The sequence below is a fragment of the Gallinula chloropus genome (assembly GCF_964237585.1).
Source record: "Gallinula chloropus genome assembly, chromosome: 26".
Classification (NCBI taxonomy): Eukaryota; Metazoa; Chordata; class Aves; order Gruiformes; family Rallidae; genus Gallinula; species Gallinula chloropus.
In genome coordinates, this window is record NC_140111.1 from 2674356 (window position 1) to 2739323 (window position 64968).

The 64968-nt window shown below is 65.7% G+C and overlaps 9 protein-coding genes across 9 annotated transcripts; 7 read left to right on the top strand and 2 right to left on the bottom strand.

Annotated features, from left to right (window-relative positions):
* The first annotated feature begins 2097 nt into the window (after positions 1-2097).
* Positions 2098-6577, top strand: PPP1R1B (protein phosphatase 1 regulatory inhibitor subunit 1B). Its single transcript, XM_084275571.1, has 8 exons — positions 2098-2266; positions 3414-3474; positions 3918-3940; positions 4407-4482; positions 4666-4794; positions 5474-5542; positions 5877-6026; positions 6114-6577. Exons 1-8 carry the CDS (start codon positions 2186-2188, stop codon positions 6200-6202), a joined length of 678 nt encoding a protein of 225 aa, XP_084131697.1. The 5' UTR covers positions 2098-2185; the 3' UTR covers positions 6203-6577.
* Positions 6578-6835: 258 nt separating this feature from the next.
* Positions 6836-25403, top strand: STARD3 (StAR related lipid transfer domain containing 3). The gene is made up of 15 exons (XM_084275459.1): positions 6836-6864; positions 11783-12050; positions 14986-15063; positions 15339-15416; positions 15510-15563; positions 15655-15772; positions 16856-16954; positions 17540-17595; positions 18113-18205; positions 19513-19575; positions 20564-20659; positions 21210-21289; positions 21683-21787; positions 23065-23158; positions 24689-25403. The coding sequence occupies exons 2-15, from the start codon at positions 11847-11849 to the stop codon at positions 24791-24793; spliced, it is 1323 nt and encodes a 440-aa protein (XP_084131585.1). The 5' UTR covers positions 6836-6864; positions 11783-11846; the 3' UTR covers positions 24794-25403.
* A 1201-nt stretch (positions 25404-26604) lies between these two features.
* TCAP (titin-cap) lies at positions 26605-28103 on the top strand (the record flags this gene model as incomplete). The annotated part of the gene is made up of 2 exons (XM_084275309.1): positions 26605-26753; positions 27399-28103. 2 exons carry the CDS (start codon positions 26605-26607, stop codon positions 27652-27654), a joined length of 405 nt encoding a protein of 134 aa, XP_084131435.1. The 3' UTR covers positions 27655-28103.
* Positions 28104-28920: 817 nt separating this feature from the next.
* On the top strand, positions 28921-31379 carry PNMT (phenylethanolamine N-methyltransferase; the record flags this gene model as incomplete). The annotated part of the gene is made up of 3 exons (XM_084275628.1): positions 28921-29282; positions 29499-29706; positions 30944-31379. The coding sequence occupies exons 1-3, from the start codon at positions 28925-28927 to the stop codon at positions 31377-31379; spliced, it is 1002 nt and encodes a 333-aa protein (XP_084131754.1). The 5' UTR covers positions 28921-28924.
* Positions 31380-31758: 379 nt separating this feature from the next.
* PGAP3 (post-GPI attachment to proteins phospholipase 3) lies at positions 31759-35752 on the bottom strand. Its single transcript, XM_084275435.1, has 8 exons — positions 35530-35752; positions 34485-34582; positions 34241-34393; positions 33725-33787; positions 33566-33627; positions 33315-33451; positions 32998-33202; positions 31759-32353 (listed from the first exon to the last, which is right to left on the bottom strand). Exons 1-8 carry the CDS (start codon positions 35726-35728, stop codon positions 32290-32292), a joined length of 981 nt encoding a protein of 326 aa, XP_084131561.1. The 5' UTR covers positions 35729-35752; the 3' UTR covers positions 31759-32289.
* Positions 35753-39987: 4235 nt separating this feature from the next.
* On the top strand, positions 39988-47422 carry ERBB2 (erb-b2 receptor tyrosine kinase 2). The gene is made up of 26 exons (XM_084275592.1): positions 39988-40134; positions 40219-40405; positions 40662-40799; positions 40880-40948; positions 41360-41472; positions 41561-41702; positions 41800-41916; positions 42163-42289; positions 42381-42454; positions 42550-42640; positions 42771-42970; positions 43074-43206; positions 43360-43450; positions 43550-43710; positions 43810-43857; positions 43976-44114; positions 44241-44363; positions 44474-44572; positions 44650-44835; positions 44915-45070; positions 45180-45255; positions 45368-45514; positions 45621-45718; positions 45806-45976; positions 46184-46460; positions 46544-47422. Exons 1-26 carry the CDS (start codon positions 40000-40002, stop codon positions 46864-46866), a joined length of 3621 nt encoding a protein of 1206 aa, XP_084131718.1. The 5' UTR covers positions 39988-39999; the 3' UTR covers positions 46867-47422.
* Positions 47423-47630: 208 nt separating this feature from the next.
* On the bottom strand, positions 47631-50093 carry MIEN1 (migration and invasion enhancer 1). Its single transcript, XM_084275633.1, has 4 exons — positions 50007-50093; positions 49232-49329; positions 48740-48816; positions 47631-48470 (listed from the first exon to the last, which is right to left on the bottom strand). Exons 1-4 carry the CDS (start codon positions 50069-50071, stop codon positions 48387-48389), a joined length of 324 nt encoding a protein of 107 aa, XP_084131759.1. The 5' UTR covers positions 50072-50093; the 3' UTR covers positions 47631-48386.
* Positions 50094-53774: 3681 nt separating this feature from the next.
* Positions 53775-57136, top strand: GRB7 (growth factor receptor bound protein 7; the record flags this gene model as incomplete). Its single annotated transcript, XM_084275543.1, has 14 exons — positions 53775-53920; positions 54040-54184; positions 54275-54431; positions 54514-54635; positions 54735-54812; positions 54943-55080; positions 55157-55267; positions 55396-55494; positions 55817-55897; positions 55978-56094; positions 56185-56245; positions 56357-56444; positions 56818-56911; positions 56990-57136. The coding sequence occupies 14 exons, from the start codon at positions 53775-53777 to the stop codon at positions 57134-57136; spliced, it is 1584 nt and encodes a 527-aa protein (XP_084131669.1).
* Positions 57137-57988: 852 nt separating this feature from the next.
* Positions 57989-60262, top strand: LOC311201152 (retinol dehydrogenase 8-like; the record flags this gene model as incomplete). Its single annotated transcript, XM_084275461.1, has 6 exons — positions 57989-58085; positions 58171-58332; positions 58852-59031; positions 59117-59210; positions 59312-59495; positions 60023-60262. 6 exons carry the CDS (start codon positions 57989-57991, stop codon positions 60260-60262), a joined length of 957 nt encoding a protein of 318 aa, XP_084131587.1.
* Positions 60263-64968: the final 4706 nt, after the last annotated feature.

The following is a 64968-nucleotide window of genomic DNA, read 5'->3' on the forward strand; positions in this document are numbered from 1 at the left end:
CTTCGCGGGTGGGAGGAACGGGAACGGCAGCGGGAAGGAACCGGGGAACCTGTTGCCATAACGACTCGGGTCCCGTGCGCAGCCACCGGGGCGATGCTCCGAGCACGTGGGCCCCCGGTACTGGGGGGGACCGAGGGACCCCTCACCCTGTCCCCTTCCCACGGGGACACGGGCTGTGCTGCTGGCTGTCCCCATGTGTGGTGGGTGCTGCTGCGTGGGGCTGTGCTGTGCCGCAGGGCCGGGCTTTGCCATGCTGAGCTGAGCTTTACCACACTGAGCCAGGCTTTGCTGAGCAGGGCCGAGCTTTGCCACGCTGAGCTGGGCTTTGCCATGCTGAGCTGGGCTTTGCCATGCTGAGCTGAGCTTTACCACACTGAGCCAGGCTTTGCTAAACAGGGCCGAGCTTTGCCATGCTGAGCTGGGCTTTGACACACTAAGCTGGGCTTTGCCACACTGAGCCAGGCTTTGCTGAGCAGGGCCAAGCTTTGCCATGCTGAGACGAGCTTTGCCATGCTGAGCCAGGCTTTGCCATGATAAGCTGGGCTTTGCCATGCTGAGCCTGGCTTTGCCACAGTAAGCCAGGCTTTGCTGAGCAGGGCCAAGCTTTGCCATGCTGAGCCTGGCTTTGCCACAGTAAGCCAGGCTTTGCTGAGCAGGGCCGAGCTTTGCCACACTGAGCCAGGCTTAGCCATGCTGAGTCAGGCTTTACCACAGTAAATTAGGCTTTGCCACACGGAGCTGTACTTTGCTAAGCAGGGCCGAGCTTTGCCCCCTGAGCCGAGCTTTGCCCTGGTGAGCTGAGCTTTGCCCTGGTGAGCCGGGCTTTGCCCTGGTGAGCTGAGCTTTGCTGCGCTGGGCTTTGCCGTGCCGAGCCGGGCTTTGCCGTGCCGTGTCGGGCTTTGCCAGGCCGGGCTTTGCTGCGCGGGGCCGGGCAGGCGGGAGTTTATCCGTGGCACGGTGCCACTCGGGTAAATATTTTGCTGGAGCGGCGGCTCCTGGCCCGCGGCCACCCGCAGCCGTTGGAGCACCGGGAGATCCGGGGGCCGGAGCCAGCTCCCCGCTCCCCACTCCGCGTTCCTTCCTCAGCCCCAGCGCCACCCACACCGCCCCGGGGCGGGGGTGGGCAGCACCGGTCTGGATCTGCCTGCCCGTGACCCCACTGTGTCCCCCTGCGTGGGGACCCTCCGGGCTGTGTGTGGCATCCCCCCTCTTCCCTCCCTCCCTCACCTCGCCACTCGGAGAGGTGCCCTTGGTGCCCGGGTCCTTCCTGGCACAGGCAGCGCCCAGCACCGGTGCTGAGCAGCGCCCGGGTGGCGAGGAGGAGGGGGGGGGTGGTGTGGGGGGGTGTGTGGGGCCGAACCCCTGCTTTCCCTGCGGGAAACTTTGCGTTGGGTGGAATTTTCCACCCGGAAAACCGCGGAGAACCGGAGCAGACCCGGGCACAGCCCCGGGGGAGGGCACAGCCCCGGGCTCCCGGTACAGCCCCGGGTCACGGGTGGCGGCGCGGCAGCCCCCGCACACGGGCGATGGGGTGTTTCGGGTGTCCCGTGTCCCCGCGGATGTCCCCCCCGGTGCTCTGCGGGATCCAGCCGCCGGAGGAGCGGAGTCCCTGTCCCGTGGGGGTGGGAGAGGGGTGTCCGGGGGGGACAGGGCAGCGTGGGGGGGAGTGGGGTGAGGGGGAGGCTTTTCCTGCTGCCCCTGCAAGAGCGAGAGTGTCCCTGTCCCCTGCCCAACCTGAGGCTCTGTGGGGAAACTGAGGCACGTGTGATGCGGGCTCACGTAGAGACACCCGTCCCGATCCCTGTCCCGTCCCACCTGCTCACCGCTGTCGGGATCCACCCCCCCCACTCCCCGGCAGGGAAGGGGTTAAGGACCCCCCACGGTTTGGCTGAACCCCCCTCGGGGGCTCCCCAAGGGCTCATTACCGCGACCTCAGCCCCCCTGCCCGGGGGGGGGGATGAATAATTCAGCGCCTGGTAGGAGACGTGTCCTCCCTCCCTCTCCTTCCTCCTCCTCCTCCTCCTCCTCACCGGCTCTGCCTTTCCCACCTCCCGCCGCTCTCAGTCCTCGCCGTACCGAGCCCGGGGTGCTACGGAACTCTCCGCTCGGCACCGGCAGCAGAGACACCCCCACCCCCCCCCCGCCTCTCCCTCCCCGGTAGCGCCGGTGCCGCGCGGTCGAGGCCATGGACCCCAAGGACCGCAAGAAGATCCAGTTCTCGGTGCCGGCACCCCCCAGCCAGCTGGACCCCCGCGCCGTTGAGATGGTGAGGGTGGGAATGGGGCTACGGGGTCATACTGGGGGTCCCTCGCTGCTCCGAGGTCACAGGCGCCCACCCCTTGTGGGTGACAAGGGACCCCCGGTGTGACCGAGGAGGGGTGGGTGGGGGGAGATGGGACCCAAGGTGGTGGTGTGAGCTGGGTCCCACCCGAGGGTTGGGGGCAGGTGGGATGGGATGGGGATGGAGTGGGACAGGAGGGATGGCGTGGGACCAGGAGAGGGGGATTGGAGGGGACAGAGGGGACTGGACATGGGACGGGAGGGACAGAGGGGACAGGAGGGATGGGATGGGACAAGATGGGGTGGGAGGGAACAGGATGGGGAATGGAGGGGACGGAGGGAGCAGGAGGGAGGGGGTGGGTGTGGGACAGCAGGACAGTGGGGATAGGATGGGATAGGGCATGGGACAGGTGGGACAGAGGGGACAGGACGGGGTGGGGGGCACAGGACGGGACGGAGGAGGAAGGAGACAGGATGAGAACACTCCAAGATGCCCGTGTGAGCTGCGGTCCCGCGGAGGGGGAGTTGTGCTGTGGGGACAGGGCAGCAACAGTGACAGGATGGGACAGGACGGGACAGGGATGGGACAGGACGGGAGGGGAGGGGAAGGGAAGGAAGGGAAGGGATGGAGGGGATGAGATGGGAACAGGGATGAGATGGAGGGGACAGGAGGGGACAGGGATGAGAGCGGAGGGGAGGGATGGTGCGGAGGGGACAGGACATGCTGGGGGGACTGTGCAACCCCCCCAGCTGGTTGTGCCCAGCCTCAGGGGACGTCCCCAGGCAGAGTCCCCGCTGAGGGTCCGGGCAGGAGCTGGGGCTCTCATGGGGATGGGAGGGACTGGGGATGTCATGGGGACCCTGGGATGGGCCCGTGGCCGCTCCATGGGACACTGCACTTTTCAGTGGTGCTGGCTCAGCAGGGACCCCACCCTGGGGCCCCCCACAGAGCAGGGTGCCCCCCTGCCCTGCTCCCCACGGCTGGGCACTTCCCCCTGTGCAGGGGGGTACGTGGCCCCGCATGGTCCCTGCCCACATGTGTCCTCACCCTCGCACGCAGCCAGGCATGGCCCTGGGGTGCAGGGCAGGGGACCCTGGGCATCCCCAGCTGGTGACACCCCTCTGTGCCCCAGATCCGCCGGCGGAGGCCCACACCAGCCATGCTCTTCCAGCTCTCTGAGCACTCGTCCCCAGGTGAGTGGGGCAGGGACCAGCACCCGCTGGGGATGGGACGTGGCGCAGGGATGGACGTGGTGGCATGGGGTGCCTGGTCCAGGGATGGGAGGTGGTGTCAGGGTTGGGACACGGTGTCACCGATAAGATGGGGTGGCAGGGGTGGGATGCGGTGTCATGTGTGGGGTGGGATGTCTGGGACTTGGTGGCAGGGATGGGACACGGTGGTGGGATGGGATGCGGTGTCACCTGTGGTACAGGACGTGGTGGCAGAGGGAACAGGGTGGGATGGGGTGGCAGGGATGGGACACGGTGGTGGGGTGGGACACAGTGGCAGGTCCCTGGCAGGCAGGGTATCCCCCCCAGAGTGGGGGTCCAGGGGTGAGCAGGGACCTGCCTGGCTCCGCTGGGTGCTGGCAGCCCTCATCCCACTCACCCCTCTCTTCCTGGTGCTGCTGACCCAGAGGACGAGTCTCTGCCCTACCAGGTGAGTGGGCGCCGGGACCCCCAGGGCAGCCCCGCTCCCCTGTCCCACAGCTCCCCAGACACCGTGGGGGTTATCAGGGCCCAGCCCAGGCGGCTGCCACCCCTTCCTGGCCTGGCCCCAGTGCTTATCGATGCCCTGCTCAGCACGGACACACGGCGCCGGTGCCGCAGGGATGGGGACACGGAGCCAAGCCAGGCCATGGGGTTTGGCTGCCATGCAAACCACCTCGTGACCATCACTGGGGTCCCCAACACCAGCTCCCCATGGCGGGTGGGGGTGGCTGTGTCAGCCTTGGATCTCTATTTTGGGACCCCCATTGCAGCATCCTTATCCCAGGGTCCCCACCGCGAGACCCCCTGTCACAGCACCTACCTCCCCAGGGGGTGTTTGGCTCCCCTGGGGCCGCAGTGGCCCCCAGTGTAGGGGGACATTGGGACCCCATCCCTGACACTGTTCCCTCCCACAGCGCACCTCTGGCGAGGGCTGCCTGCTTAAACCAAAGAGGACCAACCCGTGTGCCTACACACCGCCCTCGCTCAAAGGTACAGCTGGTGCTGTCTGAATGGGGAAACTGAGGCACAGGGGCTGTGTGGGGTAGGCTGGGGGCACCTGGGTATGATGGACCCCCACACCTCTCCTGGTGCCGTGTGGCTCTGCAAGGAAACCCCAGTGCTCCCAGTGCTCCCAGTGCCTGGAGTGGGGTCTTGATGCCAGTGTCTCCCCAGCGATGCAGCGCATCGTGCAGTCCCACCTGGAGAGTGGCCTGGCTGGGGGTGACAGCTCTGACGGGGAGGCTGATGACGGGGACCACGAGCTGGGACGGGCCTGTGACCCTGACAGTGCCCTGGAGCCTGGTGAGGAGGAAGGGGGACTGGGGACGGGGCTGCCAGAGCCTGGGGGACATGGGGACAAGATTGTCACAGCTGGAGGGACATCAGAAACGGGGATGCTGGAGCTCAGGGGATGCAGGGATGGGGCTACCAGTGCCTGGGGGATGTGGGGACAAGATTGCTAGAGCCTGGGAAATGTGGGGGATGGGGATGCTGGAGCCCGGGGAACATGGGGACAGGGCTACCAGCACCTGGGGAACGTGGGGTTGAAACCTGGGGGGGGGCGTGGGAGATGGGAATGGGGATGCTGAAGCCCAGGGGACGTGGGGATGGGGCTGCCAGTGCCTAGGGGACGTGGGAACCAGGCTGCCAGAGCCATGGGAGCGTGGGGATGTGACTGTTGGAACCCAGGGGTGTGGAGCCAGGTACCACCGTCCCTTGCAGCCCTCGGGGATGGGGTGGGTGCCCGGGGGGGGACGCGCACACAGGGACTGGCTGCTGCCGGCACACGCCGTCCGCTCATCCCGGGCGGAGCGGGGCGGGGGGGGATGGGGTATGGGGGGTGGGCAGCGCGTCCCCCCGCCGGGCAGTGTCCCCGTCCCCCGCTGACGGCAGCCAGCCCCCCGCCGCTCGGCTGACGCGGGTGCCCCGGTGCCGTGCGTGCCTTCCTCTGCCCCCGGCTCATCGCCGCCCGCCCGCCAAGCCCCGGGGAGCCAGGCCCGAGCCGAGCGGAGCTACTTCCCCGCCGGCCCCAAGGCGCATAAGCGGAAAGGTAACGGGGCTGGAGGTGGGGCGGGGGGGGACACACACGGATGGAGGGTGGATACCCACCCGCCCGGGGTGCCGGGACACGGATGGAGGGGGGATATCCCCCGCCCGGGGTGCCGGGGCACGGATGGAGGGGGGATATCTCCCACCCGGGGTGCCGGGACACGGATGGAGGGGGGATATCCCCCACCCGGGGTGTCGGGACACGGATGGAGGGGGGATATCCCCCGCCCGGGGTGCCGGGGGGGCCCGTCCCGCCTCCGCGCTGCCCGGGGGGAGGGATGCAGGTGGCCCTGGGACCGGGGACGCCCCGGGGCCACCGGCCGCGCTGCCCGCAGGCGGGCAGAAGGTGTCCTTCGCCGGCGGCATCGAGGAGCGCAGCGAGGCCCTGAAGTCGCTGACGGTGTCGGAGATCCCCGAGGACCCCGAGGGACCGGAGGGTGACGAGGAGGAGGCGGCACGGGAGCAGGAGGACGGTGGCACCGGGGGTACGCGGGGTGACATTACCCCCACATCCCCCCGCACCCCTCTCTCCGCTGCCCCCCGCCCCTGACTTCGCCCCTCTCCGTCCCCAGAGCGGCCTCACGTCGGTTTCGCGGAGGTGCCGGCGCGTCCCATCGGCACCGAGCGCCACTCGCCCACCTTCCCGCTGGGCACCAGTTAGCCGGCACCGGGCACCGGGCACCGGGCACCGGCCTCCCCCCCCGCCCCCAACCCCGGGCAGCCCCCGGCCGCAGCCGCTTCGCCAGCGTGTGGTGTGTGCCCCCCCCCTCCCCCTCCCTCCCCAAACCCCCCCTGCCCTGCCTGCGCTTCGTGTACCCGCACGGCCCGGCCGCCCCCCGCCACGCTCGGTACCGGGGGAGCCCGCGGAGGGACCGGCCGGGCCGCCCCCTCCCCCGGCTGCCGGGGCATGTGCCGGGGACGGGACCCCCGGGACTCCCCTTACCACCCCCCCCCCCCCCAAACTCCGCCCCTCTCGGCTCCTCGCCCGCGCCCCACGGAGCAGAACCCCCGCCAGCAATAAACGGCTGTACAGAGAGGCTGGAGCCTGCCTGGGGCGGGGGGGGGGGCTGCGCACCGCGGGGGCGGGGGGCTGCGGGACAGGACGGCAGCATCCCCCCCCCCCCCGGTGGGGAATGGTCTCTCCCTCCGCCCCCGCTCCCCACACACACACACAGACACACACACTCCCCCCCCCCGCGGCAGGCGATGGTCAGCGCCGGCGCAGCCCGCGTTTCTCTTCCGGGGCCGGAGGTGGGGCGGAAGCGGCTCGTTCTGGGGTCGCTTCCGGCGGGGACCGGGACGGGGCCCGGCGCTGAGCCGCAGGTACCGCTATGGGGGGTGAGGGGTGTCTGGCCTGGGCTCGGCCTGGTCCGGCCCAGCCCCACTTCCCTCCCTTCCCGGGGCGGCTGGATCCAGGGGAGCGCGGGCGGCGGGCCCGGCGGGCACTCGGGGCCTCCCGGTTCGCCCCGCGGTGGGGGGAGGGCCCGGGGCGAGCGCGGTGCCGGTGGCCGGGAGGCCCCGTAACGCGGGATCCCCCAGGGGAGCCGCGGCTGGGCCTGGGGCGGGAGGGGCTCCCCGGTGGGTCCGGGCCACGGGCCGCCCCGGGAGCCCTTCGTAGGGCCACGGCCTCGCCTCGACCACCGCCCGGGGCCGGGCCGGGGCAGCGGCCGACCCCCGTGGATCGCGGCGTCCTCCCGCAGCCGCCTCTCTGCTCACCCCGGCGGGCAGCGGGGTTCTCCGGGCCGCGGCTCTGCGCGGCTGGGGGGGTGTGGGGGGGTTGGCGGGGGTACCGGGGCGAACCGGGCAGGGCCCTGGAAACCGGGCGGCCCCTCGTGGGATCCCGGTGCTGCTCGAAGACGACACCGTTGTGGGAAGGGGTGGGGGGGTCCTGGCCAGTCCTGGGACCTGACCCTGCAGCTGTGGGGGGGGGGTCCTGAGCCCGTGGTGCTGGCAGCCCTCGGGGGTTTGGAGGGTCAGGCTGGTGGTTTGTTTATGCTGTTATCCCTGTGGCTTCGGGTCTGGGGTCTCTGCAGAGGCCCCCAGCTTCATCCCCCTCCCACGAGGGTCCCATCGCCCTTCAGCACGGAGTGGAGGAGTGAGGAGCAGCGGAGCGAGGTCGGGTGGTGGGTGAGGGGTGACAGTGGCCATCGCTGCCCCTGGACACCCGTCTCTGGCTGCTGAAGCTTCTCTGTGGCTGCAACCTGGGGCTCTCCTGGGTGTTTCACACCCCGCTCTGCAGCACAACACCCAGCAGTGGTGGTGTGGGGCTGAGCAAGACACAGCTGAGGCCTGGGTCACAGCATGGGGACAGCAGACACTGCCAGCAGGGTCCCACAGCAGCTCCTGGGGACAGGAGCCCTCCCAAATGTGTGGGTGGGCAGTGCTGCTCCCTCCCCCTTCTCAAACAGGGGGTTTGGGGTTGGCTCATCCCTTGGTTGAGCAGCAGCTCAGCTGACCTGACACATGTGGCTGGGGGGGGACGTGTGGGGTGCTGTGGGGCTCTGAGGGGGCTGCAGGCAGCTCCCTGACACGTTGCACAGGAGCAGGACAGTGGTGCAGAGAAGCTGCCAGCTCTGTGGGACGTGGTGAGTGTGAGGCCGAGCCGCTCCTGCCCTGGGCACACCAGGACCTCGCTTCCTCCAGCTCCCCAGGGCCCAGCCCCTGGTTTGGGGCACAAGGACAGTGAGTGAAAGCAGCTGGTAGCTCCAGGGAAAGGTGCATGTTGCACAGTCCTCTGAGTTTCCCTGTTCCCACTTTCAGTGCTGGGGAGAGGACGGGCTCCCTGGGGGTCTCTGCTCACACCTCACACCTGCCCAGGGGCTGAGCTCAGGCAGTGGTGGCTCCCAGCTGCTCATGGACAGACAGAAGCCGCATCCCCGATCCCCCCTCATCACTCCACTTTCCCACAGCTGTTACCTGTCAGCTCCCCCACTTCCCACTGTCCCTTGTGCCCCCAGGAGCAGCCTGTCCCATGCCTGGCAGCGGCACCTCTCCCAGCAGGAGCTCAGCACCGAAGGTGCTGTCAGGGAGCAGGTGTGAGGCCAGAGCTCTGCACCGCACCCCCGCCGCAGGATTGCAACCCGAACACCCCCGCGCAGCGGCTGAATCACCTCCCAGTTGGCTTTGGAGTGATGTTGAGCAGCTAATTGGCTTTATTATTAAACTTTTACTTTTGTTGCAGAGGCAGCTTCCCCTGCCAGGCAGCTCGGACGTGTGTTCGGTGCAGCACCCACGGTCGGTGTCCATTCCAGACCCCGTCCCTCTGTCGCTCCCCAGGGTGCTCTGTCACCCAGCACAGCGCTTGGTGTGAGGGTTCCTAGTTCTCAGTAGAGGTGACAGGAGAATTAGCTGGTGAAGCCGTCATGTGAGCTGAGAAGACACGTTAATAGGAAGTCGGGGGCGCGGGGAGGAAAGGAGAAGCGCTGTCACAAGATGGAAAGGCTTCTTGCTGTAAGACATGTCATTAACATGCAAACCTGCGCTAACGAGGAGCTTGTGATTTGAATCTGAGAGCTGAGAGTGGAAAGGGGTGACACACGCTGGGGGAGAGGTGCCACTGGGGCTCTGCAGGAGCAGCTCTGGCCTTTTGTGGGGATGGGATGTGCGTTGGCACAGCTCCTGGGCCGGTTTGGTGTGTCCCTGCAGCCCCTCTCACCTCCCACCTCACCCTCAGAACAGGAGTTGGGGCTGGCAAAAAGAAACCCAATCTCTCTTGAGTTTCCAGAGACCCTTTTAACCAGAAAACCCCAGGGTGTGGGCGCCCCTTTGGCCCATATCACTGTCACCCAGGGTGTCCCTGTGGGCAGCATGTGCCACTCACACTTCCCCACCCCGTCGTGGGGGCTGCGCCGCTCCAGAGCCCCCGAAAGCGGCAGCCGGTGCAGCAGGGGCTGGCTGGATGCATAATACAACACTGGGGTGCTCAATAATTTATCTGTCACCCAGAAAGAGCCACGTTTCTACACGCTCAGATCCTGCCCCTGCTTTCTCTTGCCTCAGGGAGCAGCCCCAGTTGGGGTTTAAAATATTTCTGGGGAGCCCTGCTCTGTCCCATGGTGTGCTTGGAGGTACAGCCCCCCTCACTGGTTCTTCCCCAGGAGTTGGTTGTTGCTGCTTGGTGTGGGGTGAAGTGGTGTTAAACCTTCCTGGCAAGGCTGGGTTTAAACATAGAATCACAGGGGTTGGAAGGGACCTACAGAGCTCGTCGGGTCCAACCCCCTGCCAAAGCAGCTCCCTGGGACAGGTCACACAGGTCAGTGTCCAGATGGGGCTGGAATCTCTCCAGAGAAGGAGACTCCACACCCCCTGGGCAGCCTGTCCCAGGGCTCCCTCACCCTCACTGGGAAAAAGTTCTTCCCCATGTTGGTGCAGAACTCCCTGTGCTCCAACTTGAGGCCATCACCCCTTGTCCTGTCCCCACAGACCCTGAAAAGGGGGCTGGCTAATTCCCCCTGCACCCCATCCTTCAGATACTGATAAACATTCATAAGGTCCCCCCTTAGCCTTCTGACTCAGGTGGGTTTAGGCTTGGCTGGGCTCGTGTCGGCTGCGGCGTCCTGGCGCTCTGGGGCTGTGCAGAGCATCCCCAGCGCCGTGTCGTGGGGCTGGCGAGTCTCCTGGGGTGATGTTAAAGCGCTGTGAAAGTTGCTGGGGGGCTGGCAGGGGGGCTGCCTAAGTGCAAAGTGGTGTTGGAGGGGAGGCGGCGGCGCGGCGCTGCCGGGGAGGAGCGGGCAGCCCGATGCATTATTCAGCGCTCGCAGATGTCTCGGAACTTTTCTCAGTTTGAGATGGGCCCCTCGCTCGCTCCGAGCGGCGATCTGAACTGACAAGTGTTCCAGCTCCTTCCCCAGTGCCTCTAAGAGCCTCACAGGGACCTGACAGGAGCCTGGCTTTGTTCCCTTTCCAGCCTTGGCACTCTCTGGGTGTTGGGGTGCAGAACCTGCTGGTGCAAGGACCCCAAACTGCCCCGAATCAGGCCCTTGTGGTTGCTCCTGTGTCCCGTGGGACTCAGCAGCAGCCTTCCCTGCGAGGTTTCTCCCTTCCCACAGGGAAGCCTGGGGGCTGTTTCCCTGGGATGTTGGGTGGCTGCAGCCTCCTGGTTACCCCAAGTGGGATCTGCCATAGACAAACAAACCTCACTGGGATCCCAGGGGGGATGCAGCACTGCTGGCACAGCAGCTAAGGCAGGGAGGAGCCTGGGGTGGTTTAGGAGGCTCAGTGTCCTTGAGCAGGAGTGTTTTGCAGAGGTTGTGGGGGGGGTTGGTTGCCTCTGCTGTGGGTGGCTCCGGGGTGGCGGAGCCGGGGACTGACAGATCCCTGGCCCGACCTGTTCTGGCATCCGCTTTGGGTGTTTGTCTGCAGCCTGTGGCACGGGGCCGTTAGCACAGTGGCCTCCTTGTGCCTTGCTGACGGAGAGGAAAAACTGGAGAACAATGGTTGGCACCGGGCTGTGTGAAAACAGCCCTCAGCCCTCAACACCTCGCTCACGCCGGGCTCGTGTGCCCGGCACTGCCAGCCGCCGTGGCTGGGGCAGAGAGCAGCTTTCTGCCCCGGTGCCTTCCTGTGGCTTTGCTTGCCCAGAGCTGGGTGTGAAACCCTGTGTCCCCCTCCCAAAGCAAGCAGGCTCCTCTCCTGGCTGTGCAGGGTGGGATCTGTGGCCGATGCTGTGCCTGGGTGCTGAGGCTTTGTGTTGTGCCCTGTGCCCCGGGGAGCTTGGCGACTGTCCCTGTAGCTTGGGGTGGCTCCAGGACACTGGGACCCGCTCTCTTTGGGATCGTGGGTCTCAGTGGAAACACCTCGAGGGCCCTTTTCCTGCTGCCATGGCATCTCTGTGGGCTTTGCCATCTGCTGCTCCGGCCACTGGCTGCAGCTGCCAGCTTGGCTCGCTGCGCTGCGAGCCTGTTCTGGGTGGCTGCCTCTGCATCCCAGTGACACTTGCTGGTGGCTCCACAGACCCCCTGCACCTTGTGCAGCCGATTCCTGCTTCCCTGCAGTGAGCAGAAGGGAGGGAGGGTCCTGTGCTGGTGAATGTGGGGTGCCAGGGTGAGCCCTGGGTGTCTTTGCTTCGGGGAGGGGTGGCTCTTGGCACCCCAAAACCCCAGTGTTGTCCTTTTTGCTCAAGAACTGGATCAAACAGACAGGGGCTGATTTGGTACCAGGAATATTTGCCTTTAGAGGGGAGAAAGGAAGAGGGGGGTCAGGAGACCCAAGGCTTGAGCCTCCCCTTTGTGTCTCCCCACAGGTGATGCACTGACTTGGCAGATGTTGCCCCTGTTCACGTAGGACCCAAGTCACTTGGGCCGAGGATGAGCAAGCCGACGGACCTGGAACGAAGCCTCCCAGCCATAGCGTCCATCAGCACCTCGTTCTCCCAGAGCCAGGGCTTCTCCCCATACTGCTATTTCTCCCCAGAGAAGAGAAAAGCCATCTCAGATGTGAGGAGGACCTTCTGCCTCTTTGTCACCTTCGACCTGCTCTTCATCTCCTTGTTGTGGATCATTGAGCTGAATGTAAGTTGGGGGAAAGCACATCAGTGGAGTCTTTACTCTATAAAGTCCTGGTTTGTTTTCTTTTTTCAGCTGTTCCCTCTGGGTTAATTGCTCTGTTTTCAGAAGTCCTGGGCCAAATCTTTGTTTGTTCTTCCCAGTGCTCTGCTGATCTGTGCTGGCTGAGAAACCTCTGTGTAAAGTCCGGCTCGTTTCCTGAAACCAGGCTCTTGTTGTGGCTGTCCGGGGTCGTTAATGTGTGTGGGGCTGTGCAGGGCTGTGTGTGGTATGTGGGGCTGTGTGTGGGGCTGTGCAGGGCTGTGTGTGGGGCTGTGCAGGGCTGTGTGTGGTGTGTGGGGCTGTGCAGGGGCGGTGTGTGGTGTGTGGGGCTGTGCAGGGGCGGTGTGTGGGGCTGTGCAGGGCCATGTGGGGCTGTGTGTGTGGTGTGTGGGGGGCTGTGTGTGTGGTGTGGGGGGGGCTGTGTGTGTCTGTGTCTGTGGGACTGTGTATGGTGTGGGGGGCTGTGTGAGTGGGGCTGTGTGTGTGTTGTGTGTGGGGCTGTGTGTAACCAGCTCCAGGGCTGTGGAATCACCAGGTTGAGCGCTTGTCCAGGTTTCTCTCCTGCTCCCCCTGCCTTAAGTGACTCCCCTTGCTGTGTCTGCCCTGCAGCTGCCCTGCCCTGTTCTCAGAGCGTCAGAGGAGTGAGGTAGGATGTGCAGACCCTCCTCTTGCCCGCCCAGCTGCTGGGCAGAGACAAAAGGGCTTTGAGCTTTGGTGCTGATGCACTCCTGAAAGCCGGAGGAGCCGTTCGGCAGCGGAGGGGACTCAGGGCTGGGCAGTGTCTGTCACTGTGTGAGCTGCTGCCTCTGCTCACCCTGTCCCCTGCTGCAGTGCCCAGGGACACCCAGGTTCTTTACCTCGCTCCCATCAGGTCAGAGCTCCTCCCTGGGCTGTGGTTTATGTTCCCTGCTGGTTTCAGCTGGGGTTTCAGGTACTACATGTCCTTCTGTGGAACAACCTGAGCGGAGATGAGCCGATAGAGCCCAGTGCTCCTGCGTGCAGCCCCGCTGGCTCTGGCCTTTACTTATCAGCACTGGATCCTGCACTCACTTAGTGGCTCTTATCTCTACCCTGTTTATTTCCTGCACTTAACAGATTGTCTTGGCCAGCAGGTCCCTGCTACCCGAAGAGACCCCTGCCTCCCCCTCCTCCCCCCCCACCTAGGAAAAAGCCCCTCCTGGGTGGCATTCCAGCGATGCCAATGGTGTCCTGCCATCCTGTCTTGGACCCCAGCCCCACTGCTCTTGTCCCTCAGCTTTCTGGGCTCTGGAGAGGTGCTGTCTGCAAAATGAAAGAACCCAGCCTGGGGCAGATAATCTGCCAGCACGGTCACCAGGGTGATGCTGAGCGTAGGTCTTGCAGGTAGCCATTAATGAGTGACTAACTGCTGATATTTGGGCCCTGAGCTGAGATGCTGCATATTTAAAGCTATTAGGACAGCTTATTTGCCTGGTTATGAAGAGCAACGATTTTATATCATGACTAATGCTTTTTTTATCAAACGGTTTCCTTCGCTGCAAGATAAGCTGAGCAAATTGGCCCTTGTTAAATGTCTCTTGCAAAGTGGAGTTCTGCAAGCTCGCTGCTCTTGGAGACAGGGGGATGCCTCAGATGGTTCTTCTTCCTTGGCCACGGTGGTGGCCTGTATTGAAACCAAAAACACCTCCCAGAAATCGTAATCTGAAGCCTCCCCCCTCCCTTCCTCTCATTCCTCCCACATAAGGAGCTGGGGTGTGGGGTAGAGGGTTTCAGTGGCAGCTCAGGGAAGCTGGCTGGCCCAGCTCCCACAGCCACAGATCAGATAAAGCAATAGTGCAGCTTTGCTTTGCCCCCCCCCCCCCCCAACCCAGCCCCCCTTTCCCAAATATGAAGCACCAGCCCTGACCTAGAGGGACTGCTTCCCAACGGCTGCCTCTTCTGTCCTTGGACTGTCTGACCAGAGGGTGCCAGGGCACCAGGCTGCCAAGAACTGGCCTGAGATCCACCAACTTGTTTCTCACAGATCATCAAACAGCTGTCAGCCTGTACCAGCTCCCAGGCCAGCTGGGCTGCGTTCAAACCAATAGCCTAAAGGTGAAGCATTTGTTCCAGTTACCTGAGCCATTCCAGGCTCCTGAGAGCAGGATTTATGGTGGCAAAATGACCAGGGCCTGTCAAGCCCCAGATTGTCTCGGGGTACAGCGAGCAAGAGCTCTTCCCTGAGCTTTTCCCATGCTCCCACACATCATCCCAGAAAGTGGTTTGCCTCTCACGTTTCCTTGCTGTGTGTCTCTTGTCTCCCTCACCCCCCCCTCTCCTCCCTCTTCCCCTTTGCCAGCACGCTGGAACCCACTGGTTGATATGCTGGGATTCTGGGAGGGCAGCTGGGCACTGCTGGGAGCCCTGGGATTCCAGCTGGCCCAGAAGGAAGGAGAGGGGACCCCTTGGTGCCTGCACAGCGAGGCCCATTGTGGCTAAACCCTCCCCAGGCTGCTAGGGACCCCCAAGAGCCCTCGCAGGGGGGTGTTTTGATTGTCCAGCTCCACTCAGAGCGTTAGGAAAGGTGCTGGAGAAGCTGTTTCCTGTGGCTTTCTGGGGCTTTTTGCTTCATCTCCTCCCATACAGCAGGAGTCTGTCACCTGAAGCTGTTGTCCAGCCAAGGGCTTTAGGCTGTGAGGCTGGTGAGTGCATGGTGCTGGCCTCAGCCTAGAAACACCCTGTGTCCCTGCCTGCCTGGGTGTGAAACCCAGGGTGAAAGGGGCTGCTGTACCCTCCCAGATGAGCCCACCTCGTGTGTGCAGCAGGCCTGATGCATAACCTGACCTGCTGGCACCTCCAGTCACTGCCTGGCCAGGTCCTTTCCACCATTAGTTTCTTACCAATGCACCCAGTAGCTCTCTGGTTTCCTGTCTTCCCTCAGACCAAGGATGGCATTCAGAAGAACCTGAAGAATGAAATCATCGAGTACAATTTCAAGACCTCTTTCTTTGACATATTTGTGAGTATCCCAGACTGCTGCAGGGGAGGAAACAGCTTGGGTGCTCAGAGTGGCAGAGGCTGAGCCAGGGAGGGTCCCTGCCTTGGGGCTGGGGAGGGGTGCCTGGGGTCTCCCCACAGCCTGGCTGGGTGACACTGGGCATGTTGTACCACGTCCCAGTTGCAGCCTTGACCCCATCTGCCTAGGTGGGGAGTTGGCCTGTGCCTGCATCCTCCCAGTGCCTGGCAGAGGGACGAGGGCAGTGACTGGTGTCCATGGCTCTTTTGTTTTCCAAGGTCTTGGCTTTCTTTCGGTTCTTTGTCTTGCTGCTGGCCTATGCCATCGTCAGGCTGCGCCACTGGTGGGTCATAGCGGTAAGGAGGCAATTTTGGCTTTCCTGCTCTCAGTTTTCTCTCTCTGCCTGGAGTTTGCAGCCCTCTGAGATACATACATGTGTGTTTTTTCAGGTTACTACACTGGTATCCAGTGCCTTCCTGATCGTGAAGGTCATCCTCTCCGAGGTCAGTGTCCTGGGGGTTGCTCTGTGATTGCTTCTGCTGCTCTCTTCCCATCCATGTGAACTCCCCATGCTCTCTGCTTTCTTCCCCTCAGCTGCTGACCAAAGGGGCTTTTGGCTATTTACTCCCCATCGTCTCCTTCGTCATCGCTTGGCTAGAGACTTGGTTCCTGGATTTTAAAGTCCTAACTCAGGAAGCAGAAGAGGAACGCTGTGAGTATTTCTCTCCTCTCTGGGAGGAGTTGGCAGGCAGGAGCAGCAGGCCTGGGGTTCTGCTGCTTTGGCAGCACCTTGACAGATCTGACATTTATGGCAAAGTGATCTCCAGGCTGGCTGCGATGGTTACTGCCTGACTCAATTCTTTATGGTATATAAGGCCCTTTTGGGGGAAGAAAATACCAGATTATAAAAAGCATCTTTTAATTGAGTGGAGCAAAACGTGCCAGATTCCCCAATGTCTGGATCCTGGAGCCAGACGTGTTGGAAACAGAGCTCACCTCCGCCTAGGAGAAGATGTTTTGAAACAGTGGGACAGGTGCCAGGTGGGCTGGTGGACTGTCTGTCTCTGGATGTCTGTCCTGGAGACCTTTCAGAGGGGATGGCTTCACTCACGGATGCGTTACGGGGGTGTGGTGTGAGTTACAGCCTGTGAAATCTTACAGCCTCCAGCCGCTGAGGTCAGACTCAGCAGAGAGCGAGTCTGACCTCATGCTTTACAAATCACCCTGCTGAGCCCGGCACTTGTACCTCCCAAGGGTCCTTCTAGGGAGTTTGGGCAGCCACCCCAGTCCCAGCTGAGCACCCAACTCCAGCAAGAGGGCTTAACAGAGGAAAGAGGAGCGGGAAAGGGGCTGTAACTGGAGGAGTGTTTGTCAGGAGAGGCTCTGTCCGAAATGTGCTGACTGACTGGAAACCACCAGAGGATGTTTGGGTCTTGCAAGGAGGCTTTAAGATGAAAAATGATCAAGTGTTTAATGCCTCTATTGGATTAGGCTCAGGTTCTAAATTGCTTCCAGGGGAAGCTCTTATTTAATTAGATGCTTAATCGCCTTTGGATTTGACAGGCAAAAGAGCCCATTGATCTCCATGCAGATAAAATGTCTCAAACAAAAGATGAGGCAATAGGAGCTGAAAAGCTTGTGGGCTGGTTGGTGTCGGTGCTACCAGACCGGCTGTGTCTGGAGGAAAGTGGCTGGGAGGGTGGTTGAGTCGGGGTGGAGGTGTGGGGACCCCAGGACCCCAGGCTGTAGAAGCACCATGTACCACGTGTGTAAAACCTCATGCTTTGGTTCACAGGGTACCTGGCAGCCCAGGCTGCAGCCTCTCGTGGCCCCCTGCTCTACCCCAGAGCCTTTTCTGAGGGACAGTTCTACTCCCCACCGGAGTCCTTCGCAGGTGAGACATGTTGTCCTCCCCTTCTGCTGGCACACAGCCCCCTGGGTCTCCTCATCTCCATAATCACCTCCTCCCTGAGCTCGGTCTCGTTATCCCAGCCCTTGGCAGTGGCTGGTGGCAAAGCCTCCCAGACCTGACACTGCACCACGGGCTCCCCTCTCCTCACACTGCGCCTGGGCAGGAGTCCTGCTCGGCCCTGCACGCCTGGCTTCAGCTCTGGGGGAAACCAGAGCCTTTTGTGGTCTTGGGATTAAACACTCTTAGCTGCAGCTAAAGGACTTGACAAATGCTGCCCTTGGGGTGAGGGCACGGGGTGAGCTGCCACGGGCAGGTGAGGATGGGGGCTGGCAGCACGCCACTGCCCTCTGACACTGCCCCGTGCTGGCTCCGGAGCGAGGGGACGTCAGCAGGAGCAGTTGTCTTGGTGTGGTTGACACTTGGAGCGGTGTCTTGCCAGCCAGCTGCAGTGCTGAGGCGTTGGGGGGTGTCTTGCTGGGGTACAGGGATGGGATGGTGCCTGTCTGAGGGAGGGTGTGTGAGCGGGGTGTTCGTGGACCGCCTGTTAACAGCGTGCTTCCCGCCCAGGGTCGGACAACGAGTCAGATGAGGAAGGTGTGGGGAGGAAGGCCTTGACAGTTCAGGTAAACAGAGGTCACCTCTCCCTGTCCCTCACCTTCAGGCTGATCAGAGCTGTGGGCATCTCTCACAATCCTGCTGCTCCCTCAGGGTGCTGTACCTGCAGAGCACCAGCGGCTGCTGTCCCTCCTCACACAGCCTGGCCTGGGGACATTGAGCCAGGGAGTTCTGCTCTGTCCTTCATCCCCCTGAAGCCTGGCTGGGCACAGGCTGCTTGATGCTCCTTTCCAAGGGGTCCTGCTACTGCTCAGCCCCGGTTCCAGCACCTCAGACGTCTCATAGCCCTTTGCCTGCTGGAAACCCTGCCACCAAGGCAGGAGCCTGGCTGGTAGACGCAGCTGGCGTGTGGATACAAGCCAGGGCGGGGAGTGTGACTTCAAGCTCCAAAATGAGGCCTCTGTGACCCAAATTTAAGAGCTTTCTGCGGTGTGGGGGTGGGAGATGCCCCTTTTCCCTCTGCCAGCCTTGGGAAGGGGGGCAGCAGGCTTTCTGCACACAGTGACACGCTCCCTTCTCTCCTAGGAGAAAGAGTACGTCCGGCAAGGCAAAGATGCCATGGAGGTCGTGGACCAAATCCTTGCCCAGGAGGAGAACTGGAAATTTGAGAAGAACAATGCAAGTGTCGTGTGTGTGTCCCCCTTGCCCCCCCCTGCCTGAGAGCACGGATGGCTCAGTGAAAGTGGGAGGACAAATGAGGCTCCTGAAACCTCCTTGCGACACGAAAAATTAACAAGCGTTACAATTACCTGATTGAATTAGGAATCCAGTCCAGTTCAATGTAAAATCCCCTCTTGTTTAATTAGACGTTTAATTGCCTTCCTGTTTGACAGGAGAGAGCCCCTCGCTCCTCCCTGTTGCAGGGGTGGACAGCTCACCCTCAGTAGGTGTTGGGACATGGGGCTGCAGCATGGGGAGCAGCAGTGTGGGGGACAGCAGAGCCGTGCCAGCCCCCATGGCTGCAGGTTCTGCCCTTGCTCCATGGCAAGGCACCTTTGAAGGTGCTGTGGAGGCCGAGCTGGGCTCTGTCTTTTCTGGCCAGCTTTGGCCCACATGAGAGCAGGAGAGTGTGGGGCACAGAGTGCTCCTCCCACCCCCAAAGCTGCTTTGGTCCCTCCTGTTTTCCCTGTGAGAGGGACCTTTGTGGGTGCTGCAGGGTAAATGGCACACAGCAGAGCCTTGCCTGTTGCCTCACCACACTGGTTTGTTCCCTGGGCTACAGGGCAGTGTTTTTGGGGTACCCAGAGCTGCTTTCTCTCTCCAGAGGGTGGAGAGAAAGGGATAGCATCTCTGCCCCCCTAAACCCAACCTTGCCTTCTGCTCATGGCCTTGCAGTGCAGTAGGGGCGAGCGTCCTGCAAACTGCAGTCTCATCTGGTATTTAAAATTCCCCTGTCAAGTGATCCATTGTCCGATGCCAAACTAGCTGGGCAGATTGTTTTCTTTATCCAAAGGGGGATGGATTTAAATAGACTAATCAGAGTTTAACACGGGGCTAATGATGAAAGGTTATCATCTGTCCATCCCTAACCTCTCTGGGGAGGCTCTTCTCAGATGTAGGTAACAACAGCAGTGCTGGCAAACCAACCCCTTTCTCTTCCCCCCCGCGCTGGTCGCTCGCTGCAAAGAGAATTTGACCTTGACGTGGAGTTTCCAGGCTGGCACAGGGAGGATTCTTTTTCTGTCTCCTCACTGCTGCCTCTCTGGATATTGTTTTGTTGATGGAAATCTGTACACGTGCATCCCAAATGTGCTCAGTGCAGTTCCCAGGCTGGGGTCACTGCCTGGGGTGGGGGGGATGGGGCAGGGGGGGGATGTTTCAGGGCTGCAGAGGGTCCTTCAGAATGTTGCACAAGGCAGGACTCACCCCAGACAGGAGTGATTTCCTTTGCCAACGTAAATATAACACTCTCCTTCCTTACACAGGACTTTGGTGACGTTGTTTACACTTTGGAAATACCTTTCCATGGCAAGACCTTTATTTTAAAGGTAAGGACCTCCCCCCATCGCTTCCTCAGCCCGTGTGCTCTGCTGGGAGCCAGCTCAGCTTTCACGCTCCCCTGGCCCTGGCAGGACAGGTCAGCCTGCAAAGCACGCTCTCCCTGCTTGAGACAGATGAACCACTCCACACGCTCTAGGGAATCTCTCCAGGAAAACCCCTTGGCTGGCAGACAAACTCCCCAGCAAATATGCTGGGCCTCGCTCTCCGCCGCTAGAAGCGGGAGCAGGTGACTGCAAGACTTGATTCCAACCCCAGCATCTAGGACTAATCTGACCAAGGAGGCTAATTGCAACTAATTGCCAGCAAGACCAGGGGCTGAGCGTGCGTCTGCTGCTGCCTGGCATGGAGCAGAGCTGCTCGGAAGTGCCTTGCTCCGTGGCCTCTCGCCGGCGCGGCTTGGCTGGGACCCACGCTTTAATGAAGCATCGGTGCTGCGGTGCCTTCTCTTTGTTCCAGTGCATATGTTGCCTCGCTGGCAGGAGCTGCTGGTGGAGCAGCTCGGTGTTTGTGAGGAGAAGCTGGATGGTCCCCGTGTCGCTGCGTTAACTGTTTGTTTCCAAAGGTCCCCTGTCCCGTGGGGACGTGGAAAGAGAGAGAGATGTTGTCTGTGCCGGAGCTCGGAAGAGCTTCTTGGTGACTTCCCAAGAAGCAGGGTGAGGGTGGGAGAGCAGCCAGCCTGGGTCAGTCCCAAGCTCTGTCTGTCTCACTGTGTTACAGACAGACTGATGCCTGCCCTCTCTGACACCAGTGTGCACTGGTGAACCCTGAGGTCTGGCCTGAGCTCTCAGACTCCATGTGCCCTCCAGGCCCTTGGGAACGATAGTGCAGTGACACAGGGGTGACATCCTTGGCTTTGCGTGCGCTAGAGCCGGGCTGGGCCCCTCATCTTGTGTTACCCCAGTTGTTCTTTGCCCCCCCTTAAAATTCACCTTAGTAGGGAGCAGGACTGGCTAACTGGTCTGGCTCTGTCCACAGGCCTTCCTGCAGTGCTCTGCTGAAACAGTTTACCAGGAGGTTATTCTCCAGCCTGAGAAGATGATCCTGTGGAACAGAACGGTGGCAGCTTGCCAGGTAAGCGTGCTGGACAAAGATGGCTTAATCACAGGAGCTCCTTGGAGCGGAGAGCTGGAGCTTCCCAGTCCAAGGCCGGCTGGCGGCGGTGCCCAGCCCGTACTGGAGCTTAGCTGGATCCGAGTCGCTGAGGCGTTAAATCTCCCCCGCTCAGCCGTACGATCCGAGTGCTCTGCGGTCGCCAGCTGCACGCCTGTGCCTATCCAAAAGCCCATGAGGTGGGCAGGGAGATGGGCCAGTGGCTGAGCCAAACCTGCTCTTTGCTTGGGAGGTTTTGGGTGTTGCACACCGCTGGGGTGGCTGGGATTTGGGGGCAACGCCTGTGCCCCCCTCCTGCCCTCCCAGAGAGGCAGAGGACCCAGTGCTGGGGCAGGACACAAACCTGTGCACACGCTGCCGCAGAGTTTGTCCCCTTCAGCCTCTGATCAGCTGCTCGAGATGCTCCTTTTGCTCCGAGTGCTGCTGCTGTCGTGGGGCAGGGTCTGTATCACCCAGCTGTTGGGGCAGCCTGAGGGCTTCTCCCTGCTTTGCTTTTCTCTTCCCACTCCAGATCTTGCAGCGGGTTGAAGACAACACCATCGTCTCGTACGATGTGGCAGCTGGGGCTGCGGGTGGTGTCGTTTCCCCAAGGTCGGTTCATTCCTCTGTCTGCTTTGAGCTGAGCCCCTAAACCCCCCTAAAATACAGAGAGAAGGGTCTGACTGGAGGGAGAGGGTTCTGCCCTGGCTCTGCCCATCTTCGCTCCCAGGACCTCCCAGTATCAACGAGGCAGGGCTGACTGGCTATGCTGGTGACACTCCCAAAGCCAAGGAGCCCCTGGATTCTCCTCCAGACGCTCCTGTCAGGAGTCTGGGAACCAGAGGCTGCCTCAGCCAGCCCATCGGTCTCCCTGTGCTGTGCTTTGTTCTGTGTGTTGACACACCTCTGCCACAACCTTTCCCAGCACTCATGAGAGCAGGATCTGGCCCTTGAGAAGCCCTGCTCTTGTCTTTGAAAGCAATCACCATCCTTTCTCTGCCCCAGGGACTTCGTGAACGTGCGCCGGATCGAGCGCAGGAGGGACAGGTACATTTCCTCAGGGATGTCGACCACGCACAGCCTGAAGCCGCCGCTCTCCAAGTATGTCAGGTAAGAGGCAGGTTGGAGCTTGGTTTTTCTTCCCTTTGCTTAAAGCTCAGGGCAAAGAGCCACTTAAACGAAAGCCCTGCTGTCTTCCTGGCAGCGCTGGCGGGAAGCGGAGCTATTTGTGGAGCTGAACCTTGTTTCCCTTGTTCTTCTTCCTTTGTTGAAGAAACTCTGGGTGTTGCTCGGGCGTTTCCCAGCAGCTCAGGGGAGTGGAGGTGCCAACCAGTAACAGCACAAACCCCGACCCAGTCTGCATCCTGTTTATGTCACAGTTAATTCCCAAACAGGGCCGGCTGCCGTTTCAGAGGGGCAGTAAACAGCTGACTGGCTCACTCCAAGCCTCTCAGATGCCTTTTGCTTCTCGTAAGCCGGTCGCTTACTGACTTTAAAGGCTGAGGACCTTGAGAGGTGGTCCCGTGGGTGAAACAAGCTGCGTCAGGATGGGCTGGCTCCCAAAGTGTCGGCAGGTCTCCAGCCTCTCCCCTTCCGAAGGGACAGCTTCTCCCAGCTGGGGATAGATCCCAGCAGGGTTGGTCTCATCAAACAAGGACTCCTTGTTACTGTCTGCTCCGGTGCCTGGGGCCCAGCTGTGCCACTCCGCACACTGACTTTGTTTTTCCTAATAATCTGGTTAAAGTAATTGACATTTTAACTCGGAGCCGTTAGAGCTGCCTCAGTCTATTTAAAAGAGCTGGGGACTTCAGGGCCTGGAAAAAAAACAACAAACAACCACCTTTGTACAAATGTTTGCAGCAAAAAATAGCGTGTTCCTGATCGGGGAGGGGGAATCTGTATTTGGGCTCTTGTTGCTGAGAGATGGTGTGAAGAAGGATCTGGGGGCTGTAGCGATGAAGCTCCCCACGCCGAGCCCATCCTGACTTCTCAGGGCTTCCCTGGGCGTTGGGCTTGCTGGGGACCCCTTGTTTGCACAGGGTGGTGGCTCAGAAACCTCCCCACAGCGAAGAGCCTGGCAGGGCTGGCACGGTCTGGAGACAGAGGCTGCTTCTCAGCCCGCAGCCCCGCAGCAGCCCTGGCACCGCTGCTGCCAAGGCACCTGTGGGAAACCTTCCTTGCTGGGCTCGCTCCTGTGCCCACAGCCACAGCCAGGCGCCTTCCTGGGTGACCCTGTGCATCTGCTCTGACCCTGCTGGGCTCCAGTCCTCGCTGCCAGGCGCAGGGGGTGGCTGCTGCCAGGCACAGGATCCGTGCTGTGCGCCCCAGCCAACGGCTTTTCGGCTGGGCCTGGCTCTGACAGCATCTTCTCTCTCCATTCCCTGCAGGGGTGAGAATGGGCCCGGAGGATTCATCGTGCTGAAGTGTCCCAGCAACCCCAGGGTCTGCACCTTCATCTGGATTCTCAACACGGACCTGAAGGTAACGCTGGTTCTTTGCTGTATCCCATCCCTGGTGGCACCCACACCCCCCCTGTGTGGCACGGGCTGTGTGCTGAGGGCCTGTTCTGTGCTCCCAAAGGACTTGGGCTTTGCTGGTGGAGTTAAACACTACCCAAAAATCACCCTCTTTCCCCTGAAGCTGCCCCAGCGTGAGGGAGGGAAGCCTTCCCTTTCCCAGCAGAGATCTTGTTTAAGGCTTTCACATCTCTTGTGTGCAGGACTGGGGGAGAGGAGAGATGTTAATCCCCTTATGGGGACTGAAAGTTGCGCTGGCTGACTGCTCAGGGCTCCTGGGAATCACCCTTCAGTGGGCTCCCTCAACCCTGCGTGCCCAGCACCCCCACAGCCTGGTACAAGCACAACCACCTCCAATACAAACATAACCACCCCTGGTACAAGCACAACCACCCCCGGAGTGCACGGGGCTGTCCCTGCATCCAGGGAAAGGCGCTTGGACCCAGACCCGGAGCTGTTTAGGGAGCTGCATGTTGAGCCCATGCTGGTGGCCCAGACAAAAGGCAGCAGGAAGGGAACCAGGGTCGGGTGGCTGGTGGGAGGGGGGGGAGCAGAGCTGGCCCGTTTTCTTCCTCCGCTGAAGGTTGACGTGGTAACAGCGCTGCAGCAGCGAGCACAAAGGCTTCATTCATCGGCGCTGTGCTGCAAAGCTGCGCAGCCCCCTCCCCTCCCACGTCCCTCCCTCCCTTCCCTCCGAGCACATCAGCTCTCTCCTGCCTCCTAAAATGCTTTGGAGAGAGGGGCTGGCAGGAACGCTTCTCCTGGGCAGGGAGAGCAGGGCTGGGGCAGGACCTGACCTCCTGCCTCTGCCCCACGGAGGTGGCGTTTCCCTTCTCCCCTCTCCTGTCCCTCTGTAACGAGCCAGTTGGGAGGGATAACGAACCCTCTTGGTTGTGCAAGATGGGGTTTGGAAAGGAAGAGACGTTCCTTGTGCTTCCCAGGCCGGAGAGTGCTCGCCCACTGCCTGCCTCCGCTGCTGGAAGAGATGCCGGAGCGGACAAGCTATTAATAACCCACTGGCAACTGCTGCCACCATCTTCCTGAAGGGCTCTGCTCGCGCCCAGACCCCTCGTCTGTGCTGCCTTGCTATTTCCTCTGGCCCCCAAGAAGTATTTATAGCACATGGCTCATCCCTTCCTGCGCCCAAGGGCTGAGGATTACACCCAGGTGCCGTTTGGGTCCGTGACGGAGCTTCACCCCCCAGTTCAGTTTGGGGAGGTGTCCGAAATGGCTCCTGGACCAAAGGGCCCTCCAGGTCCTGCAGAGAAAACCTGCCCCAGGGAAAGGGGCAGGCTCCCCCCATGCATCAGCTGCCTGCCCTCGGGACCCCCCTCCTGCCCCCAGGCTCCCTGCCAAGCGCCGTTCGGTTCCTCCCCTGGAGCAGCGTTCCTGGAAAGCAGCAGCTCCCCTCAGCATGGGCTTGGGGTTGTCACCCCTGGGTCAGGCTGGGGACCAGCTGTGGCTCACGGTGTGGTGGTTGTTGCTCTCCCCACAGGGCCGCCTGCCCCGGTACCTGATTCACCAGAGCCTGGCTGCCACCATGTTCGAGTTCACCTTCCACCTCCGCCAGCGCATCGGCGAGCTCTCCGGCAAGCCCTGAGCAGCAGGGACCTGCCCTTGCCCCACATTCCTCTGCAGACAGGAGAGGACCCTGCAGCTCCCCCTGGAGAGGATGCCCTGGACTAAATGCGTTGAGATGAGGCTGGGGGGGTGCTCAGCTCCCCCCAGCACTGTTCCCCTTAATTGGGACTGGGAAACCACTGACTGTTGCGTGCCAAACCCCTGCCCTGCCCTCCTCGGGCTCTGATGTGGCACCCCCCTTCCCCTCACACTGGTTGGGGGCTCATATGTGTGTCCCCCACCCCCCCAGACTCCTGTAATGTGCCCCAGGTGATGAGGAAGAGGAGCCAGAGGTGCAGGGCTCACTCAGTTCACAGGTCAGTCCCCTCTCAATCCCTGGGCTGGGCTCTGCCCCTCTGCACATGGTGGGGCAAAGGGGCAGTTCCTCATCCCAAGGGCTGTGCCCTACCCAGCTCACCACACTGGGGAGGGGGGGGACACACACAGGACCCCTCCCTGCTCCATTCTGTGGGGCTTTGGGCTGCCCAGGTCTCCCCTTGGGGTTTGGCAGAGCTCATCCTCCACCCCCCCATCTCCCAGCCGAGGCAGAGCATGATTTGCCTTAAGCAGAGACTTTTTCTCCTTTTTGGGGGGTGTGGAAGGGATGGGGAGGGGGGGGATGAGGGGAGGGGGGGTGGGGGGATGCGGGGGCGACTGCATCTTCTTGCTACCTGCGAGCGCCGGTGCCGTGTTCTGCGTTATAAATGGAAGCAGCACGGAGCCGCCCGCACGCGGGGGCCACCGCGTCAGCGCTGCGGGGAGGGGGGAGCGCCCACGCTGCACCCCCCCTACCCCCAGCTCTCCCCTCCCTCCCCCCCACCTTGGCAGGGGGGGTCTGTCCCCCGTTGTCCCCAAGGGGTGACACCCTGGGCTGGGACCTGTCAGAATTAAAGCCTTGCACTGTTTGCAGCCCATCTGCACCCACCTTGGATTGGGGAGGGGGGGGGGGGGAACAGCTGGGGTGTGAGGGGCCAGCCCGACCCCCCACCCCAGCCACAAAGGGTGGGTCCTCAGGGTGCCTTCAGGTGCTGGCCCTGGGTGTCACCGTCCCCCAGCGTGATGCCAGCAGCACCACCACCCCTAAATGGCCCTGGGGTGTGAGACCCCCAGCCTGTGGGACCCCCAGGCTGTGGGGTGGTGGCCTAGAAGGGGCTGGAGACCCCCCCCCCAACCACCCAGGCAGTGGCCACAGCCACTTGAGCCCTGTGTTGGCACAGGGCAAGTGCCCATCCATCTGTTGGCAGCCCCCATCTGTCAGCCCCACAAATAGCTGGGCTGGGGGGGGGGGGGGTCTCGTGGTTGGCACCCCCCTGTCCTGGCACAGCCAGGCCCTGGGATGGGACCCCAATGGCCTTGTGAGGGCTGTGGCCACCGGAGGACGGGTGGCACGGGGGTGGCACAGCCACAGCACCAGCAGAGCCATTAATGCCTCCAGCACCCATTGCGGCTGCCAGCGGCGCAGGGAAGGGACAGACGTGTCCCCAACGTCGCTGTGCCCCAAAGGGGGGTGTGGGGAGGTCTGTCCTCTACCCCTGGGGGACACAGCCCCGCTGCAGGGGATGTCACCACAGCATGGCCAGTGGGCACACGGTGCTGAGCGTGCCCGGACCCACACGGGGTGACACACGTGTCCTCAGTGCCAGCCCCCCACACCCCCCCCCAGCTCACCCTGAGGGGGCCCTTGGCACCCTCCTGTCCCCGCGGTGCCAACGACACGTCCTGAGGTCCCAAAAATAGCCTCTGCGGGGTCATATAAAGCGGGGTGGGTGGTGAAGGGGGGGCAGCGGCAGCATGTTGGGGCCCAGCGTGGTGGTGCGCAGCGGGGGGCTGCTCTCGGGCGCCCGCCTGGGCTGCCACGTGCGGGAGGAGGACACGGGGCGGCGGGAGACCTTCAGCGCCGAGTGGCTGGACCTGGAGCTCAGCACCAGGCCTGAGGAGGGGTGAGGGGCACCGCTGCTGGGTGGGGAGGGGGTTGGTCTTTGGGGTGTTGGGGGGGGGGGTCATTGGGTGGGGTGGGGCTCTGGTTGCTTGAGGGTCCTCAGGTGCTGTGAGGTTTCCAAAGGGTCTGGGGGTTATGGGGTTGGGGGGGGGTAGAAGGGTCCCGATGGTGACAGGGGGGATGTGGGGGGCTGCAGGGGGCAGGTCCCCAAGGGGTTCCAAGGGGGGTGGTCATGGGATATCCGGGGTGGGAGGTGTTTGAGGGGGACTGGAAGGGTCTTGGGGGGTGTTTTCATGGGGCTGGGGGGAGGCTGGCATCCACACAGCGCCAGGCGGGATGGGGGGGCTCCAGGTGTCCCCGCAGGGAGGGGTGGTCCCAGTGGGGCTGTGCAGGTCCTGGACGGTCTTCAAGGTTCCCCGTGGGGGGTGGAGAGGCCGTGGGGGGGGGGTCTCCAAAGCACCAGGGGGCACTCAGGGACCTCCATGGGGAGATGTGGGACATAGTGGGGGGGTCTCCAAAGGTTCCCCATGAGGTGGGGTGGCCCCCACAGCGCACAGCAGGAGCCGGGGGTCCCCATGGGGTGTCGGGGGGGGGTGTGGTGTGTGTGTTCCTGCTGCCGCCCCCACGATACCCCCCCCGTGCCCAGGTGGTGCCGGCGGGAGGTGGACCAGCAGCACCGGGAGACGCTGGAGCATCGCGGGGAGGTGCGAGTGCTGGAGCAGCGCTCGCCGTGGGGGCTGCTGCGGGTGGGGTGCCTGGGGCAGCCCCTGACCCAGCACCTCCTGCCCTACGCCCGCACCCTGCCCCTGCCCCTCTTCGCCCCCCCGGACCTGCGCGGTGCCAAGCCGGGGCTCCGCCGCACCCTCTCCCGCTCCCTCTCCCACGAGGCCCAGCGGGGCTGAGGGTGCCGGGGGAGGGGCGCGGGGAGGGGGATTTCGGGATGGGGGGGATGGTGTGTGCAGGAGGCTGATGCTGGGGGGCGGCGGGGGGGGCCCAATCGCCTGGGCCCGCTCGGCCGCCCCGAAGAGGCGACGCAGGATGGTGGGGGCAGGTTGGGGGTGGGGGGGGTCCCACGTACCAGGGACCCCAGCCCGCAGCGGAGGGGGGGGGCGCAGAAGCCGGCGGGAACGGGGCACCCACCGATCGGGGGGGTTCCCGGCAGCACCGGGCACAGCTCGGCTTCCCTGGCGAGGAGAAGAGGGTGAGAGGATGGGGAGTGGTGACCCCAAACCGCCCCCCCCCCACCCCCGGGGCCAAACGGGGCCCTGGAAGGGTGGGGGGGCTGCGGCGGGTGGTCTGTGGGGTGGTACCAACAATGGACTTTGTACGGCAATAAAAAGCCCAGCCCGGCCCTATGGCGTCATTTTGGGGGGGGGGGGGGGGCGGGGGGTACGACGCCCCCATGAGATGTTGTGGGGAGGGGCAAGATTTGGGGGGGGGGCAGAGGGGTCCTGATGGGCAACGGGGGAAACTGAGGCACGGTGCCTTGTCAGCAGCTGGAGGGACTCAGCCATCCAGCAGGGTTTGGGGGGCTTGGCAGAGGGGGTAACCTTCTGCTTATATAACTGCCCCCGGCCCCCCCCCCCCCCCCCCCCACCCCCCGCCCTTGCCAGCCCAACAGTGCCAGGGGCTGGGATGGACCCAGCGCCAGTGCCCAGATTAGCTGTTCCCACCCGGCCAGATCCTGCTGTCCCTGGGCCACCGCCAGTGCCCGTCCCCTCCCTGTGCCCGTCCGACCCACCCCAGCCCCAGCACAGACGGGATTCGGGGGAAGGGGGGGGAGGGGGGGGGTCTCTTTAACCCCACTGCCTCTCTCCAGCCCCACAAGTGGGTCCCATCCTGCCCCTTATCCCACGGTCCTGGCACCCGGCAGGGCTGGTGGTGCTGGCTCCTGCCAGGGGCTGGGCTGAGGTCCAGCACGCTCAGCTCACTTGTGACAGGGGTATCAGAAAGAGCCCCCCCCCAACCCCAATTCTTCCCAGTCCCATCCTATTGGATGCTCCCTTGGGATACCTGGGCAGCCCCCCAGGACCCCTCACATTTCGGAGAGTGAAACCTCCGGGATGCAGAGGCTGGAGCCAGGACTCCTGGATCCTGCAACCCCCCACACACCCCCCTCAGCTCGAGGAGGGAGGGAGGGAGGGGGGGACACAAGGGGACAGAAGCGCTTTAATGCTCAGCGCAGGCCCGGCCGCGCCCCCCGGCCCTGGGGCGCTGGCACTAACCTGGTTATCCAGGATGGATGGACGGAGGGATGGATGGATAGATGGATGGATGAATGGCCACCACCACGCACCACCGCCCCCCCCACAGCCCGGGTGGGGATATAAGGCGGGTTTTGGGGGCGGGCGGGTGCCGCCGCCGCAGCCCCTCGCCATGAGCAGCCTGGCCGCCCTCCGGGAGGGGTACGAGCGCTTCGACCCCCGCGCCTACCTGCAGAACAACTACCTGCCCCCCCGCGCTGACTTCTCCTCCGAGGAGTTCGTGGTGCCCTGGAAGCTGCGGTGCCTGGCCGAGACCTTCGCCAGCGGTAAGGGGTGGTGGGGAACACCCCCCTCCCCGGTTTTACAGCAGGGAGGGGAAACTGAGGCACGGGGGGGTGGGGTGGGGTGGGCAGGGGCACCACCTCAGCATCCCCCCCGCATGCTCCCCACCCTGCTCCCTCCCAGTTGTCCCCTGCTCCCCATCGGTGCCTGGCTTGGTGTGGGACATCCCACCCCCTCCACCCTCGCCCCCCACCCCCCAGGTGAGATCCATGGGCGCACGCTGATCGACGTGGGCTCCGGCCCCACCATCTACCAGCTGCTGAGCGCCTGCGACCACTTCGAGGAGATCGTGGCCACCGACTACCTGGCGGTGAACCGGGAGGAGCTGGGGCGCTGGGCGCGGGGGGAACCCGGCACCTTCGACTGGAGCCCCTTCATCCGGCACGTCTGCAAGATCGAGGGGCGCGGGTGAGGCTGCGGGGGCGGCCGGAGGGGGGGGGATATGGGGCGGGTGAGATCCTGCAGCATCACGGCTGCACCACCCATGGTCCCCCTGCCCCGTGTCCCTGTGGGTACCGGGCTGATCCCCATGGGAACGTGTCCCCAGATCCCATGGGATCCCTGCCCCGTGTCCCTGTGGGTACCGGGCTGATCCCCATGGGAATGTGTCCCCAGATCCCATGGGATCCCTGCCCCTGTGTCCCTGTGGGTACCGGGCTGATCCCCATGGGAATGTGTCCCCAGATCCCATGGGATCCCTGCCCCTTGTCCCTGCGGGTGCTGGGCTGATTCTCACAGGGTCCTGTCCCCACATCCCACAAGATCCCAGCCCCACATCCCTACAGATGCTGGATTGATCCCTGCAGGATCCTGTGACCCTCTGCATGTTGGGCTGGTCCCCGGGGGGGTCCTATCCCCACATCCTGATGAGTGTTGGGCTGGTCCCTCCAGGATCCTGTCCCCACATCCTGATGGATGCCAGGCTGATCTCCATGGGATGCTGTCCCCACATCCTGATGGGTGCAGGGCTGATCTCCATGGGATCCTGTCCCCACATCCTTAGGGGTGCCAGGCTGATCTCCATGGGATCCTGTCCCCACATCCCTGGGGGTGCCAGGCTGGTCCCCACGGGGTCCTGTCCCCACATCCTGATGGGTGCAGGGCTGATCTCCATGGGATCCTGTCCCCACATCCCTAGGGGTGCCAGGCTGATCTCCATGGGATCCTGTCCCCACATCCCTGGGGGTGCCAGGCTGGTCCCCACGGGGTCCTGTCCCCACATCCTGATGGGTGCAGGACTGATCTCCATGGGATCCTGTCCCCACATCCTTAGGGGTGCCAGGCTGATCCCCACGGGGTCCTGTCCCACGTCTTGATGGGTGCCAGGCTGATCCCCATGGGATCCTGTCCCCGCATCCCTGGGAGTACCAGGTTGATCCCAACGGGGTCCTGTCCCATATCCCTGTGGATGCCAGGCTGATCCCCATGGGATCCTGTCCCCACATCCCTGGGGGTGCCAGGCTGATCCCCACGGGGTCCTGTCCCACATCCTGATGGGTACCAGGCTGATCCCCATGGGATCCTGTCCCCACATCCCTGTGGATGCCAGGCTGATCCCCATGGGATCCTGTCCCCACATCCCTGCGGGTGCCAGGCTGGTGCCCTGGGCTCCGCCACGTCCCCGCTGAGTCCCACCTGCCCACAGGGAGCCCTGGCAGGAGAAGGAGCGCCGGCTGCGCGGGCGCCTACGCCGCATCCTGCCCATCGACGTGCACCGGCCGGACCCGCTGGGCACCCCGCTGCGCCCGCCGGCCGACGCGCTGCTCTCGGCCTTCTGCCTGGAGGCCGTCAGCCCCGACCGCGAGGCCTTCGCCCGGGCGCTGGCGCACGTGGGGTCCCTGCTGCGCCCGGGGGGCCACGCGCTGCTGCTGGGGGCTCTGGGGGAGTCCTTCTACCTGGCGGGCGCCGCGCGCTTGCCCGTGGTGCCGCTGGCGGAGGACGACGTCCGCGAGGCCTTGGCGGGTGCCGGCTTCGCGCTGCGCGACTTCCGCTCCTACGCCATGCCGCCCGCCCTGCGCACCGGCGTGGACGACGTCGACGGCGTCTTCTTCGCCCACGCGCAGAAGCCCACGGAGGCCTGAGGGACCCACCTCCCCCCTCACCCCCAAAAGGTGATGCCGTGCCCCTGACACCCCTCAGCGCCGGCCCCGCTGCCCCCAATAAAGCCTGAGCTGCACGGCCCAGCCCCGCGCTGCTGTGGGGAAGGGGGGGGGTGGGAGTGGGGGTGTCAGGACAGGCTGAGGGGTGCATTAGAGGGGGTAAGGAGGACATGGAGGGGTATGGGGCTGGATATGGGGTGCGGGGTGACCTACTGTGGGGACACATGGAGGGGAGGGGTGATGGCACAGGGGGGGCAGACATGGGGGGGGGAGAGCGGTGGGGATGGAGGATGTGGAGGGGCACAGGGTGCCCATGGTGGGGGCACAGGGTGGTGACAGCCAGGCACAGCCCAGGTTGAAGTCGACTTTATTCACATCCCACAACACACTCAGGCAACAGCAGGGGGGGCTACAGCCCCGGGGGGGCTCCTGCAGCCTGGGGGGGGCCAACAGCCCCCCTAACACGGGGGGGGGGGGGGGCACCCCCAGCCCCAAGGCACCGCTCCAGCCCCACACCCTCCCTGCAAAAGCCAGCCTGCAGGTTGGTCCCACCCCCCAGCCCCCCAATATGTGCACACAGACCCCCCCCCAGCCCCTCCCACTCCCCCCTCCAGCCCCCACTGCCACCTCACAGCTGGGGGGGAATTGGGGGGGTTCAGCTGCCCTCAGTCCCCGTGTGAGCAGCAGCAGCAGGGGGGGCCCAGCCCCACTGCACCCCAGGGGTGGGAGATGGGGGGTGCGGGGGGAGGCGGAGAGAGAAGCAAACCTCAGAAGGCAGCTGGGGGAAGGAGCCCAGGGCCAGGGGGGGCTGGGGGGGCTGGGGGTTCGCTTGGCACAGGGCAGAGCAGGACCCCGGGGGGGGGCGAAGGGCTGCGCTCCCCCCCCGGCAGCTCTAGTCCACTTTGAAGAGGTCGGAGTTGGCCTTGAGGAGGTAGAGGCTGTCATCCATCAGGAAACTGGGGAGAGGGGGGGGAATGGGGGGCTGCTGCAGGAGGAGGGGCTCCCCTCAGGGGAGGGGAGCCCCTCCCTGGCTGTCAGAGTCCCCAATCCCCCCCCCGCCAGCTGAGCACAGCCAGAGCCTGGGGCTCCTGGGAGTGGCAGGGTCCTTGCAGCACCCAACAGGTACAGGGGGTCCCCAGCACCCCCATTTCAAGAGGGGGACACTGTAAATCCCACAGGCAAGAAGGGGGGCCCCCAAACCCCCCCGGGGAAACAGAGAGGGGGGCACTGAGCATCCCATGGACTGAGTGAGGGTCCTTTCCCCCTGATTTCAAGCAGGGGGCTCCCAGCACAGCAAGGGGGGGGGGGGACACCCAGCACCCTGTGGGTGACAGTGGGGGCCCCAGCACCCCCCTTTTCAGGGGGAAGACCCCCCCCATGTACAACAGGAGTAACAGAAGGGCCCTCACACCCCCTGATTTCAAGAGCAGCACTCAGCATCTTGCAGGAAAGGTGCCTGGGACCATCGGGGGGGGACCATATTTGAAGAGGGGGTGTGTGGGAGGGGGGGGGTTCCAGCACCCTGCAGGGAGGGGGTGCCAAGGAATGGGGGTGTTGGGGGGGGAGGGGAGGTAGATGATGTGTAGTGGGGATGACTGACCTGTAGAAGAGGACGTTGAGGGGGATGGTGCCGATGTGCCAGAGCGCGTGGGCGTCCAGCACCCAGAAGAGGGGGGGGAAGTCCAGGAGCTCCAGCAGCGCCAGCGCCTGCAGCAGCAGCACCACCGCCGCGCACTTCCAGACGTGCGGCAGCCGCGGCCGGTTCCGCAGGCACCAGCGCAGCCACCACGCCAGGTTGAGGAGCCCTGCCCAATGATTCGGGGAAGGGGGGACACACACACACCACACAGGGGTGTCAGCATGGCCTGAACCCCCTCAAACCCCCCCCCTTAACCCAGCTCCAGCCCCCAGGCTCACCGATGGAGGCGTTCGCAACCATGTTGTAGCCGTAGTCGAAGCGGACGAGGGTCAGGTAGGAGATGTGGCAGGCGAGGAAGAGGAGGAGGAAGGCCCTGAAGATGCTGATTAAGGCTGGCCGCTGCAGCCCCAACGTCCTGGGAGGTTGTGGGGGGTGAGGATGATGATGATGAGGAGGAGGAGGAAGAAGAAGGGGTTATCTGTGGCTCGGTGGGAGCGGCTGTCACCCCCGCGCCCCCGGCACGGCTCACCTGACGCAGCACAGGTACACAGAGTGCAGGACCACGGCTGAGGCGCAGAAATAGTCCAGTTTCTGGGGGGTTGGGAGGGGATGGGTGAGCCACACCTGGCAGCTCTAGGGGGGCCAGGGCACCACAGGACCCTAGCGTGGGTCTGGGGGTGATGCTCACCTCCGTCACGGCCGTGTCCCTCGTGTGAAATACAGTGGACCAGAACCAGGCGTTTAAGGAGACCTGTGGGTGAGGGGAGGGAAACCCAAATTGAGGGGGGGGGGAGCATGAAGATGCTGAGTGGTCCCCACTGCTGGCTGAGGCCCCAGCTCTCTGCCTGGCTCATGTTCCCCCTCTCCAGCCTCACTGGGGACAGATGAGCACCCCGAAATCAGAGGCATGGGCAGGGAGGGGGCAGCAGCTGGGGCTGTGCAGGGTTCACCCCTCACCCAGCTATGAAAAAGCCCTCAGGACCCCAGGTGCTGACTGTGCCCCCCCCCCCCTAAAATACATCCCCCACCCCATCCCAGGGCTCCCCTTCAACCAGGAGTGGCCAAGAGGGACTATGAGAAAGCTCTCAGAGGGGGAGTGCTGTGGCTGTGGGGGGCACAATAGGGTGTCCCCCCACCCCCACCCACCCCGGGGCTGGGGATGGCAGGGTTGGGGGCGGGGTGGGTGGGGGGGGTCCTGGCTCACCCAGGCGAAGGCGACGCAGGTGGGGTACATGGGGGAGGCGGGCGGGACGGCCGCCTTGTAGCGCAGCAGCATGAGGAAGCTGGCCAGGCCGTTGAGGAAGGAGGCGAAGGCGGAGGCCGGCTCCTGGAAGAACAGGAACCGGGAGAAGGGCCACTGCGAGGAGGGGGGGGGGTCAGTATGAGGAGGGGACCCTCCTACCCTCCCCCCAACCCCCTTTCCCCAGCCCCCACCCCGCCCTGCTCACCTTGCCGTGGAACTGGGGCACCCTGTGCCCCCCCTGCACGTAGAGCCGCACGGTCAGCCACATGCACTCGTACTTGCAGTCGTCACGGCACGTCCAGCCTGCAGCCAGGAGGATGGGGGGTGGGGACCAGTGCAGCCCACAGCCGCCCAGTGCCTCCCAGTATGGACCATCAGGTAGATCATCACAGGCACTGGGAGTGCCTCGGGCAAAGGGGGGGGTGGTGGGACCCATCTGGCATGGCTGGGGGATCCCCACAGTGCTGGGACCATCCGCGACTGGATCCCAACACTGTGGACCAGCAACCCCCAGTATGGCCCAGTGTCCCCTCAAATGGGCCAGTCACCCCCAAAGCGGGCTGGGAGAAGTCAGTGCCTTCCCCAGCAAAGCCCAGCGGTCCCCAGTATGGCCCAGTGGTCCCCAGCATGTACCCCAGTACACAGCCCAACACCTCCCAGCACAACCCTACAGGGCCCGGTGCCCAGTACAGCCCAAGTGCCCATGAACCAGCCTCAGCGCAGCCCAGTGACCCCCCAGTCCAGAACCACCATAGCCCAGTGCCACCCAGTACAGCCCAGCATCCCCTAACCTGGCCACAGGCAGACCCAGTGCCTCCCAGCCCACCCCGGCATCCCCCAGTCAGGCCTCAGGACCGCTCCGTGCTCCCTCCCAGTCCATCCCAGTGCCTCCCAGCCCATCCCAGCACAGCCCAGCATCCCCCAGTCAGGACCCAGGACCGCTCCATGCTCCCTCCCAGTCCATCCCAGTGCCTCCCAGTCGATCCCAGTGCCTCCCAGCCCATCCCAGTACAGCCCAGCATCCCCCAGGATCGCTCTGTGCTCCCTCCCAGTCCACCCCAGTGCCTCCCAGCCCATCCCAGCATCCCCCAGTCAGGCCCCAGGACCGCTCTGTGCTCCCTCCCAGTCCATCCCAGTGCCCCCAGCGCCTCCCCACAGCCCGCCGCGGGGGGTGTGGCCTCGGCGGGGGGCGTGGCCGCGGCCGGGGGGCGTGTCCACCCCGCCAGCCAATGGGGGCGCGGGGGCGGTACCTGTCAGGCCCATGTAGAGCGGCTGCCGGGCGCGGAAGTGCCGCAGCGCCGCCCCCGAGCAGTTCTGCCGCTCGCAGCGGCCCAGGCACTCGCGGTACAGCGGCTCCCGGTCCCCTTGCGAGCCCCGGGCCGGGCCTGGCGCTGCCGCTGCCCCCAGCAGCAACAGCAGCGCGGCCCGTGCCGCGCCGCCGGCCGCCATCGCCGCCCGGCCCGGCCCCGCCACTTCCGGCCCACCCAGACACGGGGGCGGCGCGGTGCATCATGGGGTATATTCCCCCTCCCATCCCGGCGCTCTGCGCAGAGGCTCATGGGATATATCCCCCCTCTGCCCGGCGCCCTGCGCAGAGGCTCATGGGATGTAGCCCCCCTCACAGCGCCCTGCGCTGAGGCTCATGGGATATATCCCCCCACTCGTGTGCAGCCTGTCCCGGGGGGGGGGGGGTGCTGCTGGGCGCGGGGGGCTGTGGGGATCCCGGTGATCGGGGGGGCTTGCGGACAGGCCGGGGGGCAGCAGCGCAGTCTGGTCTGCGCCGCCCGGGGTGGGCCGTGCAGGCCCCTCCGGCCATGTGGGACCCTGGGTGGGGGCTGTGGGGTGAGGACCCCGAGACCGCTGCTCCTGTGAGGGGGGGGCGCTGGCTGGGGCTGGGGGATGTGCTGCCCCCCGGCCCACCGGGCTCCTTCCCAGGGAGCTGCCCTGGCTTGGGGTGGCCTGGCTTGGGACTGCGGTGATGGGCTGGCTCCCTGCTCCCATCACCCCTGGGCAGATGGGGGGTCCCGGCACTGGGGACCCCTCCAGGGTCCTAGCCGGGTGCCAGCCCCTCCCTGGGGTCTGCGGGCAGCGACGCAGGATGGGGTGGCTGATGGGGACATGGTGGGGAGAACCAGCCCCAAGCAGGGGTTGTGTCCCAGCACCCCGTGCACGGCTGCTCCTGGCCGAGATGCCCGGCTCTGCCTGGCTGGGGGGCTGGGGGGGGCTGGGTGCGTTGGGGTCCCCATCTTAGGCTGTGATGCATCAGGGGACCCCGTTTCCTGGTCACCCCCCAGCACCCAGAGCTTCAGAGAGGGCTGTTGGTGACGTGTGCCCAGGTTGGGGGTCAAACGCCAGCTCGGGGCCACCTCGCTGGGGATGCACTGCGTGCTGCTGGGCTGTCCCTGCACCCCAGGAGTGTCCCTGTACCCCTGACCCCCCCCGCGCCCTCTTCCCCTCAAGTCCCCACACCCGGCAGTGGGGACTGTCCCCATCCCCCTTCCCCTGCACCGGGGGCAGCCCCGGCACGGGAGGGGACCGGGGTCGTGTCCCCCCAATCCGGGTGACCCACTCGCCCCCCCAAGGCAGCAGCAGGATCCCGGGACAAAGGAGCACGGGGGGGGGGACACACGGGGTGGCACCGAGCGCGCCGCAGCCGGGAGATCCGGGGGGTGCCCCAGCGCCCCCGGGAGATGTGGGACGGGGGGGAAGAGTGGGGGGCACCGAGGGGTCTGGGGCGGCGAGAGCGCTCGGGGGCGGCGGGAGCGCGCGCGGGGGGGGGTGATGGGAGGCGGGGGGGGGGGGGGGGGGGGATGCGGCGCGCCCTCGCCCGGGGCCGGGACCGGGAGCGCGGCGCGATCCCGCGAGGCGGAGCTCGGGAGCGGCGGGAGGCGGCGGCTCCGCACCGCAAACTTTCCCGGAGCGGCCGGCGGGGGCCATGGGCCGCGGCCCGCGCTGAGCACCATGATCCCGGCCCGGGGCTGCCTCTGCGCCGGGCTGCTGCTCGCCGCCCTCTGCCCCGCCGCCGCCGCCGAAGGTGGGTCCGACCGGACCGGGACCGCGGGGAACCGGGAGGGAGGGAAGGAGGGAAGGAGGGTGGAGATCGGGAGGGGACCGGGAGGACACCGGGCCCCGGAACGTCCCTTCGGCGGCGGGACTTGGCGCAAAGTTTTGCACAGCCGGGGCGGGGTCGGAACGGGCACCGGGGGGGGGGGGGCACCTGGGTTTGGGGGGTGGGGGGGGGCACCTGGCCGTGGGGTCCGGTCGGTGTGCCCGGGGACTGCTCGGTTGAAAGAGGCGCGACCGACTTCTTGGTGCCCGCCCCCCCTTCCTCCCCTTTCTCCCCCCCTTTCCCCCCTTTCTCACCCCCCCTCCGCGACCCTCCGCTTGTCCCGTTCGTAGGAGCTGGGGGGGGGTCGCACTGGGCTGGACTGGGAGGCGCTGGGCTGGACGGGGTTGCGCTGCCCGCTCAGACCCGGCTTCCCCCCCCCCACCCCCCCCACCCCCCCACACCCAATCCGAGCGGGACCAGCGCCGGTTCCATCGTCCCGGGAAAAGTTTGAGGGACCCCGAATGGGACCCTCCCCCCCAACTCCGGTTGCAGCCAGAACTCCGAGGGACCGAGGGACCCCCACCCCCCCTAACTCCCCCCCCCCCCTCCAAACTTCCCGGGGTTCCCTTGCAGGAGCCACGGGGAGGTTTCGGGGCGCAGAGCAGGGAGCCGCGGGGTGCTGGTGCAGGCGCGGTGCCCCACGGAGCGGGTGGGTGGGTGGGTGGGTGCGTCCCCGTCGCTCCCATCCACATTCCCGACGTGCCGCACCCTGCCCAGCCCGGGAGAGCGGCCGGGGAGGGAGCGGAGCAGCCCGGGCAGGAGCCCTGCCTGGCTCCGGGCCCTGGCCGGGCACGGGGGGGGACGGGGCTGGAGGGGGCAGGTGGTAACCCCAAAGTGGGCGGCAGTGCCCCTAGAAGAGCCTGGCAGCGCCTGACCCCGCTGCCTGCCCCGTGTTGGCAGGGCAGGTCCCAACACCGGGGAGGTCGGGAAGCAAACACCCGTTGGGGCTCAACCGGTGCAGGGCTGTGGGGGACTTTGCTGGGTGCCCTTTGGTCCCAGCACCCCACGGTTCACCCCCACAGGGGTCTGTGCTGGGGAGGCACACTGGGGTGACCCCAACCTGGTGCCTGTGGCGGGATCCGTGCCCTGGCCTGGAGGGGATGGCCGGTCGCCCCAGCTCTGGATGTGGCCGTTGGGCTCTGCTGGGCGCTGCGGGCTGGTGGGGCCATCTGAGGTGGCACTGCCCGCCGGAGCGAGCCAGGCAGGAGGGACTCGGAGGAGCGGGCAGGGTCGAAGCCCACGGCACGGAGCAGGGATCCTTCCAGGATCCCGTCCCGCCTGCCCTTCGCCCTGGGAAAGCCGTGCCCGCACCGTGGGGCAGGTGGAGAACCGACCTTGAGCTTTGGCCGTCCGCCACCACCGTGTGGTTTCCTCCTGGGGGGCACAGGGGGGGACCCTCCACTGCACTACTGAACCCCAAATTGAGGGGGGGGAGCTTCCCACTCCCAGGCTGTGCCCAGGGCTGGGGTCTCCCTGTCTCAGTGGCCCTGGCAGAGGCAGAGGAGGTGGCTGCCAACCTGGTCCCGCAGCCACGAGGCCGTGCAGGCAGCTGCCGGCACCGGAGGCTGTCACTCAGCCGCGGTGCAGCCAGCAGCCCCTTCCAGCCCACGACTGGGACACCAAACCCACACTTGCCCAACTCCAGTGCTCCCCAGTGCTCCCCATCCTGTGCCCAGGGAGGGGATGATGGCGGCTCGGTGCCTGTGGCACTGGGCCCATGCTGGGGCTGTGCCAGGACGGTGCCAGGGTGGGTGGTGGAGCTGTGGGGGTGCCGGTGTTGGAGCCAGGTTGGGGTCTAGCACGTTGTGGGGGGGTGGGTGGGGGGTCCTCCCGGCGCGGTGGCGAGGCGCCGGGGGCTGCGGGCGCGCCGGGGCTGGGCCGTACCCGCCATTCCTGCGTCACCGCTGCTCCCCAAACACGCCTGACCTGAAAAGGCGGTTCCTGCCGGAGCGGCGGCCGGGGGCCCGATGCCACCCGCGGCCGTGACTCACCCGCCCGGCCCAGGGCCCACGGCAGGCTCCCAATGCCCCCCCCAACCCACCCACCCTGATGCCCTGGGGATGGTTCTTCCCCCCCCCCCCCCTCGGGGCCAGCGGCCCCCCCATGGGATGGGGCCAGCCGGGGCTCCAGCAGCCGCTGCCGCTCAACAATCGGGTCTTGTCTCCGCGCGGCCCCCCCGCTGGCGTGGGCAGCACATTCCTGCCCGCAGCCCCCCGCTCCGGCCCCCGCGACGAGGGGACCCCGGGTGTTTGCAGAAGGATGGGGAAGGGGGTGGGGGAGCAATCTGCAGGTGCCAGCCTGGCCCTCCCAGCAGCACCCAAAACACCCACCGTGGGGCACGGGGCGATGTCGGCCCCCTCTGTGCCTCGTGTGGGGCCGGGGCCCGGTGCCAGAGCCGGGAGCAGCTCTGCCGTGTGCCGTGGCGGGAGCGGCGATCCAGGAAGCCTATCGGAAGCTGTTGGGAGCAGCCCTGGAGATAAACGGATCCGTGGCATTTCCTGGCGAGGCCGGTGCCACCCGCCGGCTCGGCTTCCCGCGGGGGCGAGGACGGGCCGGACGAGGGGCCCCGCTGAGCTCCCGCTCCGTCCCCGCAGTCTGCACGGGGACCGACATGAAGCTGCTGCGTCCCTCCAGCCCCGAGAGCCACTACGAGACCCTGCGGCACCTCTACCAGGGCTGCCAGGTGGTGCAGGGCAACCTGGAGCTCACCTACCTGCCCCCCGACGCTGACACCACCTTCCTCAAGGTGCGCAGGGGGGGCAAAGCGGGGAGGTGGGGAGGTACCCGGAGGTCTGTCTGGCCCCTCACCGGTGTCCCCCTTCCTCCCCAGGACATCAAGGAGGTGCAGGGCTACGTGCTGATTGCGGAGAACCAAGTGAGGCAGCTGGAGCTGCAGAGCCTGCGCATCATCCGCGGGACGCAGCTCTTCCAGGAGCGTTACGCCCTGGCTGTGGTGGGCAACGGCAGCCCCAACGGCACGCTGGGACTGCGCCAGCTCGGCATGCGGCACCTCACAGGTCAGGGACCCCTCTCTGGGGCTGTCAGTCCTGCCACAGGGTGCTTGGGGTGATGGGTTGTTGCTGGATCCTGCTCGGGGGTGAGGGGTGTGCATGGAGCTGCTGCCCCCACTTTGTCCCTGCCTGTGGTTGCTGGTCCCCAATAGCTCCAGCCTGGAGCTCTGGAGCCCAGCCTAAGGCTGAGGGGGTCCCTGTGGGGCTGCAGGATCGCCCCCCTGTCCCCATGCTGACCCCCTCCCTGCCTTTCCCTCCCCAGAAATCCTGAAGGGGGGGGTGCGCATCGAGAGGAACCCCCAGCTCTGCTTCCAGGAGACCATCCTCTGGTCTGACATCTTCCACCGGCACAACGAGCTCCGTGAGGAGACCCAGGTGGAGACCACCCGCAACCGCACCTGTGAGCGCTGGGGTGGGGGGGGTTGGACCTCGGGAGGGAGTCTGGGGGTTGCTGGTGCTCACGGCTCCCCCCCTGTGCAGGTCCTGACTGCCAGAAGCTGTGTGCCACGGGGCACTGCTGGGGTGAGGAGCCACAGGACTGCCAGACGTGTGAGTACGGGGCCCACAGCCAGCTCTGTGCCCACCCAGGGACCCCTCCAGAATCCCTGGGACCCCATCTTGCTCTGCATGCCCCAGCCCCATTGACCCCCCCAAACCCTGGCCCTGGAGACCCCCTGCACCTTCCACTTGTGTCCCTCCCCAGCTCCTCATGGGCTCCCCAGAATTCTGGCTCTGTAGACCCTCACTCATCCCCCCAAATCCCCCCCAACCCCTCCCCCACCTTCCTGCCCCACTGACCCCTAAAAATCCCTGCCCTGGGACATCTCTGCTTTACACCCCTAGATCCCTGCCCTGGGACCCCACCTACCCCCCCAACTCCTCATCCTGTAGTGGGGATCCCAGCACCCTTTGGATTGGGGTATTGGGGTCCCTGTCCCCATTGCATCCCCCTCTCCCCAGTGACCAACAGCATCTGCCACGGGTGCCCACGCTGCAAGGGCAGGAAGCCGACCGACTGCTGCCACGAGCAGTGTGCCGCCGGCTGCACCGGCCCCAAGCACTCCGACTGCCTGGTGCGCAGGGGGACGGGGTGGGGAGGGCAGGAGGGTCCTGGGGAGGGGGGTGCTGGGGGCTCATGTGTGTCCCTCCCCCCCAAAAAAGGCTTGCCTGAACTTCAACCGGAGTGGGATCTGTGAGCTGCACTGTCCCCCCCTCGTCATCTACAACTCGGACACCTTCGAGTCGGTGCCCAACCGCGACGGGCGCTACACCTTCGGTGCCAGCTGCGTCAGCCAGTGTCCCTGTGGGTACTGCACGGGCTGGGGGGGGGTGTGGGGACATGCTACCATGGTCCTGACCCCCCCTCTCATTACTCCTCCTTGACACCCTCCCCCCCCCAGATAACTACTTGGCCACAGAGGTGGGGTCCTGCACCCTGGTCTGTCCCCAGAACAGCCAAGAGGTCACTGTCAACAACGTGCAGAAGTGTGAGAAGTGCAGCAAGCCCTGCCCAGAGGGTGAGCAGCTCCCCCTGCACCTGTGGGGGGGGAATTTGGGGGTGCTGGGGGTGCTGCCCAGAGGGTGAGCAGCTCCCCCTGCACCTGGGGAGGGATTTTGGGGGTCCTGGGGGTGCTGCCCGGAGGGTGAGCAGCTCCCGGGCACCTGGTGGGGGGGCTCTGGGGGTGCTGCCCGTGCCCTAGTTGCTGGGTAGGAATGGGGGGGGGGGTCCCAGCAGAAGACCCCAGCCCTGCCGTGCCCCGCAGTGTGCTACGGGCTGGGAGTGGATTTCCTCAAGGGGGTCCGTGCTGTGAACGCCTCCAACATCCAGCACTTCGCCGGCTGCACCAAGATCTTTGGCAGCCTGGCCTTCCTGCCCGAGACCTTCAGCGGGTAAGCACCTCGGACCCCCCCTTCCTCACCCCCAAAGGCAGCTGCTGGGACCCCCCCAGGACCCCTCCAACCTTCCCCCCCATCCCTGCAGGGACGCCAGCACCAACACACCACCCCTGGACCCCAAACTGCTGCACATCTTTGAGAGCCTGGAGGAGCTGACGGGTGAGAGTGGGGGGGGGGGGGTCTGGGGGCTGCAGGCAGCGGGGGGGCGGGAATTTGGGGGAGGACACGGGGTGGTAACGCTCGGCTTCCCACAGGCTTCCTCTACATCGCTGCCTGGCCACCTGACTTGCAGGACCTGGGGGTCTTCCAAAACCTGCGGGTCATCCGGGGCCGCGTGCTGCACAAGTGAGCAGGGATGGGGGCACGGCACTGGGGGGGGCGGGGGGGTTGGGGAGAGGGGGGGTTTTGAGGTGTGGGGGGGTTGTTTGAGGTGAGGGGGGGTCCCCACCCATGCTCACCCCGGGTGTCTCGGCAGCGGCGCCTACTCGCTGACGCTGCAGGACCTGTCGGTGCGGGCGCTGGGGCTCCGGGCGCTGCAGGAGATCAGCAGCGGGATGGTGCTCATCCACCACAACCCCCAGCTCTGCTTCCTCCAGAAGGTGCCGTGGGACAGCATCTTCCGCAACCCCCGGCAGCACCTCTTCCAGACCCACAACAAGCCCCCTGAGCAGTGCGGTGAGCAGCACCCGCGGGGGAGGATGGGGTTAGGGGTGAGGGGGGGTTGGAGAGGTGGTGGGACCCAAATTGGGTGCTCACAGGGGGTTGTGTCCCTCCACAGAGAGCGAGGGGTTGGTCTGCTTCCACCTCTGCGCCCACGGGCACTGCTGGGGCCCTGGCCCGACCCAGTGTGTCGCCTGTGAGCGGTTCCTGCGTGGCCAGGAGTGTGTTGCCTCCTGCAACCTCCTGGATGGGTGAGCATCGAGCTGTGGGGGTGATGGACAGAGCACCCCACGCCCCCCCCCCCCCCTTCAATCCCTCACTCCCCATCCCCAAACCCCTTCATCTCAGGGGTGGTGTCCAGGACCCTTTCCCTGCACCCACCCCTCCATCCCTTCGCCCCGCAGCGCCGTCCGGGAGCACGCCAACGGGACGCGGTGCCTGCCGTGCCACCCTGAGTGCCAGCCCCAGAACGGCACCGAGACCTGCTTCGGATCGGTGAGCAGGGGGGGCACCCACGAGGTGGGGATGGGGGGAGGCCCTGGGTGCCTGGATCCCCCTCCCCAAACAGCTCCCCCCCCTCCCCAACTCATGCAGGAGGCGGACCAGTGCGTGGCCTGTGCCCACTACAAGGATGCCCAGCAGTGTGTGCGGCGCTGCCCCAGCGGGGTGAAGGCTGACGCCTCCTTTGTGCCCGTCTGGAAGTACCCAGATGAAGATGGCATCTGCCAGCTCTGCCCCACCAACTGCACCCACTCGTGAGTTTTGGGGGGGAGGGAGGGGGGGTATCCTGGCTGGGAGCGGGGTCACGGGGAGGGGGGTGCTGACACAGGGGGTGCTGCACACCCTGTCCCCAGGTGCACGATCCGGGATGAGGATGGATGTCCGGTGGACCAGAAGCCGAGGTAGGAGCACGGGTGCCCTTGTGCCACCCTAACCCTCCCTCCCCACTCCTCTGTTTGCTGGGGGGGGGGGTCCTCCAACAGGGCCCCTCCCCCACCCCCATCACCCCCTGCCCTGTAGCCAGGTGACGTCCATCATCGCCGGCGTGGTGGGGGCTCTGCTGGTCGTCGTCCTCCTGCTCATCACCGTCATCTGTGTCAAGCGCCGGCGGCAGCAGGAGCGGAAGCACACCATGCGCCGCCTCTTGCAGGAGACCGAGGTGGGGGGGACCTGCAGCTCTCTGGGGAGGGGGGAAAGAGTGCAGGGATGGACCCCCTGTGCCCCGGGGAGGGGTGCCAAGGAGCCCAGCCTGACACCCCCCCATCTCACCCCTCCGTGCCTGCAGCTGGTGGAGCCACTGACACCCAGCGGAGCCCTCCCCAACCAGGCCCAGATGCGGATCCTCAAGGAGACGGAGCTCAAGAAAGTGAAAGTCTTGGGCTCTGGTGCTTTTGGCACCGTCTACAAGGTGAGAGCTTGGGGAGGTGCCGGTGGTGGTGGGCTGGGACCAGCCCCCCACTCTCCACCCCCTCACTGGGGTGTGTGTTGTGTCCCCCCCCCCCCCCCCCCTTCTCCCAGGGCATCTGGATCCCAGATGGGGAGAGCGTGAAGATCCCGGTGGCCATCAAGGTGTTGCGTGAGAACACGTCACCCAAAGCCAACAAGGAGATCCTGGACGTGAGTGTGCCAGCGGTGCCAGCGGGCGAGCGGCACCGGCCCCCCCACCCAGCCTGATCGACACCCCTTCCCTGCAGGAAGCCTATGTGATGGCAGGGGTGGGCAGCCCCTACGTGTCCCGGCTGCTGGGCATCTGCCTGACCTCCACAGTGCAGCTGGTGACGCAGCTGATGCCCTACGGCTGCCTCCTGGACTACGTGCGGGAGAACAAGGACCGTATCGGCTCCCAGGACCTGCTCAACTGGTGTGTGCAGATCGCCAAGGTAGGATGGGGCTGGGGGGGGGGCATGGGGAGGGGGACATACAGGGAGGGGGGCACAGCCTGATGCGCCCCATCCCCAGGGAATGAGCTACCTGGAGGAGGTGCGGCTGGTGCACCGGGACCTGGCCGCTCGCAACGTCCTGGTCAAGAGCCCCAACCACGTCAAGATCACCGACTTCGGGCTGGCCCGGCTGCTCGACATCGACGAGACCGAGTACCACGCTGATGGGGGCAAGGTGTGGCTTGGGGATGGGGTGAAGGGGCCCACGATGGTCCCTCTGAGGGACAGCCAGAACCCTCCCCCCCTCCCCAGCCCTGCTCACTTCCCCATCCTCCCTGCCCCAGGTCCCCATCAAGTGGATGGCGCTGGAGTCCATCCTCCGCCGGCGCTTCACACACCAGAGCGATGTCTGGAGCTACGGTACGTCAGCACGGCCCCAGCCCCGGTTTGCTGCCAGGGGAAAGGAGGTGTGTGTGTGTGTGGAGGCAACACTGGGGCACCACTCACCCCCTGCCCATCCCCATCCCCTCAGGTGTCACCGTGTGGGAACTGATGACCTTTGGGGCAAAGCCCTACGACGGGATCCCCGCCCGGGAGATCCCCGACCTGCTGGAGAAGGGCGAGAGGCTGCCCCAGCCACCCATCTGCACCATCGACGTCTACATGATCATGGTGAAATGTACGGTGGTGGTGGGGGGAACAGGGACAGGGACACCCCAGGGGACAGGGTGCCGGGGTGGCACCTTGCTCCCCACCAGCCCTGACAGCACCCACTGTCACCCCAGGCTGGATGATCGACTCCGAGTGCCGGCCCAAGTTTCGGGAGCTGGTCACCGAATTCTCCCGCATGGCCAGAGACCCCCAGCGCTTCGTGGTCATCCAGGTATGTGGGTCACTGGGGTTGGGGGCGAGGGGTGGGGGGTCCTGCCAGCACCCCAGTGTGGTCCCTGAGCTCTGCCCTTGTCCCCAGAACGACATGGCAGGGCTGCCCGGCTCCATCGACAGCACCTTCTACCGGGCCCTGCTCGAGGAGGAGGAGATGGAGGATCTGGTGGATGCTGAGGAGTATCTGGTGCCCCACCAGGGCTTCTTCAGCGCCGAGACCTCCACCACCTACCGCAGCCGCATCTCCTCCACACGGGTAGGTGGGCTTGGCAGGGGGCACAGGCAGGAGCCCCCCCATTCCTGGCAGAGATGTGGGGTGACTGAGTGCCTGGGCGGCTCAGGACAAGGCTCCAGGGGTGGTGGTGGGGGGAATGTGGGGTGTAAACCCACCCTGTAAAGCTCGGGGGTCTGGGATGGGGTCCTCAGTGCAGGCTGCGCATGCCCAACTCTCTCCTGCACCCAGAGCACAGCGGAGACGCCGGCTGACGCAGAGGAGGGCGAGGGCTTGGCCGCCTTCCCCTTCCCCACCCAGGGCCTGGCTGAGGGGCTGGAGGGCTCCGTGCCAGAGGCACCTGAGGGGGATGGCGGTGCCAAGGTGTCCCTGCACGGCTCGGCAGCGCGGGAGCCCGGCACTCTGCCACGCTACAGCGAGGATCCCACCGGCCCGGCAGCTGAGGAGAGCGAGGGCCTGGACCCTGAGGGGGGCTTCACCGCCCCGGCCCCCCGCACCACCATGCCAGGTAGGGTCCCTATGGGGAAAGGGTGCTGCCTGCCTGTCCTGGCACAGCCACGGTGGCCCCTGACACAGCCCTTGTCCCCGCAGAGTATGTGAACCAGGCTGGGGAGCGGCACCCCCACGTGCCCCCATCCCCGCCGGACAAGCCCAAGGGACACCAGGGTAAGAATGGACTGATCAAGGAAGCCAAACACCCCTTCCCGGGGCCCTTCGGCCACGCCGTGGAGAACCCCGAGTACCTGGCGCCCCCCGGGCCCCCCGCCCCCTTCAGCCAAGCCTTCGACAACCCCTACTACTGGAACCAGGACCCCCCCAAAGCCTGCGGCCCCGAGGGCGGCCCCGGCACGACGCCGACAGCTGAGAACCCCGAGTACCTGGGCCTGGCTGGCCCTGACGACGCGGCGGCGTAGGGTCGGGCTGCAGAGAGACCCCCCCACCCCCACTCCCCACCATACTTTGCCGAGGCAGCTTGGGGAGGGCCGGCACAGGGACCCGCGGGTGCGGGGCCGGCAGCTGCCCCCCTCTGCTTGGTGGCACCTCTGTGCTGGGTGACACTGGCCACAGAGCACTGGGAGAGCCCAGGACGCTGTGGGACAGGGAAGCAGCACGTGTGTGGGGACAGAGAGAGACGGGGGGGGTGTCACCCTTGGTGCTGCTCTGGGCGCTGGGGAGGCGACTCACAAGCTGGATGGTGCTCAAACCATGCCCGGGAGCAGCTTGGCCCCAGCACAGAGAAGGACAATGCTGTCACCCAAAGGCCACCAACCCACCTCTCTGGGGTCACGCCAGCCTGGCCCAGCCCGTGGACGCCGTGTCGCCCTCCTCCCCGGCGCTGCAGCCGCGCCGGGACACACGGACATGCACTGAGAGCAGGTGGACGCTGGGCTCCTGGCCCGGCTCCCGGAGCCGAGCGCGTCGCACCGACCTGTATATTTGATACCTGTACATTGAGCTGGGATTTTTCTACTCTCCTTGTCCGTGTGGTCACTGCTCCAGCGCCTGGGGACCCACGTGGCCCTTCCCATCCCCTTCCTGCCCGGCCTCAGCTGCCACCGAGGGCTGGACCTGCATCCCCAGGGGGTAAAACCCCGCTCCCACCCAGCCCTGCTCTAACCCTGCTTCTGGGTGCCCCCATCCCACCCCCATCCCGCACTGGAGGGACACAAGAAGGGGCCACGTTCTCCCCTGTCCTTTATTCAGCACCGGGCAGGGGGTTTATACAGGGTAGAGAATAAATAGGGGGGGAGGGGGAGGATCCTGCACCAGCTCAGCTGCCCCAGGGTGAGGGGCAGAGTCATTCCAGGCAGGAAGAGAGAGTCTGGGACCTGGGAAGGGGGGGGACACTGCTGGGTCGTGGGGACAGGGCTGAGCTGGTGTTCCCATGCCCGGCCGGGGCAGCGGGTCCCTCGTGCCGGTTTAAACAGTGACAGGAGAGACTTTAATTATTAACCCACCCAGTGCAGAGCCAGGGGGTCGCTCTGCATTCATCTGCTGGGAGCTCTGGAGCAGCTGAGGCCCCTCCGAGGCCCAGCCTGGCTCCCCTGAGGGCTGAGGGGTTGGGGGGGGGCATTTGTATGGGCACCCCACATCCCACCCCCAATCCCCACCCCCCCTACTCCAGGGAGGCAAGCACAGGGGGAGGGGGAAGGGAAAGGTGAAGGCAGGGGGGGAGCTGGCCCCCACAGAGGTTCAGGCACGGTGGGGATGGGACAGAACGCCCCCCTCCCTCCCCATTAACACCAGTACCAGACTCTGCCCATCCCAGCTCTCACCCCAGTTCCCTCAAGCTCTCACATTCCCCCCCACATCCCTGGGCACCCCCAGGCACGTAGGCAGCTACTGAGGGTGGTGAGGAGCGAATTGGGGAGACGCCAAGGGGGGCTGGGGGCGGCTGGTGGGGGGTGCTGGGTGTTCCCAGCTGGGCACAGGGCTACAGGATGACACAGGGGGGGCGGCTGTTGGTGATTTTCTCCAGTGGTTCCCCATTCCTGGCTCTGCGGATCGCTTCGATCAGCTGAGGAGACAGAGGGGAGGCAGAGAGGGGGGGGGGGTCACACCCTGGGATGGACCCACCGTGAGGGCTGGGGGGGGTGGGGGGGATGCAGCGTGGGCAGCGCTGCAGGGCCCACGCCAAGGAAACCTCCCCCCCTCTCCCAGCACAAGCAGCAGCAGGAAGGGGAACGAGTCCTGGGGGGGGATCATGAGGTGTCACCGGAGCTCAGGCCTGGGCACGGCTACCGGGAGCCTCCCCGCGGGCGCTGGGGCGTCGGGCCGGGTACTTACGTCCTTCTCATAGGGAAAACCCCCGTTCTCCAGCTTGGAGAAGACCAGCTGCCCGTTGATCTCGATCTCAAAGGCACCTTCAAAGTACGTGGGGTTGGGCTGTGAGCTGCCATCCTGCTCGGTGTGGTGCCACCACCCCCCTCCACCCTTCCTGCCACCCCTCCTGCCACACTCACCCCCTCCCCAGCACAGGGACTGGGCTTGCAGAGCTCACACTGCACCCCACAGAGCTTGGGGAGGGGGGCTCATGGTGGACCCCCAGGCTCCAGAGGCTCTGTACACCCCGAGACCTCGCTGAGGTGCAGCCCCTGAGACACGTGGCGCTGAGGTGTAACCCCCCCCGGCCTCACTGCGAGGTTTACACCAGCTCAGCTCCCCCTGCCCCCCCCCAAAGACCCCCCAGCACCGCAGCCAGGGTCACCCCAACACCGTGCACCCCCCCAGCGACCCCCAGCCAGCTCCCACGGGCCCCCCTGCCCATCGTGCCCCTACCTGTGCCCCCCAGCCGGGACTCGATCTCGATGTCGGGATACTCCTCCCTCACGGCGCTCGCCAGCTCCTGGTAGGTGGGCTCGAAGCCACAGGGCTCGCTGGGTGTGGGGAGAAGTGGGGGGACAGCTGGGAGCCCCCAGCAGCACCCCACTGCCCAGCCAGCCCCACCAAAACTTGAGCACCCCCCCCCCACCCTGCCCAGTACCCGCTTCCCCTCCGGCTGCCTGTACCCCCACAAGACCCCCACCCCCAGCGCCCCCAAACCCCATTACCTGCTGTCCCGTGTCTCAGAACCCCCCCAGACCCCCACAACCCCCCTGCCCCTTCCGCCCTCAAGCTGCTACCCCCGCGCCCCTCTCACAGCCCCCCCTCCCCGACCCTCCCGCCCCCCGCAGCCCCCCCCCGCGCCTCAGAGTCCCCCCTCCCCCCCCACCAGGCCCCTCCCGCCCCCCGCAGCCCCCCTCGCGCCTCAGAGTCCCTGCTCCCCCTCCCATGGCCCCTCCCGCCCCCCACAGCCCCCCCCCCCGCCTCAGAGTCCCCGCTCCCCCCCCCACCAGACCCCTCCCGCCCCCCACAGCCCCCCCCCCCGCCTCAGAGTCCCCCCTCCCCTCCCACCAGGCCCCTCCCGCCCCCCCCGCCTCAGAGTCCCGCTCCCCCCCCCCCCCTCCAGGCCCCCCTCGCCCCCCGCGCACCCCTGGAGCCCCCCCCGCCTCCCCGGTTCTCCTCCTCCCCGCCGGGGAAGGCCCCGCAGCCCGTCCCGGAGCCCGGCCCGCACCAGTACTCCACCACGATGCGGACCCGCCGCTCGGGCCCGGTCCCGGGCCCGGCCCCGTCGCTCATCGCCGCCGGACCCAGCGCTGCCCGCGGCGCTTCCGGGTGCGGCCACGTGACGCGGCGCTTCCGGCCTCGCTGCACAGCGAGACTCGCCTGCTCCGGCCGGGCTGCGCCGCGCCCCCTGCTGGCGGGAGGATCGAATAGCCCGCGGGGTGCGCGCCGGGGGCACCCACCGGCCCCCTGGGACACACAGCGACCCCCTAAGGGGCACGGGCCGGCCCCCTTGGGACACGAACCGGCCCTGGGGACATCCACGGACCCCTTGGGACCTGCACAGACCCCCCCGAGACACCCACCGACGACACAGTCACCCACCGACCCACGCGGGAGCTCCGTGGTCCTGTGGGGATCCCCGCAGCGCATGGGACACCCGCTGACACCCCCCCTCCCCGCCCCCGTGGGAGCCCCGGAGGTCGCACGGACTCCACGGGACACCCACAGACCCCACAGGGCACCCACAGACCCCACAGGACACCCACAGCACCCAGGGGAACGTGGATCCCCCAAAGCCCCAGGAGTCCCCATGGAGACCCCTCCCCTGGCACCGGAGTGGGGACTCCTGAGGGACCCCACCCTTTGTCCCCACGAAACCTCCACAGATCCCCTAAGGGACCCCACAGACCTCCCATTGGGACCCCAGCACCGCAGAGCCCCCCCCCCCGGGGTCCCTCCAAACCCCGGGGGATGCTGCTGCCTGCCTGGCACCCCCGTGAGACCCCCCACCCCACCTACCCCAGTTCCTGGGCTGACCCCGCGGGGCACCCCCGCCCCACAGGGCCCGTCCAGCTCCCCATCAGTGCAGTCCCAGGGTGCCCCCAAACCCCACAGCTGGGGACCCCGGGGAGGGGGGAACGGCCCTACATCCCCCCTCCCCCAGCCAGCTGCGGGGTCCTGGGTCCCCCCCGGGCTCTGTGTGTTCCCCACCCCTAGTGCTCCCGGGGTCACCCCAGTGCATTGTGGGAAACTCCCCATCATCTCCACCGGAGGGTGGGATGCGGTTTCGGGGTGGGGGATTGGGGGGGGGCTCGGACCCCCCACGGCTGGCCCGGGGGGGCCAGGCTGGATGTCCCATGGGAGGGGGGGCAGGCTCCGGGGATGTGGGGGGGCAGCACCCCTGGGTGCCGTGGTGGGGGGGGGGGCCGGGTGCCGGGTGGCCAGCCCGGGGCGGCATGATGTCAGGCGGGGGCGGGAGCTGGCGCAGGTAGATAAAGCCGGGGAGAACAGGAATCCCCGGTCCGGCGGGAGGGTGGCGGGACGCGGCGGGCGCCTGCAGGTAGGAACGGGGCTGGGGTGGGGGCTCTCCGCGTCACGGGGGCCACGGGTCAGCCCGGGACCTTGGCCCTTCGCTCCCTGCTGCCCCCCCTCCCACCCCCAGCCCTTCTCTCCCACCTTCCTCCTAGCTTGTCTTCCTCCTCCTCCTCCTCCTCCTCCTCCTCTGCCGCCCCGGCACGGCCTTGCCGCTGCCACCCCGCAGCCCCCGCGCCCCCGGCACCCAGGGAGCCCCGTCCCACCGCCTCGGCACTCAGCGGGACCCCCTACCCACAGCTGGTGGCCCTGGGACCCCATCCCCAATCCCTGTGGGCCCAGGACCCTGTCTCCCAGCCTGGGGGCCTGGGACCCTGCCCCATAACCCCAAAGCTCCAGTCCCCCCTGTTGTCCCAGGGGACACCCCGTGTGTGCCCCCTGCCCATCACCACCCCATCAGAGCCCCGACACACTCACTGGGATGGGATGGGCATCGGGGTGACCTGAGGCCACGGTGATGGGCTGTTGGGCTGGGGGCAGGGCTGTGCCATTGTCCTGGGGCCTCATGGGGGTTCCCCATCTGCCGCACCCCCTGTCAGCCCCTCTGGTGTCCCCTTCATTGTTTGGGGTGGCCCTGCACCGTATCCCACCGCGGCCACCATCACCCCGGTGTCCCCAGACTCACCTGGCCTGGTGCCTTCGGCCACTCTGGCAGGGCTGGGGCAGAGGGTCTGGACTGGTGGGACAGGCAGGGACAGGGATGTGGCAAGGCCGGGATGGGGGTGGCAGCGCTACAACACCATCGGTGCAGCCGAGCTGTGGGCTTGACCCCGGGATGGGACCAGGGCCGGGCAGCGGTCGAGCAATTAACCTGTTGCAATTAACCCGTCGCCGCGCATCATCCCGGGCACGGCGGGGCCCGGCCTGCGCATGCCCGTGGCCACCAAGTGCCGCCGGCACGGCTGCGGGTGTCGCGCGTGTGCTACATGTGCCGCGTGCCTGAGAGCCCCACACCGCCGTGGCCGGGCTGTGCCTGCCCCTGCCCGTCCCATGCCGAGCCGTGCTGAGCCGTGCTGAGCCATGTTGAGCCATTCCAAGCTGTGCTGAGCCGTGCTGAGCCGTGCCAAGCTGCGCTGAGCCATGCCGAGCTGTGCCAAGCCATGTCGAGCCATGCCAAGCTGTGCCGAGCCGTGCCAAGCTGTGCTGAGCCATGTCAAGCCATGCCAAGCTGTGCCAAGCCATGCTGAGCCGTGCTGAGCCATGCCAAACTGTGCTGAGCCGTGCCAGGCTATGTCGAGCCATGTCAAGCCATGCCAAGCTGTGCCGAGCCATGCTGAGCTGTGCCAAGCCGTGCCGAGCCGTGCTGAGCCGTGCCAAGCTGTGCTGAGCCATGCCAAGCCGTGCCAAGCCATGTCAAGCCATACTGAGCCATGGTGTGATTGCCACAGGGCCCTGCACATCCCACAGCCCTGAATGAATTATTCTGGGGCTGGAACCGGAGCGCCGGCTGCTGTCCCCACCTTCCCCGGGCTCTGCGGCACCGGCGTTGGCGCTGGGCACCAGCGGCCGCGCGTGGGCGAGGGGTGATGCAGCGGCGCGGGGGGCCGCGCCGGCAGGCGGGCTCGGGGCAGTTCCCATGGTGGGTGCCGGCTCCCTCGCCCCCGTCCTGCCGCCCCGGCCCAGATGCCAGCGCGGTGAGGTGGAGCTGGGAGCGGCCGCCAGAACTGGTTTGGCCGGACCCAAGAAGGTGTCTGGGCTGGGCCACCGCCACGCTCCGCTTCCTGCTCCCGCCGGCGCCGCGCTCACCCGCCGCGGCTCAGCCCGACACAGTTCAACCCAGCACAACACGGCCCGGCACGGTTCGGCCTGGCAAAGCCCGGCCTGGCAAAGCTCGGCCTGGCACGGCTCGGCTTGGCACTGCTCGGCCTGGCAAAGCTCAGCCTGGAAAACCTCATCCTGGCAAAGCTCAGCCCAGCCCAGCACCACCGGCCCCAGTACGGCTCAGTCGGTGTCTCCTGGTGTCACCGGGCTCTGGGTGGTGACGTGGGGGCACCAGAATGGGTCCTGCTTGGGACGTGGCGGGTCTGGGGGATTCTCGGGTGTCTCATAGGGGGCTGCACTCACTGCCAGGCCCACCCTCCTGCCCCCCAGCTCCCACAGTGGGATGGGGACACCCCATTGTGGAGCTCGGCCGGGACCCCCTCAGGGTAATGGGGGTGGGGGGGGCTGGGGGCAGGTGAGGCGGCGCTGAGTCACACCGCCCTGCGCTGACTCACTGTTTGGGCGCCGGCAAAACACGGGGCAGGTGCCAAGGGTGGGCAGCCCCCGGCAGCACTGTGGCACCAGTGCCCACGCTGACGCGGTGGCGGCAGCGGCTGGTGGTGTGTGGCCGATGTGAGGCTCAGCACGGCACCTGGGTGCTCACACTCTCTCTCTCTCTCTCCCCCCCACCCCAGATAATGCCATGGACGGGGGGGCTCAGCAGAGCAGCCTCTGGGAGCCCCCCGGACCAGGCGGTGCGGAGCAGGAGGGGGTCCCTGGTGAGTGGGACGGGGGCGAGGGGCCGCCCGAGGTGAAGCGCTCCCAGCCTCTCTTCATCCACGGCGGCAGGTGGGTGGGGGGGGCCCAGGTGCTGAGGCTCCCCTGTGGAGTTTGGGGAGGTCCAGGGGATTTTGGGGTGGGGGTGGGGGGTTGGTATCAGAGGAAGTTCAGCCCCTCTCTGCCCGCAGCCGGCAGCTGCCAGAAGAGGAGCCACGCGCCTCGTCACTGCCCAGCATCCCCAACCCCTTCCCCGAGCTCTGCAGCCCCTCCAACTCGCCCATCTTCAGCAGCCCAGCCTTGGGGCAGGGTTCCCCCCGGGAAGGCGCTTCCCACGTGAGTCAGGGTGGGGATGGGGGGACACGGGGTATGTGGGGTTCCATCCCACTAAGGATGGGGAGCCCTGACCCCCCCCCACCCTGGCAGGTGGTGAAGGTGTTTGGCGAGGATGGCGCGTGCCGCTCGCTGGAGGCGTCGGCGGGGACCACGGCACGGCAGCTCTGCGAGACGCTGGTGCGGAGGACGCGGGCGCTGCAGGACCACAGCTGGGCCCTGGTGGAGCTGCACCAGCAACTGGCGCTGGGTGAGCTGCCAGCGTGGCACAGCCTGGCACTGGGGTTCGTCCCCCGCCCCCGGCCACCCCGCTGAGCGCCCTGTCCCCGCAGAGCGGTGCCTGGAGGACCACGAGTCGGTGGTGGAGGTGCAGAGCTCCTGGCCCCCCGGCGCCGACAGCCGCTTCGTCTTCCGCAAGAACTTCGCCAAGTACGAGCTCTTCAAGAGCAACGCGGTAGGTGGCGGCTGGGGCAAAGCCCCTGGGGGGACACACATAGGGACATGTGTGCCCCACAGGGACCCTGAGAGGGTGTCCCTTGTCCCCCACCCCCAGCAGTCCCTCTTCCCTGCGGTGATGGTGTCCAGCTGCCTGGAGGCAAATAAGAGCATGGCACACTCGGAGCTCATCCAGGTACACCGGGCCCGTCTGTGCCATGGGGACCCTGTCATGCTGTGGGGGACCCCTTGTGCCGTGCGGTCCCACCACACGTGGGGACTCTGCCCTGGATGGGGAGTCCTCATCCCTCGTCTCCCCGCTCCAGAACTTCCTCAACTCCGGGAGCTGCCCCGAGGTTCAGGGCTTCCTGCACCTGCGGGAGCCGGGGCGCAAGGTCTGGAAGCGTTTCTACTTCTCCCTGCGTCGCTCGGGGCTCTACTACTCCACCAAGGGCACCTCCAAGGTGAGGGTGTGGGTCGGGGCACGGCTGGGCCAGGGGTGGCTGGGCCAGCCCTGACACCCCCCCACCCCCACCCCAGGACCCCCGGCACCTCCAGTACTTCGCCGACCTCACTGAGTCCAACATCTACTACGTGACGCAGGGCAAGAAGCACTACGGGACGCCCACCGAGTTCGGCTTCTGCATCAAGGTGGGGACATCCCTGCTGGGCTGGGGGTTCTGAGCCTTCTGTGTGCCTTCCCCTGCCAAGGGGTCTCTGCCCCCCCATCCCCGAGCTGGCTGGGGCTGCCCCATGACAGCTCCGGCCTCTTCCCGCAGCCCCACAAGGTTCGGAGCGGCACCAAGGGCCTGAAGCTGCTCTGCAGTGAGGATGAGCAGAGCCGGAGCTGCTGGATGGCAGCATTCCGCCTCTTCAAGGTGATCCCTGGCCCCGTTACTGGTGCCATGCTGGGAGGATGCTGGGGGGTACCAGAGGGATGCTGGGGGGATGCTGGGGGCTACCAGAGGGATGCTGGGGAGTACCAGAGGGATTCTGGGGGGTACCAGAGGGATGCTGGGGGAAGCCCCATCCCTGTGCTAGAAAAGATGCAGGATGGGTGTCCCCATCCCCCTGAGGGTAGATGTCAAGGTCCCCATCCCCATGCTGGGTGGATGCCGAGGTTCCCATTCCCACACCAGCGGGTGCTGTGGGATGGAGGCTCCAGGGGACCCCGCAGCTCACAGGACTGTACCCCCCCAGTATGGCATGCAGCTCTACCGCAACTACCAGCAAGCACAGGCGCGGCTGAGTCAGCCCCCCTGGATCGGCCCCACGCCCCTGGTGAGTGCCAACACCCCCCCCCCTCCCGTGGCCCCCATTCCACAGGGACCCCCCCATGTCACCCCCCTGCTCCCCCACAGCGGAGCGTCTCAGACAACGCGCTGGTGGCCATGGACTTCTCCGGGTGCACGGGCCGGGTGATCGAGAACCCCAACGAGGTGCTGACAGTGGCCCTGGAAGAAGCGCAGGCCTGGAGGGTGAGTTGGGGTGCAGGGGTATGGGGGGGTGTGGGGGGGGTGGTCTCCCCGAGCCCACCCTAACGCCTGCTCCTTGCTTTGCACGGCCAGAAGAAGACGATGCACCGGTACAGCCTGCCAGCAGCCTGCCAGAGCTCCCCGCTCAGCGCCGGTGAGCAGCACCCAGCCGTGGGGTCCCATCCGGCACAGCCAGGTTGTGCCAGGGGGGGGTCCCTGCCCCAGGTGTGGGTTCCATCCAAGCCCGATGCCCGTCTCCCCGCAGCCATCCACCGCACCCAGCCCTGGTTCCATGGGCGCATCTCCCGGGAGGACACCCAGCAGCTCATCGGCCGTCAGGGCTTGGTAGACGGGTACGGGGACCCCGGGGGGGGGTCAAGGTCCCTGGGACTCATGGTGGGCATGAGGGACCCCTGATGGGTACATGACCCAGTGGTTATAGGACCCTGGGGTTCATAGGGTGACACAGGACTTCTGGGAGGTGGGGGGGTGACTGGTTGGGGGGGAGTGTGATCCCGGGAGGGTTGGGATGACCCAGGGTTTGCTGGGGACCTGCAGCCCCAGGGGGTACAGGAGGTTTGTGGGTGGGGGAACAGGACCTGGGGTGCCCAGGGCTCTTGGGGGTACAGGACACCAGGGCTTGGGGGGTACCTGGGACCCTGGGGAGGACGCAGGGGCAGCAGAGGGGGCACGTGGTGATACCCCCTCCCCTCCCTGGGCTCACAGCGTCTTCCTGGTGCGGGAGAGCCAACGCAACCCCAAGGGCTTCGTCCTGTCCCTGTGCCACCTGCAGCGAGTCAAACACTATCTCATCCTGCCGGTGAGTGCTGGGACGGGGTGCTGGGGGTGCCAGGGGTGCCGGGGGGGGTGCCAGGGCCTGACCCACGGCTCCCCACAGAGTGAGGAGGAGGGACGGCTCTACTTCACCATGGACGACGGGCAGACCCGCTTCGCGGACCTCATCCAGCTCGTGGAGTTTCACCAGATCAACCGCGGCATCCTGCCCTGCAAGCTGCGGCACTACTGCACCTGCGTGGCCCTCTGAGCCCGGCACAGCCCTGCTGAGCATGGCCCAGCACCACCAGCACAGCCTGGTGCCACTGTGTAGCCTGGCACTGCCCAGCACTGCCAGTACCGCACGGTTTGGCACAGCCCAGCACCGCCGGCTCAGCTCGGCACAGCCTGGCACGGGGCGGCAGGATTGGGCCCGGCTTGGCACAGTGGGCTCAGGGTCAAAGAGGGCTCCTCTGCTGCCAGCTGCCCGCCTTGGGTGCTGGCTCTGCTCGTGGGGTCTGAGGGTGACAGTATCACCGGGCCCCCACCCCACACTCAAGCACTTTCTCCCCCCCTCCTGCAGCGCTGTCCCCGAGTGTCCCCGAGTGTCCCCAAGTGTCCTTGGGGCCTGGCACTCCTTGGGCCAGGTGGGCTCAGGGGTACCCAGCCCCAGGAGTGGGGTCCCGGGGAGGGTGTTATGGGGGGGGGGTACCCACCACCATGTCCCCCACGTCCCCACAAGGCCAGTTGAACTGTGATGTGTTTTATACCACTGAGGAAATAAAGGTTATTTTTTCAGAGCTCTGGCCTTGCTCTCTCTAAAGGAAAAGCTGGGGTGCTGGGGGGGGGGGAGGGGGGGTCTGTCCCCACAGCCCCCTGAACTGCAGGCATGTGGCTGGCAGCATCCCCAGGTCCTGCCGTGTCCCCATGGTGCCCCAGGTCAGGCACAAAGGCCCCTCTGTGCACCCCGGGCACCACGTGCAGCTCAGCCACGCGGCCGCTGGCAAATCCCCGGGGGGGGATTAGTGGGGGTGGATTAAGGGCCTGGATTTGGGGGGGGGCCAGGGCTGGGCCAGCTGCTATTAAAGGCGGGGGGGCCAGGGAGTGGGGCCGCGGCCGTGCCATGGCTCCCAAGACAGTGCTGATCACCGGCTGCTCCTCCGGCATCGGGCTGGCGCTGGCTGTCCGGCTGGCACGGGACAAGCAGCGCCGCTTCCGAGGTGAGCAGGGTGGGGGGAACCCCTCCCCCCCGCCCCATTCTGGGAGGGGGGACCCCATGTGGGGCTGAGCCACCTCTGTCCCTAGTCATCGCCACCATGAGGAATGTGGGCAGGAGTGGGGCGCTGGCGGCGGCGGCGGGGCCGGCGCTGGGCCGGACGCTGGAGATCAAGCAGCTGGATGTCTGTGACGAGAGCTCCATCCGCACCTGCCTGGACAGCATCCCCGGGCGCCACGTCGATGTTCTGGGTGAGCCCTGGGACCCCCTCCCACTGCGTCCCTGGGGTGCCCGGTGCTGGGGACCCTCCGTGCTGGGGACACCCTGTGAGCTGAGGACACCCTGTGAGCTGGGGACACCCTTGAGCCTGTACCCTCGGTACACATGGGGTACCCCTGGGGACTGTCCACATCAAGCACAACCCATGCTGGGACCCTCCATGTCCAGGACATCCCATGCACCAGGGACCCCCAGGCCCCATGCCCTGGGGACCCTCTGTGCCAGGGACAACCCACACCAAGGACAGTCCACACAGTGGGAACCCTCTGTGCACCCAGTGCTGGGGACCCTCCGTGCTGGTGACCAGGGATCCCCTGACCTCAGGCATCAGGGACCCTCCGTGCACCAGGGACACTCCCCACCCAGGGCAACCCACGCTGGGGACCCTCCATGCACCAGAGACTCTGTGTGCACTGGGGACCCTCTGAGCACGGGGCACAGCCTGTCCCCCCCTGCAGAGGGGACACCCTGCTGACGCCCCGTGTCCGCAGTCAGCAACGCCGGCGTGGGCATGGCGGGTCCGCTGGAGTGCCAGAGCCTGGCGGCCATGCAGAGCCTCATGGACACCAACTTCTTCGGCCTCGTCCGCCTGGTCAAGGAGGTGCTGCCCGACATGAAGCGGCGCCGTGGGGGCCACATCGTGGTCATCAGCAGCATCATGGGCCTGCAGGGTAGGGAGGTGGGGGGGGGGGGGGCTGCCCTGGTGGGACCAGCACCCCCCCACCCAATCCTGATGGGGACCCCCTGCCCGTCCAGGCATTGTCTTCAATGACATCTATGCGGCCTCCAAGTTCGCGGTGGAGGGTTTCTGCGAGAGCCTGGTGGTGCAGGCGCTGCGCTTCAACGTGGCGTGAGTGCTGGGGGCTGCTGGTCAGCATGGTCCTCCCCCTCCACCCCTGGGATGGGGGTTTCGGGGAGTGCTGGGGTTCCCAGCACCCCGTCCCTGGGTAGGATCAGCCTGGTGGAGCCGGGGCCGGTGATGACGGAGTTCGAGGCGAAGCTGTATGAGGAAGCCGAACGCGCTGACTACTCGCGGACCGACCCCGAGACAGCCGACATCTTCACCAACCTCTACCTGAGGAACTCCAAGGACGTGTTTGCCAGCCTGGGCCAGACCCCCGAGGACATCGCTGAGGTGATGGGCAGGTGGGCGGGTGGCCCCGCTGGGTTGGGGGCTGCCCCCTTCCCACCCCCTTCCCGGCAGCCCCATGGCTGGGCCGGGCTGTCCAGAGAAGCCTCAATTAGCCCTAATGAGGAGCAGTGACCCCCTGGCTGGCAGTGGCACAGAGCTCCTTGCACCTGAGCTCCATCCTAACGGGGCTGAGCCTGGCTGGGAATGGTAGTGGTGTGGGATAGGATATGGGATTGGGATGGGGATGGGAATGGGAATCGAGATGGGAATGGGAATCGGGATGGGAATTGGGAATTGGGATGGGGATGGGGAAGAGATGGGAATAGGAAGGAGATGAAATGAGAACAGGAATGAGGATGGGGAAAGGATGGGATAGGAATGAAGTTGGAGATGGAATGGGAAGCAGACAGAAAGGAAAGGGGATGGGGATGGAATGGGGATGGGATGTAAATGGGAAAGGGAATAGGGATGGGATGGGGGGTGAGGAAGAGATGGGGATGGCAACGGGACAGTGAAGTCCCCACATCCAGCACACGCTGCGGGTGATAGAGGCAGCCCGGCCGCCCTTCCGGCACCAGACCAATGCGGCGTACACGCCGATGGCCGCGCTGAAGCACGCCGACCCCAGCGGCGCCCTCATGACCGAGGCTTTCTACAAGCTGGTGTTCAAGTACGACGCGGTGCTGCGGTTCGGCCTCCGCGCCATCCGCCTGCTCCGCTGGAAGGCCCAGAAGGTGAAGGAGGGGGTCCGGCTGCTGGGCTTCAAATAACCCCCCGCGGCACCCAGGAACTCAGGGTGCTGAGGCACAGCCACCCCAGGCACCCTGCTCGCCTCGGGGGGCAGCTCCGAGGCGAGGGGGGTGTGGTGGGGGGGTGGTGAGCAGTGCCGGGACCCGCGTGGGTTTCGCTTCCTGCTCCCAGCCCAAAATAGCGGCTGCCGCTGCTGTATTAAAATCGGGAGTGTATTTTTAACCAGCACCGGGTGAAAAAGCAGAGCGGCTTCCTCTGAGAGCGCAGCGGCCGTGACGGGGCTGGGAAGGGCTGGCAGCTGCCCCCTGCCTGCCCCCCCCTCACCCTGGGGGCACCCATGTGTCCCCCCCCCCAGCCCCTGCACCCTCAGGCATGCGGCACCCTGGGGCCGTGGCCCAGTCCCCAGCTGCCAGCGATGGCTGAATCGCATCCTCCTTCCCCCCAGCCACTGCTGGGGGTTGGCAACGTCCCCTGGCAGGGGGGTGGCTCCTGCATGATGGACGTTGCCGTCACCCCTCTGGGACTGAGCCCCATGGCACTGGGGCAGCCAGGCATCCTGCCGGTGGCTGGGCTGCGGCGCTGGCCACAGAGGGTGCAGGGAGAGGAGCAGGATGCGAAGGGTGCTCGGCGTGTTCAGAGGGTGTGAAGGGGCTGCTGAGAGGGGGTGTGAGGTGCAGGGTGGGTGCAAGGCTGCCGGGGGCAGCCGTGCATGGTGCCAGGGACACCCCAGCACCCCACGCCATCCTGGGGGCTCCCCTCCAGCTGGGGGTGAGGGGTGCTGTGACAGCAGTGGGGTGCAGCCCGTGCTGCCCCACGGGGCTGGGCGCAGGGTGCTCGCGTGTGGGCGCCTGGCGTGACTGCACCCAGGAGGTGAGAGCAGGGGGAAACCGCAGGAGGCCCGGCATGATTCAACGCCGCAGGGCCGCTTCTCAGAAACCTCCCTGGCTCCCACCGCGCTTCCCAGCGCCAGGGACATCCCGCAGCCCCGCCAGCACCCGTGATGGAGGGCACAGGGATGCAGGGTCCCCCAGTGCAGCCTCCCCCCCCCAAAAAACCCCCCTACCAGCACCCCCCCAGTGCCACGTGCAAGGGGCTGCATGGTGGCTGCAGCTCCGTGCACCATGCACCAGCCCGTGCCATGCACGTGGCCTCCCCAAGCCTGGCTGACTCCAGGCACCTTGGGGACAGGATGGGGTGGGGGGGGTGAAGAGGGGGGGGAAGAGGAAATATTTTTGCATGATCCCCCCTTCTCGCACAAGTTAATGGCGAAGCAGCGGCGGGGCCCGCGGGGCCGGGGCTATGGCAACAGCGCAGCACCTGTGGGACTTGCAGGGGTGACATCAAAGTGGCGGCAGCGACGCAGCCTGCCCCCCCCCCGCTGTGGTTTCTGCAGATTTGACTAACTTTCTCCGTTCTGGGGGGCAGGGATGGGGGAACTGCGTCCGGCCCCAGGGAGAACAAACAGGGGAGGGCCCGGCTGTGGCTCAGCCCCCCCTCCCCAGCACAGTGCCAGGAAACAAGGCTGAGGGAGGACAGGACCCCTTCTGACACCCCCTCAGTCCCAAGGTGCACCCAGTCCCCAGGGAAACAGCAATGGGAGTGAATCCAGGGGGTGAACAGGACCATCCCCACCACTCACTGCAGAGCAAGGGGTGTCGGGGGAGGTGGGGGGGGCAGCAGTGCTATGATGGCCCCAGCCCTGCTCACAACCCATCTCACCAACACCCGTGGCAGAAAGGGGGTCCTGAGCTGGGGGTGGGAGGAGCACCTGGGCCATGCTTAGAGCTAAGGAGCATCATCTCCACCCTGGGAGCACCACGGCAGAGCCGGGGAGCATCATCCCCATCCCCGGGTGCCGGGGAGGGTAGAGGCTCTGCCCAAGGGGCCGCAGCCACCCGGCTGGAAGCTGGTTCCTCTAAAAACAATCGTCTGCTGGGACTTTCCCCAGTGACAGAGTGTGACAATTGTCAGCCGCTCCCCACACTCGCGCTCCCCCGAGGACTCCGCTGGCTGCCCAGGTGCGCCGGCTCGCTGCCATGCAAATATGGCGCCAGATATAACCCCGCCGGAGGGAATGGCTGGGCGGCGCGGGAGCACGCGGCTCCCTGGGGGCTTCACTTCCCTCCCGGCAAAGCGAGGGGGGGGCATCAGGCGTGACGTGAACCTGCTGCCCCCGTGGCGGTGCCCCGGTGATGGCCCTGGCACTGCACAGCTCCCCCGTGGCGGTGCTGGTGTTGGGCATGTGGCTCCGCGTGGGGGGCACTGGCGACGTCCCCATCCTGCCCTGGCTCAGCCCACCCCTGCCACGCTCACACCTTCCTATCCCTGACTTCTGGGGGCAGTGGGAGCCCGGCAGAGCCGCCCAGCCCACGCAGAGGGCGGCGAAATGCCGGCGGGTCCTCGGCGGGAGGGCGCAGAGCAGCGTGAGTCAGTGAAAGGCTGGAGAACTGGGACAAGGAGGAGGTGGCGGTGGTGACTCAGTCCTCCCTCACCCACTCTCCCCTCCCAGCACCGCGGGTCTTGGGGGGCTGGACCGCTCCCCGACGGGCGCAGGAGCCGGCCGGGATGCGCAGAAGACGGGGTTCAGGGTTTGATGGGATTTTTTCATGCTTACAGAGCGTGTTTCAACACGCTGGGGGAAACAAGTTCCTCTCTGCTCGATCAGAACTACGGCGTATCAGCAGATAAGGATCTCGCTATCGTAACGCCAACTGAAGGGTTCGTGGGCCTGGTGCTCTCAGGGGGTTTGGTTCCTGGCAGAAGGCGGCTAAGGGGTGGTGTAGCATCGAACTGGCTCATGCTTGAGGAAGAGTCAGGCCGGGATGCGCTGGAGGGTTCACTGCCCCCCAGCCCTGAACGCTGGCAGTGTTCCACCCCATCCTTCAGAGGCACCTGGCAGTGCCACAGTGAGGGGAAGATGAGCCTTGGCGTTTGTGCTTCCCCCAGGCTGGGAAGGAAGGGGAGGTAAGAGGAAAAAAAAAAAAATGAAAAAAAGATCCTCTGCCTTTCTGCTTTTTTTGTTGCTTTTTGTTTCAAGTGTGTCCAGCTTCTTGTGGTCGAAGGTGTCAGGAGAGTATGAAATAAGTGTGAACAACGTCAGCGTGCTAAAACAGGTGCTAAAAAAGGGCTGCGGGAGGGTTGGCGTGAGCCACCACCCTCCCTGCCTGCCGGGATGTTTCCATCTGACTGATGTGCTCCGGCACGGAGGGCGCAGCCCCTGTCACCGCACGGAAACCCTGAGCCCACCCTGCACCCGCCACAGCATCCGTGCTTCGAGCTCCTCCTGGAGCGGGTGCAGGCCGTGGGGCTGAGCATCGCCTCCAACCCACGCTGCTGCCGGGGGAGAGGACCCAGCCCCGGGCAGATGACGGCACAGAGTGGCGATTGCGGTGAAGAGCGTGGCCACATGGGAAGGAAGTTGAGGGGCGCACGTCCCTTCCACCGTCCCCTTCCCAAACACTCCTCTCCACCCCACCCCCCCGCCCCCCCCCCCACTGCCTGTGAGGGGGACGCCCTGCGCGAGGGCAGCGTCACTCTCACACACACAGCATCCTGCCTGGGATCCCAGGCTCAGCACCCAGCCGAGGCCACCGCACATGTCAGGGCTCCTGGCTGCTCCACACTCATACCAGAGCTGGGTTTCACTCTGACTGTGTGCGTGGTGACACCGGGGTGCTGAGAAGAACCCGGCACTTCATGACACATCACGGCGCAGTGAGCAGTCCCAAGGCCAGGAGCAGCCCCAGGGGGGTCCCACGGGAATCACTGCTGCTTTATGGGGGTGAACTTTGGCAGCTCCCCTCCCTCATATGCTTGTCCTTGGCCACTGAGCAGACAAGGAAAGCTGGCAGCAGCCCAAGGGCAGAGCTCACCCCTCCTCATCTGTGAGCCAGAACTGAGACCGGTACCATTTTTCAGCAGTGAGAGGAGCAGACGACATTACCTGTACATCTCAGAGTGAACCAGAACTCCATGGAGTAACCAGTTGGTGTTCTGGTAACCACAGCCATGGGCAGCTTGTGGAAGCACCATGACTCCGGGCTGGTCACAGGTTCCATCACATCTTGGTGATTTAAGATCACAGAGGTGATGGACACGAGCAGCTCCAGACACGGCACCGCGGGGCTGCTCCCCTGTGCTCCCTCCTGCTCATCAGCCAGCGTTTGTCACTCCCTTCCCAGCGCCCAGCGTTGGAGTCACCTCTGCTTTCAGGGCCACGAGGAAGAAGGGTGGGTGGGGGAGAGCAGCAGGGCCCAGCACAGCACCCGGGATCCCTTCAACTGTGATGCACGTGGCAGTTTACTGCCATTTACAACAAACCAACAGACTTTTCAGCGCTAGAGGCTTGTTTCTGACTGCTCAAAGCCAGTCCCTGGGCCTCCACCATGCCGGCCGCTGTTGAGGTATGGAGTTCATCAGTGAATGAAGAGACCAGGTGAGACAGACGGACAAACAGCCAGCTGGAGCATGTTCAAAGAGAGCGGTCCCAGCAGAAATGTGCTTCGTACCAACACAACCAAACTGGGAGCAGAATAAACCAGGCTCACAACAAACAAGCAGCTTTTCCCCGTTTTCCCAGACAAGGAGACTTCCAAAGCTCCTCTGAGCTCAGAGACCTTCCCCAGACTGAGCACAGGGCTTCGCCGTGCAGGCAGGGCCCAGCAGGGCTTGGCCCAGGACGGGGGTGCTGGGGGCAGTGCCATGGGAGGGGGTGCCCGCAGGGGGA

Bases quoted from the DNA above. Each gene is read 5' to 3' on its own strand.
- PPP1R1B (XM_084275571.1), top strand. From the start codon at position 2,186: ATGGACCCCAAGGACCGCAAGAAGATCCAGTTCTCGGTGCCGGCACCC. The intron at 2,267-3,413 runs GTGAGGGTGGGA...TCTGTGCCCCAG, and splicing joins ACCCCCGCGCCGTTGAGATG to ATCCGCCGGCGGAGGCCCAC. The intron at 5,543-5,876 runs GTAACGGGGCTG...CGCTGCCCGCAG, and splicing joins CAAGGCGCATAAGCGGAAAG to GCGGGCAGAAGGTGTCCTTC.
- ERBB2 (XM_084275592.1), top strand. From the start codon at position 40,000: ATGAAGCTGCTGCGTCCCTCCAGCCCCGAGAGCCACTACGAGACCCTG. The intron at 42,455-42,549 runs GTGAGAGTGGGG...GGCTTCCCACAG, and splicing joins GAGCCTGGAGGAGCTGACGG to GCTTCCTCTACATCGCTGCC. The intron at 45,977-46,183 runs GTAGGTGGGCTT...TCCTGCACCCAG, and splicing joins GCCGCATCTCCTCCACACGG to AGCACAGCGGAGACGCCGGC.
- MIEN1 (XM_084275633.1), bottom strand. From the start codon at position 50,071: ATGAGCGACGGGGCCGGGCCCGGGACCGGGCCCGAGCGGCGGGTCCGC. The intron at 48,817-49,231 runs GTAGGGGCACGA...CGTACTTTGAAG, and splicing joins GTCCCGGCTGGGGGGCACAG to GTGCCTTTGAGATCGAGATC. The intron at 48,471-48,739 runs GTAAGTACCCGG...CTGTCTCCTCAG, and splicing joins GTTTTCCCTATGAGAAGGAC to CTGATCGAAGCGATCCGCAG.
- STARD3 (XM_084275459.1), top strand. From the start codon at position 11,847: ATGAGCAAGCCGACGGACCTGGAACGAAGCCTCCCAGCCATAGCGTCC. The intron at 15,064-15,338 runs GTGAGTATCCCA...TTGTTTTCCAAG, and splicing joins CCTCTTTCTTTGACATATTT to GTCTTGGCTTTCTTTCGGTT. The intron at 16,955-17,539 runs GTGAGACATGTT...CTTCCCGCCCAG, and splicing joins CCCACCGGAGTCCTTCGCAG to GGTCGGACAACGAGTCAGAT.
- PGAP3 (XM_084275435.1), bottom strand. From the start codon at position 35,728: ATGGCGGCCGGCGGCGCGGCACGGGCCGCGCTGCTGTTGCTGCTGGGG. The intron at 33,203-33,314 runs GTGAGCCTGGGG...ATCATTGGGCAG, and splicing joins GGTTGCGAACGCCTCCATCG to GGCTCCTCAACCTGGCGTGG. The intron at 32,354-32,997 runs GTCAGTCATCCC...CCCTCTCCCCAG, and splicing joins CTCAACGTCCTCTTCTACAG to TTTCCTGATGGATGACAGCC.